This window comes from Odontesthes bonariensis, chromosome 9 (assembly GCF_027942865.1).
Source record: "Odontesthes bonariensis isolate fOdoBon6 chromosome 9, fOdoBon6.hap1, whole genome shotgun sequence".
In the NCBI taxonomy this organism is placed as follows: domain Eukaryota; kingdom Metazoa; phylum Chordata; class Actinopteri; order Atheriniformes; family Atherinopsidae; genus Odontesthes; species Odontesthes bonariensis.
In genome coordinates, this window is record NC_134514.1 from 1,324,034 (window position 1) to 1,395,164 (window position 71,131).

At 43.5% G+C, this 71,131-nt stretch overlaps 7 protein-coding genes across 7 annotated transcripts; all 7 read left to right on the forward strand.

The window, feature by feature from the left end:
- Positions 1-3,022: 3,022 nt before the first annotated feature.
- Positions 3,023-3,937, forward strand: LOC142388983 (olfactory receptor 52D1-like). The gene has a single exon (XM_075474533.1). It carries the CDS (start codon positions 3,023-3,025, stop codon positions 3,935-3,937), a length of 915 nt encoding a protein of 304 aa, XP_075330648.1.
- A 4,112-nt stretch (positions 3,938-8,049) lies between these two features.
- Positions 8,050-8,976, forward strand: LOC142388984 (olfactory receptor 6E1-like). The gene has a single exon (XM_075474534.1). The coding sequence runs from the start codon at positions 8,050-8,052 to the stop codon at positions 8,974-8,976; it is 927 nt and encodes a 308-aa protein (XP_075330649.1).
- A 5,433-nt stretch (positions 8,977-14,409) lies between these two features.
- LOC142388986 (olfactory receptor 10A6-like) lies at positions 14,410-24,636 on the forward strand. Its single transcript, XM_075474535.1, has 3 exons — positions 14,410-14,428; positions 15,590-16,247; positions 24,363-24,636. The coding sequence occupies exons 1-3, from the start codon at positions 14,410-14,412 to the stop codon at positions 24,634-24,636; spliced, it is 951 nt and encodes a 316-aa protein (XP_075330650.1).
- A 9,731-nt stretch (positions 24,637-34,367) lies between these two features.
- LOC142388987 (olfactory receptor 6E1-like) lies at positions 34,368-35,285 on the forward strand. Its single transcript, XM_075474536.1, has one exon. It carries the CDS (start codon positions 34,368-34,370, stop codon positions 35,283-35,285), a length of 918 nt encoding a protein of 305 aa, XP_075330651.1.
- A 4,293-nt stretch (positions 35,286-39,578) lies between these two features.
- On the forward strand, positions 39,579-45,256 carry LOC142388988 (olfactory receptor 10A6-like). The gene is made up of 3 exons (XM_075474537.1): positions 39,579-39,806; positions 39,891-40,076; positions 44,273-45,256. The coding sequence occupies exons 1-3, from the start codon at positions 39,579-39,581 to the stop codon at positions 45,254-45,256; spliced, it is 1,398 nt and encodes a 465-aa protein (XP_075330652.1).
- A 4,102-nt stretch (positions 45,257-49,358) lies between these two features.
- Positions 49,359-50,315, forward strand: LOC142388989 (olfactory receptor 10A3-like). The gene has a single exon (XM_075474539.1). The coding sequence runs from the start codon at positions 49,359-49,361 to the stop codon at positions 50,313-50,315; it is 957 nt and encodes a 318-aa protein (XP_075330654.1).
- Positions 50,316-60,019: 9,704 nt separating this feature from the next.
- On the forward strand, positions 60,020-60,949 carry LOC142388990 (olfactory receptor 4B13-like). Its single transcript, XM_075474540.1, has one exon. It carries the CDS (start codon positions 60,020-60,022, stop codon positions 60,947-60,949), a length of 930 nt encoding a protein of 309 aa, XP_075330655.1.
- Positions 60,950-71,131: the final 10,182 nt, after the last annotated feature.

The following is a 71,131-nucleotide window of genomic DNA, read 5'->3' on the forward strand; positions in this document are numbered from 1 at the left end:
AGACTCGTCTCATGTGTCGTTCCACGATGGTGGAATGACCTACCGAGCGCTAGCAGAACAGGGGCGTCCCTGAAAATCTTCAAAAATCTCTTGAAGACCCAGCTCTTTAGAGAACATCTGCTATCCTGTACTTGCCTCTATACCTGCACTCTATCTCCATACTGTCCCCTCTGTCACCTCTGACAGAGTCTGACTAGTGGTGTTACAGCCATTTTATGGTTTTTCTGTTTTGGCCTACTAAGGTAACATTTGGGTTAGGGATGACATATGTGGTATGAAATATTTAGTTGTTATGGAAAATGTGGAATGCTTATGCCTGGATTATGATTTAGTTTTGTTATTAGGTTCATTGCTTTAAGTATGACGATCACCATTGGGGTGACGTCATTGGGTCAAAAGTCATTATATCCGGGTTTTTTGAGTTGGTTTGGTGAATGGGAAATGCAGACCGGGCTGTCATACTATTTTCGACCGTACCTACTTAATGTTGTTACATTTTCATCATCTTTTCGTTTAGTTTGGACTGTTAGCTTATTTTGACTGCACTTTCATTCATCACTTGTTATCATCCTGGACGCAATAAATTATTTTCTACAACAAAAGGAGTGCGCGTTTGATCCCAGCCGAGTCCCAGTGTTTCTCCATTCCTTGGAACTTTGGAAAAAATTGGACCTAACAAGTGGTTTCTTTGATGTTAGCTATAATCTTATATATCCTCGTTTGTAAGTCGCTTTGGATAAAAGCATCTGCTAAATGCATAAACATAACAACTTCAGTTTGTCTGAATTTAGAAGCAGACAGTTCTGAGTCATCCAGGTCTTTATGTCTTTAAGACATGCTTGTAGACTGACCAACCTATTGGGTTCATCTGGTTTTATAGATAAGTACAGCTGAGTGTCATCAGCATAACAATGGAACTTTATGCCATGCTGTCTAATAATGTTACCTAATGGAAGCATGTATAAAGTGAAAAGAATCGGTCCAAGCACAGAACCCTGGGGAACTCCATGACTTACTCTGGTGTGAGAGGAAGATTCTTCATTTACAAGAACAAACTGAAATCTATCAGATAAATATGACTTAAACCAGCCTAATGCAGTTCCTTTAATCCCAATAATATGTTAAAGTCTCTGAAATAGTTTCTTTTGCTTTAATGAGCAACCAAGACCCCCAATATGAAGTACATTTTAAACCATGAACTTTATTTACCATTATATCTTTTGTAATGAACCAGCCTGCAGTCAACAAGTGATGCCCATAAACTATACTTAAGAATGTACTTGCTGATTAATTGTTTCACTTGTTTCCTACATGCTTTATATTATTATGGGTCATGGGGGCCTGTCCCATCTACCTTCGGGTGAGAGAAGGTAGATCGTAATCCTGACGGGTGACAGTCCTACCGACTGTGATAATCATCATAAAGAATTACCTTTTGTCATTTGGTGAAGATTCTGAAGGCCATAATACACTAAAACAGAGTGTGTTTGCAAAAGATCACGACAGTCCCAACGAGTCCAGTGATCAGTCGTCCGTTACTTAGTTATACGACTCCACAGAAACTGTCTCTGAAGGATTAATACGCCCACAGCATCAGACTGACCTCATACGTCACAACGTCTCTGTGTCGACTCTTTAAGAGAAGCAGCAGCAGCTCTCTGCTCAGTTAGGCTGATTCACAGTTTGAGTCACTGCTACTGTTTGACGTATTTGTCTCATTTAACAATTTGATTGTAATTTTCTTTGATGTTAATATATGCTGTTTGTGTTGTTGAAGGTTTATCTCTATAATTAGCTGAAAACAAGTTTAACTATTCAATCAAGGTAAACACAAGAAACTTGTGCTAAAGAAAAAAATGGACCAGACTCAGTTAATAATTCCCTATAATACAGATCAGTGAGCAGTGCTGACCAACATGTCATTGGGGTCATCAGGTGGGAACCTCCTTTCATCAGTGTTTCATCTAGTTGGGCCCACGACACCTCCAGGAGGCTAGACAATGACCACTGGCGTCCCAGAGTCACCCCCCTAATGCCAGCCATCACTGCTCCTCACACCACAACAACCATCTTTTTTTTTTACAGCCACAAGCTACCCCAGCCTCTCACCAACTGCACACCAGTCACAGCGATACAAATCCTGGTTTGGGTAGGGGGTAAAAATAGAAGAGCTAAAGATAAATCGGAATTGGATTAATACCCTAGTTCGGGAAGGGAGTAATGAAAATATAGAGGGTGCCAGAGGTGGAGGCAGGACAAGACACACTAGCACTAGATTCAACAGACAAACTCACCTAAACAGTCCTACAGTCCCTAAAAATGCCAGCAGAAACAAAGACACACAGGCCAACTCACCTAAGATGGCCGCCTGGTTTCAAAAGGATCACATGGGCCACACCCTCAACTTAAATATATCCTGAATTTCTTCTTTGCTTCTTCCAAGACTTTGTTTACCCTAAGTGCTCCCCCTGCTGGGTCCCCAGCTGCTATTGCTTCTTCTAATCCAAATCCACTGACAGGACTTTACTGCCTCATCTGACACTTCCTTCACTATTTTCCTCACACTCTGTTCACTTAAAAAAACAGAGTGTGTTTGTAAAACATCACGACAGTCCCAATGAGTCCAGTGATCAGTCGTCTGTTTCTTGGTTATGCGACTCCACAGAAACTGTCTCTGGTGGATTAATACAGTTGTTTCTGCTGTGTGGTGTATAATGTATATTGTGATACGCCCACAGCATCAAACTGACATCATACGTCGCAACGTCTCTGTGTCGACTCTTTAAGAGAAGCAGCAGCAGCAGCTCTCTGCTCAGTTAGGCTGATTCACACTTTGACTCACTGCTACTGTTTGACATATTCGTCTCATTTAACAATTTGATTATGATTTTCTTTGATGTTAATATATGCTGTTTGTGTAGTTGAATGTTTATCTCTATAATTAGCTGAAAATAAGTTTAACTTTTCAATCATATGTGGAAATGAACATTGATTAATGCATTTAACAGATTTATGGATGAAAATGAATTCTACACAAGTTTTATATTTCACATTAAGTTCTTACTTTAACAAAGATTTGTTCACATACTTATTCTTCATGATCCTCACGTCTTTGTATCTTACAATAGTTGGTTCTAATGTTCTGCTCATCGTGGTTATCGGTATGAACAGGAGCTTACATGAACCCATGTACATGTTTCTGTGCAGCCTGTTTGTAAATGAGCTGTATGGTAGTTCAGGGTTGTTTCCATTCCTGCTGATTCAGCTCCTCTCTGACGTTCACACTGTTTCTGCTCCTCTTTGTTTCCTGCAGATCTTCTGTATTTACAGCTATGTGTCCATAGAATTTTCCATCTTGGCCGTCATGTCTTATGACAGATATCTTGCTATCTGTTATCCTCTGCAGTATAACACAATAATGACATTTCAGAGGGTAAAAGTTCTTACTGCAGTAGCCTGGTTACCCGCCTTACTTCTGATTGTGATTTTGACTTCTTTGAGTTTCTCTTTGCAGCTTTGTGGAAATATCATTAACAAAGTATATTGTGACAACTACTCTGTTGTTAAACTGGCCTGCGCTGACACTACAGTCAATAACATCTATGGACTTATGATCACAGCTATCATTGTTTTTGGTCCAGTCCTTTTAATTCTGTACTCATACATGAGGATCCTCAAAGTGTGTTTTTCTGGATCCAAACAGACCCGTCAGAAAGCTGTCAGTACCTGCATTCCTCACCTGGCTTCTCTGCTCAACTTCTCTTTTGGGGTTTGTTTTGAAGTGTCACAGAGCAGGTTTGATATGAGCAGAGTTCCAAGAATACTGCAAATACTTCTTTCTTTGTACTTTTTAACATGTCAGCCACTCTTTAATCCTGCACTGTATGGCCTAAATATGTCCAAAATACGCAGCAGATGTAAAAGTCTGTTTCTCTGAAATGTTGATTTGTTCTTATTGAATCATGATAAAAAAAAAACCCTGATATTTGACTGAAATGTACTTTGTAATTAAATGATATAAGAAAATAATTGCCTTGATGTTTCAATTTAAATAGATTACATTTAGAAAGTTTTTAGTCTCTTAAAGCCCTTCAAATGATTGAAAAATTCCAAATAAAACTTAGAATATTAAATATAAACTTTAATGGGCTGTTATCCGCCATATGTTGAGTCCAATCCATCTGCAGTTAAGTTACCCAAGTGATGAATGTCACATCTTTGTATCACAATACTTTAAATCATATTTGTACCTTTTAGGGGTAATGTCTGAAATTTTATTAAATTTTAGGGGTGGCAGTCCACCTCCTTGCCAGGGCCGAGGTGCCTTTGAGCAAGGCACCATACCCCCATGCTCCCCAGGTGCTGTGATTGGCTGCCCACCGCTCCAGTGTATGGCATTGTAGAAAAAAAAATAGAAAGATTCGTTAGTTTTTACATTATGAAGTGGCTAGGTGTTCCTAGATACTTCAGTACTGTGGCACTGTATGGGAAGGGCATACTCCAGCTCCCAGCATCTAGTCTAGTAGAGGAGTTTAAATGTACTAAAGTTAGGACAGAGCTCCTGTTAGCTGGGAGTAAAGATGTGGTAGTTAGTAAGGTGGTTCCAAACCCAACCAAGGGGAGGAAGTGGAAACCAAGAATGGCAGCTCAGGAGGCAGAAGCAACTCTTAGACATGCAGAGATTGTGGGTAATGTGCAAATAGGCCGGGGAGGCTTGAAGCTTGGCCCAGGAAAACCAGTGTGGAGTAGAGCAGGTCCCAAGGAGAAGAGAAAGCTAGTTGTTGAGCAGATTCGTAGACAGGAGGAAATGTTAAGGGGTGCAAAGGCAGTGGCTCAGGCTAAGCAGGGACGGTGGTTGAATTGGGAAGGTGTAGAAAAGAAAAAGCTTAGTTGGAAAGAACTGTGGAGTATGGAGGAAAGGAGTGTTAGATTTTTGATAGGGGCAACATATGATGTATTGCCAACTCCCCAGAACCTGAAACTCTGGGTAAATGGAGACCCGTTATGTTCGTTATGTTCAGGTACTGCAACTCTAAGGCATATTTTGTAAGGTTGTAAGGTTAGTCTGTCACAAGGCCGGTATACATGGCGACATGACCAAGTATTAAGAAGTTTAGCTGCAGGTATTGAAGAAAAACGAAGGCAGGTAAACTTAGGAGGGTCTAAGGTGAAGAGAGTGGCAATTCAGTTTGTTCAAGAGGGGGAGAAAGTTAAAAAGACGATAAGGAGGAAAGGCAGCTTGGAGGATGCTTGTGATTGGGAGATGCAGGTTGATTTAGGAAATAAGCTTGTTGTTCCCCAGGAGATAGCCTCTACAAATCTAAAGCCTGATATAGTCTTGTGGTCTAGAAGTAAAATGAGAGTCTGTTTCATAGAGCTGACTGTTCCTTGGGAGGAATAAGTAGCAGAAGCACATGAAAGGAAAAAGCTTAGGTATGTGGAGTTGGGGGCAGAAGCAGAGCAGCGAGGATGGAAGGTTAGAATCTCTCCAGTGGAAGTAGGATGTAGAGGATTTGTTGCAAAGTCTGTTGTTTCATTGTTGAGGGAGCTGGGTGTAAGTGGACAGAGTGTGAGGAAAATAGTGAAGGAAGTGTCAGATGAGGCAGTAAAGTCCAGTCAGTGGATTTGGATTGGAAGAAACAATAGCAGCTGGGGGCCCAGCAGGGGGGGCACTTAGGGTAAACAGACTTTTGGAAGAAGCAAAGAAGAAGTTCAAGATATTTAAGTGGAGGGTGGGGTCCATTTGAGCCTTTTGAAACCAGGCGGCCATTTTAGTTGAGTTGGCCTGTATGGCTTTGTTTCTGCTGGTATTTTTAGTGACTGTAGGACTGCTTAGGTGAGTTTCTCTGCTGAATCTGCTAGTGTGTCTTGTCCTGCCTCCACCTCTGGCACCCTCTATACTTTCATTACCCCCTACTCGAAACAGGGTTTGTATCCAAAAAAAACAAAAAAGATGGTTGTTGGGGTGTGAGGAGCAGTGATGGCTGGCATTAGGGGAGTAATTCTGGACGCCAGTGGTCAATGTCTAGCCCCCTGGAGGTGTCGTGGGCCCAACGAGACAAAACACTGATGAAAGGAGGTTCCCACCTGATGACCCCATGACATGTTGGTCAGCATTGCTCACTGGTTTATAGGGAGTATAGGGGAACTACAAAATTTCTGAAGAAGTTTTGATGGGTGCCAATCTACTGCCCACCCTATCAACAAATTGTTTAGTTCAGTTAAAGCTGAGAGTCTCTTGTCACATATAAACTTTGAATGATGTCTCTGTGATGTCGTATGGCTGAGTTATGAGGCCTCCAAAATAGGGCAGTTTTTGGTATTCTTGGCTCGTTAAGTACTTTTCAATCGATTTTCCTTTTTTGATCCTCTGTGAGGGCCTCTGTGAGGCCCAAAATCCATAGACAGGTGTGCTGTAGACAGCAATGTAATTTTTTTTTATCAAGGTCCTGTTTAAAATACAGCTTTTATGGCAATTTCAAAATGGCCTCTGTAAGTGCTTTTCAATGTATTTTCCCATTGCATTTTGAGTATTTTCAAACTTCCCCTTACTATCAGTTTAAAGGAGAAATGCAGATCAGATTTATAACATGAAGCTGTTATAACAGGGCATCCATCTTGGCTCTGCCCTCATCAGCAGTCTTAGAACAGAGCAGGCTACCAAGGCGTTGCTACGGAGACGGAACCAGCTGCGGCTCGTCTATGTTAGACAGAGAGCAAACTGACATATGTACACACACTATGGCTTCTTAAAATTAGACTACAATTTTGACTGAAGCCTACTGTCTCAAACAAACGGTCGCCGTTCGAAAAGTAAGTCTTATCCGAACAATTCTTTAACCGTCAGTGCCCCAATAGACGGCAGGAGACAGCGGGATAATTTTCATTCAGCTTCTATGTGTTTCTAGTTTTATATGGCAGTTTTAAAATAATTTTTCACATGAATTTGATGACTTTAGGCCGTTATAATGGAAATGGAGAGGCGACCTCTGGGCTCAGAGGCAATTTGTAAGAAATATATGAGGCAGAGCTCAATGAGTGTGACTTTGTGTGAAAGAGGACAAAAATACCTACGTTTTGAAGTAAAATTTGTCCAGATCGGGCAGATATTTTGGACGAGAGACATTTGTTCGAGGAATTGGTGCAGTATCAATTTTTGAGTGAGAAGCAGAGTGGGAGAGACACCTCAGCTGAGATGTAGTCTTCCTAATACGTAAACTGCCGTTGTGTCAAAGCTGTATAATGTATCAACAAACCCTTTGGTTCAGTTAAAGCTGAGAGTCTCCTGTCACATATGGACTTTGAATGAGGTCTGTGTTATGCTTTATGGCTGAGTTATAAGGCCTCTAAAATAGGCCATTTTCGCGCACAACAAGCACCAAAATGGGCTCATTACGTGCTTTTCAATGCATTTTTCCATCCACAATTTTCCCACTTTCTCCAAAATTCCTTTTGACTAATGAGAGCCAAATGTCACAGCACACCAATTGAGGTCGTTGCGCACACAGCGGTGTGCTTTTTATTCCAGACGGACCATCGCTGCTAGATTAGTAGTGCGCCAAAATTCACAACGGAAACGGAAGAAAAACAGTCCATTACAGGAGTAATATGTGTGTCTAATGTCTTCGGCGTTGGCACTCATAATTATTCACTGAGTTTGGTCCATTTTTTTTAAAAGCACAAAATTAAGTCAAGAATTCAAGCTAATTAAGTGTAAATCTTCATTTCCATCGATAGAGTTTGTTCTGCAAAGTTTGTTTTTATTTCAGGATGAACAGTTAACAGTAACTGTCCCTTTGATGATGGCAGCAGTCTGGTCCTGTGGGAGGAAACTGGAAGATTTAAAAGAAGCAGAGGCAGACTACCTGCTCACTTCACAGGAACTCTTCACATTAACTTCACATCTTATCTCTTCACACACCATGAATTGCAGTTTCTCTCCTGGTTACTCTGATTTTAACAGCAAAAGTAGGACGTAAACGTAGCATGAATGTCTCAGACAGTTCTTCCTGAGCACAGAGTGATTTTATTAAGGAGCAGCATGAGATAATGGTAAACTCTACTCAGGTTTCATATTTCACTCTTGGTGCTTATTTTGATACCAATCTGTTCACATACTTTTTCTTCATGATCATCATGTCTTTGTATCTTTTAATAGTTGGTTCTAATGTTCTGCTCATCGTGGTTATCGGTGTGAACAGGAGCTTACATGAACCCATGTACATGTTCCTGTGCAGCCTGTTTGTAAATGAGCTGTATGGTAGTTCAGGGCTGTTTCCATTCCTGCTGATTCAGATCCTCTCTGACGTTCACACTATTTCTGCTCCTCTCTGTTTCCTGCAGGTTTTCTGTTTGCACTCGTACGCCACTGTAGAATTTTTCACCTTGGCCGTCATGTCTTATGACAGATATCTTGCTATCTGTTATCCTCTGCAGTATAACACAATAATGACATTTCAGAGGGTAAAAGTTCTTACTGCAGTAGCCTGGTTACCCGCCTTACTTCTGATTGTAATTTTGACTTCTTTGAGTTTCTCTTTGCAGCTTTGTGGAAACATCATTAACAAAGTATATTGTGACAACTACTCTGTTGTTAAACTGGCCTGCGCTGACACTACAGTCAATAACATCTATGGACTTATGATCACAGCTATCATTGTTTTTGGTCCAGTCCTTTTAATTCTGTACTCATACATGAGGATCCTCAAAGTGTGTTTTTCTGGATCCAAACAGACCCGTCAGAAAGCTGTCAGTACCTGCGCTCCTCACCTGGCTTCTCTGCTCAACTTCTCTTTTGGGGTTTGTTTTGAAGTGTCACAGAGCAGGTTTGATATGAGCAGAGTTCCAAGAATACTGCAAATACTTCTTTCTTTGTACTTTTTAACATGTCAGCCACTCTTTAATCCTGCACTGTATGGCCTAAATATGTCCAAAATACGCAGCAGGTGTAAAAGTCTGTTTTCTCTGAAATGTTGATTTGTTCTTATTGAATCATGATAAAAAAAAATACTCTGATATTTGACTGAAATGTACTTGGTCTTTAAATTATATAACAAAATAATTGCCTTGATGTTTCAATTTCAAAATATTACATTTAGAAAGTTTTTAGTCTCGTAAAGCCCTTCAAATGAGTGAAAAATTCCAAATAAAACTTAGAATATTAACCTTGTAGCACCCAAGCATATGAATAATCATTGAAAAAAATCATTTCGGCATCTTTTTGGGTGGGAATAAACCAACATGTTTGGAAACCAAGTCATTCTGCAGATCGTTTGGCAGAAAAGGTTGTAGTGAAAGTTCACCAGTAACTGCTGCTACCACAATAAAATGTTTATAATAAACCTTTATTGAACATTCTTAATACAAAGTGCGGAACGCAACCATCATAAACTTTCCATTCAACAACAAATCAAACAGATTTCACAAATCTTTGTTGTGAAAAAGTGAAGCACATATAAAATGCAAAAATGTAATGTAAATAAAAATGTGCACATGAAGCTAATAAAGAAAAATCATAATAATACAATTTGGAGAGCTGACCTCCCATTAACGCTGTGAAAGGTGGACAAAGCAGAGCACACCAAACGAGAGCAGAACAAACTAGAACAGACCACCGCAGAGCAGAGTGTAATTCACTGAGCCAAGAAAATGATGCTGTGACAACTGTCGGCACATAAATGTAATGTAAAAAAATGTATGTAAATTAAAAAAAAACAACCAAATAATGTAATGTAAATAAAAATACAATGTAAATAAATAATGTAAATAAATAAAAAGCTTGTTGCATATCTGCAACTGTGGGTGCTGCAAGGTTAAAAACTGATGTATTATCATTTTCAAAGAAATGAAGTTAATGAGACAACACATGACACGTCTTAAATTTATCGTGTCTGGAATAAAAAAAGGTGAGAAAAAAGTGAGCAAAGTTGCAGAGAATGAAGCATCATAGCAGAGCAGCATTGCTGGGTCCAGATTCTTTGGTCGATTCTTTGGAGGCCTGAAGATCACCGGAGCTTACTCTGAGTTTTGTGCCTTCTACTAGAGTAGAAGGCACAAAACTGCTGCAGCATTAACTCTGACAGAGTTTGTTGAGGATGTTAACAAACATGCAAATAACCAAGTTAGCAGAAGCTCACTGATGGTGAAAAGAAACAAACCACCATACTGGAGAGTGAGCATCAGTGTGCAGGCTTCTCCACCGTCTGAAAACCGGTTTGGGACTCGTGATAAAAGCCTTTGAACAGTCTGACCTCTCTAAGGTTCTTTAACTTCTCACTGAACATCAGAAGTTCTGAAGTTTCTGCACTAACTTTCCTCTCAGCTGAACTTTCTGTAAAACCCACAGAGGCTGCTGATGCAAAGCTGGATCTGTGCATGTCAAAGGTCAGTCAACATGTTTGTCCCTGAGGTGTCTTCACATCGGCCACAGTTTCCTCTAATTCCCTCTGCGGCACATTAAAGTCGGAGCTGTTAACCAGAGAGACCAATCAGCATGAGTGGAGCTCAGCTGGGGTTTGGCTGCTTCACAGAGGGCATCACACACACCTCAGGGCTCATGGACACACACGTTTTCCAGAAATGATGACACCAACAGCAAACCTTACACAAACATTTTCTGACTCTTTGTCATAACTTTAAAGTTACCAGTCCACAGTGATTCTAAGCTGTCCTCAAACTAATGAAACACTCGGAAAAGTCACAAATCTGCTGATAAGCTCTGAGCTTCTATCTGAGACTGTAAAACTCCAAAGATTGAATCAGTAGAAGGGACATAAACCAAAGTAACCTGTTGAGTCTGTGGGCTCTATGGGCGCTAGCTCTCTGGGCTCTATGGGCGCTAGCTCTGTGGGCTCTATGGGCGCTGGCTCTGTGGGCTCTATGGGCGCTGGCTCTGTGGGCGCTGGCTCTGTGGGCTCTGTGGGCTCTATGGGCGCTGGCTCTGTGGGCTCTATGGGCGCTGGCTCTGTGGGCTCTATGGGCGCTGGTATTGTGGGCTCTATGGGCGCTGGCTCTGTGGGCTCTATGGGCGCTGGCTCTGTGGGCTCTTTGGGTGCTGGCTCTCTGGGCTCTATGGGCGCTGGCTCTCTGGGCTCTATGGGCGCTGGCTCTCTGGGCTCTATGGGCGCTGGCTCTCTGGGCTCTATGGGCGCTGGCTCTCTGGGCTCTATGGGCGCTGGCTCTCTGGGCTCTATGGGCGCTAGCTCTGTGGGCTCTATGGTCGCTGGTATTGTGGGCTCTCTGGGCTCTATGGGCGCTAGCTCTGTGGGCTCTATGGTCGCTGGTATTGTGGGCTCTATGGGCGCTGGCTCTCTGGGCGCTAGCTCTGTGGGCTCTATGGGCGCTGGCTCTGTGGGCTCTATGCGAGCTAGCTCTGTGGGCTCTATGGGCGCTGGCTCTGTGGGCTCTATGGGCGCTGGCTCTGTGGGCTCTATGGGCGCTGGCTCTCTGGGCTCTGTGGGCGCTGGCTCTCTGGGCTCAATGGGCGCTGGCTCTCTGGGCTCTATGGGCGCTGGCTCTCTGGGCTCTATGGGCGCTGGCTCTCTGGGCTCTATGGGCGCTGGCTCTGTGGGCTCTATGGGCGCTGGCTCTGTGGGCTCTATGAGCGCTGGCTCTCTGGGCTCTATGGGCGCCGGCTCTGTGGGCTCTATGGGCGCTGGCTCTGTGGGCTCTTTGGGCGCTGACTCTCTGGGCTCTATGGGCGCTGGCTCTGTGGGCTCTATGGGCGCTGGCTCTGTGGGCTCTTTGGGCGCTGGCTCTCTGGGCTCTATGGGCGCTGGCTCTCCTAGCTGGGGCTCAAGCTCTTTAGAGGAGTAAAAGCAAACTTGGTTTATTTACAAAAAATAGCAAAAGTCAAAACCAGGCGTGGCTGAGCCAGATGACGAAACTAGACTGTGGAACAAAACATGAGTATGACCTTGACAAAAACAAAAGACTTGACATGACATGAAAAACACCTAACATGGATTGACGTTACGTGGCGTGGCGTGAAGTGAAAGGTGAAATGATCTCACCATGAATGTGAGAAACCAGAGAGACTAAATAATGAGGGAACTGATGAAAGGCAAAGCAAGGCAATTTCATTTATAGAGCACAATTCATACACAGGGCAATTCAAAGTGCTTCACAGCTACATAAAATCACAAGAAGGCAATAAAATCATTACAAAGAAATAAAAAAATAAAATAAAGAAATAATAATAAAAATAATAATACAAAATAATAATAATTATTATTATTAAAAATCCATTAAAATAATCATTAGTTAATTAAAAAGTGAAGAGTGCAGATAAAATACTTTCAGGTGTCATATGCACAGCTAAATAGAACTGTTTTCAGCCTGGATTTAAACATTGTCAGACTGGATGCAGCTGAAGTGAATGAACTAATGACCTGAACATGGGGACTGAGGAACCAGAAACTGAGGGGAAAAATGGGAAAACTAACTACAAGACCTGAACTAAGAAAACTAAGGCATGAAATAAAATAAAACATGATAAAACACAAAACTAAGAACTCAAAACGTGGGGAAAACCCCATGGACATGACAGGATGGAGGGAGGGATGAAGGGTTGAAGGGATGGACAGAGGCAGGGATTAAGGGATGGATGGAGGGATGGATGGATGGACCATTAATCCAAAACTGTCTTTCTCTTCAGACATGGGACATGTTCCGTGCCTCAATTGTTGAGGCGGCTGACCGGAGCTGTGGCAGTAAGGTGGTCGGTGCCTGTCCTGGCAGCAATCCTCGAACCCGCTGGTGGACACCAGCCATGAGGGAAGCCGTCAAGCTGAAGAAGGAGTCCTATCGGCCTTTTTGGCCAGTGGGACTCTGGAAGCAGCTGATGGGTACCAACAGGCCAAGCAGAACGCAGCCTCTGCGGTTGCTGAGGCAAAAACTCGGGCTTGGGAGGAGTTCGGGGAGGTCATGGAGAACGACTTCCGGACGGCCTCGAAGAGATTCTGGCTCACAAGCGGTGCACCGTCAACACCTTTAAAAAAGGGGACCAGAGGGTGTGTTCCAACTATAGGGGGATCACACTCCTCAGTCTCCCTGGTAAGGTCTATTCAGGGGTACTGGAGAGGAAGATCCGCGTCTGGTCTAACAGAGCACATCTGTTCATTGAGCTCCACTGGCTACCCTCAGCCGCCCGCATCAGATTCAAGTCCCTGATGTTAGCCTACAGAGTCCTGAATGGAACAGCTTCCATCTACCTGAATGCTCTCGCAAAGGCTTACATCAGGACTCGGTCACTCTGGTCGTCAGATAATTGTCATCTAGCAGTGCCTGCACCACGCTTAAGACAATCCAGACTCGTCTAATGTGTCGTTCCACGATGGTAGAATGACCTACCGAGCGCTACCAGAACAGGGGCGTCCCTGAAAATCTTCAAGAATCTCTTGAAGACCCAGCTCTTCAGAGAGCATCTGCTATCCTGTACTTGCCTCTATACCTGCACTCTATTTCCATACTGTCCCCTCTTTCACCTCTGACAGGGTCTAACGAGTGGTTTCTTTGATGTTAGCTATAATCTTATATATCCTTTTTGTAAGTCGCTTTGGATAAAAGCATCTGCTAAATGCATAAACATAACAACTTCAGTTTGTCTGAATTTAGAAGCAGACCGTTCTGAGTCATCCAGGTCTTTATGTCTTTAAGACATGCTTGTAGACTGACCAACCTATTGGGTTCATCTGGTTTCATAGATAAGTACAGCTGAGTATCATCAGCATAGCAATGGAAATTTATGCCATGCTGTCTAATAATGTTACCTAATGGAAGCATGTATAAAGTGAAAAGAATCGGTCCAAGCACAGAACCCTGGGGAACTCCATGACTTACTCTGGTGTGTGAGGAAGATTCTTCATTTACAAGAACAAACTGAAATCTATCAGATAAATATGACTTAAACCAGCCTAATGCAGTTCCTTTAATCCCAATAACATGTTCAAGTCTGTGTAATAGTTTCTTTTGCTTTAATGAGCAACCAAGACCCCCAATATGAAGTATATTTTAAACCATGAACTTTGTTTACCATTATATCTTTTGTAATGAACCAGCCTGCAGTAAACAAATGATGCCCATAAACTATACTTAAGAATGTACTTGCTGATTAATTGTTTCACTTGTTTCCTACATGCTTTATATTATTTATATTATTAAGGGTCATGGGGGCCTGTCCCATCTACCTTCGGGTGTGAGAAGGTAGATCGTAACCTTGACGGGTACCAGTCCTACCGACTGTGATAATCATCATAAAGAATGACCTTTTGTCATTTGGAGAAGATTCTGAAGGCCATAATACAGTAATTCATTCAAGGTAAACACAAGAAACTTGTTCTAAAGAAAAAAATGGACCAGACTCAGTGAATAATTCCCTATAATATAGATCAGTGAGCAGTGCTGACCAACATGTCATTGGGGTCATCAGGTTGGAACCTCCTATCAACAGTGTTTCCTCTAGTTTGGCCCACGACACCTCCAGGGGGCTAGAGAGTGATCACTGGCGTCCCAGAGTCACTCCCCTAATGCCAGCCATCACTGCTCCTCACACCACAACAACCATCTTTTTTTTTTTTACAGCCACAAGCTACCTCTGCCTCTCACCAACAGCACACCAGTCACAGCGGGGTGGGGATGCAAACCCTGGTTCAGGTAAGGCAGGGGTGGGCAATTAATTTCTTCAGGGGTTCGCATGAAAAATCTGAAATGTGTTGGAGGGCTGAACCCAATAGGTTGGTCAGACTACAAGCATGTCTTAAAGACATAAAGACCTGGATGACTCAGAACTGTCTGCTTCTAAATTCAGACAAACTGAAGTCGTTATCTTTGGACCTGAGCGTTTCAGGGAGAAATTGTCTAGCTATATAGTTACTCTAGATGGTATTTCCTTGGTTTCTAGTTCTACAGTGAGGAACCTTGGAGTTATTTTTGACCAGAACTTATCATTTGACTCGCATATAAAACAGGTTTCTAGGACTGCCTTCTTTCATCTTCGTAATATTGTTAAAATCAGGAACATCTTGTCTCAGAGTGATGCAGAAAAACTGCTCCATGCATTTGTTACTTCAGGATTGGACTACTGTAATTCTTTATTATTGGGCTGTCCCACATATTCTCTGAAAAGCCTCCAGCTGATCCAAAATGCTGCCAGTTTGGGAGGCAGAGCCTTCAGTTATCAGGCCCCTCTCTGTGGAACCAGCTGCCAGTTTGGGAGGCAGAGCCTTCAGTTATCAGGCCCCTCTCTGTGGAACCAGCTGCCGGTTTGGGAGGCAGAGCCTTCAGTTATCAGGCCCCTCTCTTGTGGAATAAGCTGCCAGTAAATGTCCGGGAAGCAGACACCCTTTCCACTTTTAAGACCAGGCTTAAAACTTTCCTTTTTTATAAAGCTTATAGTTAGGGATGGCTCAGGTGATCCTGAAACATCCCATAGTTAAGCTGCTATAGGCCCAGACTGCTGGGGGCCTCATCTGTCACACCTTTCCTCACTTTACTCTCTTTATGTATGTGTGACATTATTTATCCTTTGAATGGTGTTACAGTGCCACCGCCGCCCCCTCCCCCCCTCCCTTCTGTGAATTGAATTGAATAGAATATTTCACCCTCGCTGCTTACTCTGATGTCGGCCCTTATAAATATCTGGTTTTCCTGTTTATCATGTGTTTGTACGCCCTGATCATCGGCTCTAATGTTCTGCTCATCGTGGTTATCGGTGTGAACAGGAGCTTACATGAACCCATGTACATGTTTCTGTGCAGCCTGTTTGTAAATGAGCTGTATGGTAGTTCAGGGCTGTTTCCATCCCTGCTGATTCAGATCCTCTCTGACGTTCACACTGTTTCTGCTCCTCTCTGCTTCCTGCAGGTTTTCTGCTTGTACACGTATGTGAACGTAGAGTTTTACAGTTTGGCCGTGATGTCCTATGACAGATACGTGGCCATCTGCCACCCGCTGCTGTACAGCTCACGGATGACCCTGCACAGGGTGGTCCGGCTGATCGTGTTCAGCTGGCTGCTGCCCGTTGTCGTGGTGACCGTCATGATCTCGCTGAACGCCTCCTTGCAGCTGTGCGGGAACGCGATCGACAGGCTTTTCTGCAACAACTACTACATGGTGAGGCTGGCGTGCGGCGACACCTCGGTGAACAACGTGTACGGACTCGTCTACACTTTCACCGTGCTCATCGGCCTCTCACTTCTGATCCTTTACACGTACCTGAGGATCCTCAGAGTGTGTTTTTCAGGCTCCAGGTGTTGTGGAGAAATTAGAGTCGAATCCCGCGTTGGTCAGCCGTCCATTGGGGAGTTTATTGAACAAACCGTCACAGCAAAACGTGCATTCAGAATGTACAAAATGTCCACCGTCTTCATTTTGTGACACCCCTTTTATACCGTTTTATCATAACAAGTGTACGTGGCCCTCTCTGGAGGCACCTAGCTTTCGCAGTTTATCATAAACACGCTCATTCTAACTATCAACAATATTCATATGAACCAGTCAACAAGGCCCAGGATGTAACTAGGCCAGAAATCATGAACATGTCATGACATCCTTCTCCCACATAGTCCCCCCTGAAATCACTTATCAGTGATTTAATAAAGAAATAATCTAAAATGAAAGAAAATCATCCCACATAGTTAATTAAGAATTAATTAACATAATCAACACTAAATTATTCTAATAATTCTACAATATCAATCAACGGAACCATTTTGAATACATGAAAAGGGATATATATATGTGTGTACTCGAATCACATTAAATGATTAAATTAAATTAAACGATATTGAATTCAACAACACTACAAGTTTTACATTGCCATCACACTTGTCCACTGTTCGCAGTGCATAGGTGCGAAAAACCCACCGGCTGCTACTTTCGTAACTCATGTTCTTATCTTGGGAAAATTCACCTACGGTTCTCTCGTAGTGTACCATGCCCATCTATACCACATATCCTGTGCTGCCTTAACCCATTTTCCACAGTTACACTGTTTTCCCGACTCCACCTGTGCATGTACACTCCGTCTGTTCTTGGATTAACATGATTATTCTATCCTGTAGTGCTAATGGTATCCAATCCCCCTAGACTTCCCCAAAAAATCTTTCTATTCTTACAACCATTGTGAACAACTCCTTCTGACCCAATCTGACATGATCTTACCAGATTCCCCCTTTGTCGTGGCGTCCAGAGGCGGTGATTTGGTCGTCTCCTCCACCGGACCCATGATCCACACTTCCTCACACTTCCTCACACTTACCCATACCTACTCATCCTTCCTCACACTTCCACCAACCTTTATTCCCACGTACTTAAATTCAAGCTTAGCAGATGCCTCTTCACGACTAGCTCTAGTGTGTATTGCTGGCAAAGTTCGTGGCGTGGCATGGTCTGAGTGGGTGTGTATTGTTGCATCATACTCATCTGACCCAGGCTGGCTACTTCCCTGCGGGGTGGCTTCATCATGGGACCCTTCCAGCCTCTCCTGTCTGCGGGATCCCGTCCAACATCTCCAGGCTTCGTTCTCCTGAGCCCATGCTGTCGGCCAACACCCACACCTGGATGCTCACAGTGTCAGAAATCTTAACCTCTTCCTTTTGTTCATCCTTTCCCTCGGACTTAACTCCGTCTGTGTCTTTAGTCCGAACCTTAGTGCAGTGATTCAAATGGTACCATGTGTTGCTACCTTCCACTTGAACTGCTGTTGACGTTGCTCGCACCATTGTGTACGGTCCTTTCCGTCTTGGCACAAGCCACTTCCTTCGGAGCACTTCGATGTGCACCTGGTCGCCTGGCACCACTGGCCTCTCAACCCGCTGTTCGAGACTCAAGTCTCTGAACTCCTCCTGTAGATAGATTGTTCTGTGGATTGCAGTTAATTGCTTCATGTAAGCTCTCCTCTCTGTTCACAACTGCTCAAGTGGGAACTGAGGTGCCGGCATGGGTCGACCCGTTAGCATTTTATGCGGTGTTAGTGCGTGACTCTATGAGTCTGCATAGGACATCTCATTAGTGCAAGCGGCAAAGCATCTAGTTAGTTTAGTTGCAGCATAGATTCAATTCAATTTCACTTTCCAGGTTCCATTGATCCTCTCATGCATCCCTTGACTCTGTGGATGATAAACGGCCCCACAGCGCTGCTTGATTCGCAGCTGCTGCAGAATGCCTCTTGCACTTTTATAAACAAACACTTAACCATTATTTGAGCTAATCTCTGATGGAATGACAAACAGATGAATCAATTCTCTTACCAAAAAAATTTACGACTATTTATCCAATATGTATGACCAATATCCTTGTGATGGCGCGACATCTGGCTCCAGTAACACCATTGGTGCCAAAACAGCAAGCTGGCACTTTGATGCTACTTTCGCTGCTTCATCAGCCGCGTTATTACCTTTACCGACCATTTTGTTACCTTTACGATTATTTGACACTGTATCACTGCCAATTTTCAATTTTCACGACTGCAATCCGCTCCTTCATTTGGACCTCATGTCGCACTGGACTTCCGTCTGACCTCCTGAACCCTCTCTGCTTCAAAACTGCTTCAAACAAATAGCAAATATCATGAGCATATGCAGAATCTGTGTATACATTCGTAACCTTACCTTTCACCAGTCAACATGCTTCCGTTAGTGCCTTCAGTTCAGCCAACTGTGCCGAACATGGCTGTTCACACTTCTCAGCTTTCACCGTCACAAAGTTTCCACCTTCCTGTTTCACAACTGCAAAACCTCATGATCACCCAAATGATCTCACAACATGAACCATATACAACATAAGTGACATCAGCCTGCACAAGTGGAGTTGCTTCTAAGTCAGGTCTCAGTTTAATGTATCTCACAGCTTCTGACACACGCTCATGTGGTTCTCCTTCCAGCTCACGTGGAATGACATCTGCAGGATCCGATGTAGCACACTTCTGTATTCTCACATCTGGACGTGTCAAAAGATGCACAACCTGCAAACATCCTGTCCAAGTCACAACATACCTACTCTGATTTATTAGTTCTGAAATCTTATGGTTTTTATTGGAGACATATAAGAAAAATGGCTTCTCATATTCTAGTGTTGCCCGTTTTGGATGACTTTTGCTAATTTCGTTTCAAATTTTCAAAGGCTAACTTAGCCTCGGTTGTCCTCTCCAGTTGTGCTTTCAACCTTTGATCTTTGGATTTTTCATGATTCCTTCCAGAGGAAGCGCATTTTATTGCATAATCCTCCCAAAAGAGGATCATACTTGTTGTATTTTAATCTTACTTATTTATTTTGGACATGGCGCTTTTCTTACTCCCTCCAAGTGGGATGGAGAGATATCAGTAATTCCCTATGGGCTAAATAGATACTCTAATTCAGACTATCAATGCTAAAATTTAAATTAGAAACTTTGTTCCGTTCAAATTTTAGAACTTCGTAATAGTGGCACATTTAAATTTTAAATTCAGAAACTTTGTTTTGTTCTGTCCTAGTAACAGTGACCTATTTAAATTCAAGTTTTAGAAACTTAGTAGTCGTGACACATTTAACTTAAAAACTTTGTTTTGTTTTGTAGTGATGACACACCTGAGGGCGGTTTTTAAACCCTTTTGAGTACGTTCGGTGTAAGTGTACTTCTTACCTCTATATGTCAATGTAAACCAATACTGGGATTCCTCTGCCAGAGGAACGCCTTGGACCTGCCGGGCCACTTGCTCCGCCCCCCAGGGACTGGCCACGGTCCTGCCGAACACTCGGGTTTCTCGGTGCTCTGGGACAGCTGTAAACAAAGTGTCCCCTCTCGCCACAGGCCCAACATGCCCCCGAGGACCTTCGTCCTCCAGGTGCACCTCTTCTTGACCTTTGACAGGGTCGACGATGGACTTGCCCCTGTGATGGCTGTTCAGCGGCCCCCGCTGTCATGGCCTCATCTCGTACTTCTTGCTTCGCTTGCAGTTCTTCTAACTGCAACCGTGCAAGTTCCCTTTGCATATCCTTCTCCTGCTACTTCCGTTTCAGTTCTTTTCTGTATTTGTTTACTGCATGCACCACGTGGTCTCGGAATTGTCCATGTGACATTGAATTCAACCCCACCACATCCTCCAGCCTCCCCTGAACTGGGGCAGGCAGAGCCTCTTTGATGGAAACTCTGAACAATGTCACCCACGCTGGGCTCTTCTCGATTTCTCCCTCAGACTCTTGTCTCCATTTCTGCAATTGTTGTGCAATGTACACAACCGGACTCTCTGTTCCTGACAGTGGTTCCCCCTTTAATGCTTCGAGGTCCACTCCCACAGGAAACTCAGCTCGTAACGCTCTCCAGAGTGCAGCTCGATATGCATTAAAGTCAGTTCCATCAGCTCGGTGGCTCAACATCCAGTCATTCTCACTGTGTCTCAAAATGCCCTCCATGGTAGAAGTTCCAAAACACAGTGCCCACACTGCCTTAATGTGTCCCACAGACAACAGTTTATGCACAGTCTCTTGTTCAAAAGCTCTTATCCATCTACTTGCACCTGTGTGAATGTCCGGCAGTCTGGCAACCAGCCCCCCTAGGACGAGCGTCTGCCACGGCACATACTGTCCCTGCGTCATTTCTATCAAACTCGGTGCTGACGCTGTTGGACTCTTATGTTCTTCAGAAGATGCCTTTTGAACTGGAGATGCCAGTTCGGGTGATTTTTGGTATTGTGGGAGCTGTCCCCTTGCCTGATCTGAATTACAGACGGCGTCTGGCTCAGGAGCTCCATGACTGCTTGATGTAGCTATTTGTGGTTCTGGACGTTCATGAGATATTTTGTGATCTTTTATTTCAGAATCTCCTTGTATGTTTGCTGCTCCTGGCAGTGTTGGATATAGCTCTGCATTTTCAAAGAAATGTAAAACTTTTAATTCAAGCTCTCTCTTTTCCTGTCTCTTTTTGCTTTTGTCCTTTGGTTTGTAAGCTTTAATCCTTTGTTCCATAATCTTACAGGTAGTTACATTGAAAGTGCCACCTTTTGGCCAGGGTGAGACGTTAATTTTTGTTCGTTTTTCCCATTTTAGAGATATCTTTTTAATATCTTTGGAATGTTCAGGATGTTTGGCGCTGATGATTATTGTTGGTGTTACATCCATTGTTTCACCTAGTTAGTTCCCTTCTATTGACTTTTGACTTTTCCTTTTTATTTACTTATCTATTTTCTAAATTTTCCTTATTTATTATTCGTATTCCCCCCTTTTTTTTTTTTTTTTTGAAAGTCAATTTAAATAAAACTAATTATTTAACTCTAATCAATGCTAAACAATGCTAGTTATTGCTAATCAATACTGTTGATTGCTAATCAATGCTAGCTAATTAGGATTTAAACCAATATTTGCCTTATTGCTATTGCTAATCAATGCTAATTGTCTCTCTGATCAATGCTAATTATGGCTAACGAAATGCTAACAAATGCTAACCAATGCTAACTATTGCTAATCAATACTAGCTTCCTTGTTGACCAATGCTAATTGAATGCTAATTATGCTATTCAACGCTAGTGATTGCTAATCAATGCTAATCAATGCTAAACAATGCTAGTTATTGCTAATCGATACTAATTATTGCTAATCAATACTTGCTGTATTGCTAATGCTACCCAATGTTAATTTATTGCTAATCGAAAGCTCAGTTAATGCTTACTCTGTATGAAGTGACTCAGGCTAAAGGCGTTGCCCCAACTTTTGCTCACATCCGGATGTTGCCGATCCAATCCACACACAATGTCCTCCACCAATCCAGATGATCCAATGTACGTCACAGCTACGTCAATTCTGACCAATGAAATAAATTTATTTATTTATTTATTTATTTTTTTTTTTGACCAATGAAATCTGAACACACCTCTAAATCTATCTCCAATGAAACACGTCTGAGACACGTAACTTCTAACCAATAAAATATGAACACCCCTCTAAGCCCGCCTCCAATGAACCACGTGAATTTCTAACAAATCAAATATGAACACACCATTACATCTACTTCCTAGACTGTTATTAACTCCTCCCAAGCATAACAATTGAACCAGACATAACAATTGAACCACACCCCAACTCAAAATGGCGTTTGTCACACTTTTTGTTACAAGTTAAGAAAAAGGAGGAAATACAAACTTTCAGCTGGACAGAGAAGAAATACAATTTAACACAGAAATAACAGTTGCACTATTCTTCACCTCGAAATGGCATTTGTTAAGAAAGAGACAGAAATACAATTTAACACGCTGTGGACAGGGAAACTACAAATCAAAAGATACAGAAACAATGCATAAGCGAAAAACTTTCTTTATCAGGAATGTCACATTCAACTTGACTAGAGACAGAACCTCTCCTCTAGAATTGCGAAACCCTCATTACTCGACTGATAACAACTCTGCAATTAGCACATTACCTAAAGAAAACTAATAATTATTACAGTTCAACCATAAATTGCCCCTGGAAGACACAAGGAAAGAAAATGTGATCACACACGAACATTTGCAGCAGCAGAAAACTCTCAAGGACAGAGCACCGGCCTCGTGAACGCGCAGCACCCTCTGTCCCCCTGAAAGCCAAAACACATTCACTCGCCTGTTAAGAATATAACTTTAGAAACTTAACACCAATCACAGCAGTATTCAATAATTCAATAATAACAAGATGCACGCAACGAAAATCCAGAATCTTAAAGAAATAAACACTCAGCGTTTAAAACTCACAGCACATTACTGCAACAGCTCCTTATCTCCCCAAGTTATTAATGTGGCAACTATAACAATTAAGCAAATTATAACAATGAGGCAAATTATAACAATGAAGCAAATCTGAGTTTAACTTAAAATGCTACGAATACTCAAAAGTCAAGGGATGATATGAGTCAGAACCTTTTTTCTTTTCTTCTCTTTCTTGATTCACACAAACATCAGATTTCACACACACATTGACAGACAACAGAGACCGGTCACACACACTCACACCAAGTCGGTCGATAAAAGTTTTGTCAGTCACCGTTCAAATCTTCACATTTTTAAATTATCAATTTCTTTCATTTAGACTTTTAATTTTTCAGGAGATGTTGGTGTCGGCAATATATGGAATACAAAATGTGTTTTCCCTACAAGCCTTGTGATATGGTCTCTGACCAAAGCAACAGATGCTGACGTGTACTTTACCAGCTTCGCTGTGACCTCTTAATAATAATCTCCTGTGGTCAATTTCATAACCGAATTTGAATTTTCTTCTCAAAATGTCTTTATACTGAGGTCTCGGATAACTCCAAAGAGTTCTAGGCAGATATATAAAATGATATAAACATATATACTTAAAATGTGCCCGTATAGAACTGGAATTGACTTTTTCGGAGTTTTCTTGAACTGCTCTTTTGATTCCACCTTCAAACTTTTATGTTCGCAAGTCAATCAATTACCAGCATTCGTCTACTCCTTGACTAGTGAAAATAATTTTCACATATATTAATGACTAATGCGAACCATAGTCCCACGGTAGCCCGAACCCCCCATGCATAAAAGGTCGGCCGTTGGCTTTATGACATCACTATGGACGAGTGATTTCCACCCTGCCCGCTCTAAAAGCGTATCTATTATTCCAGTTTAAACTCATCGATTTATTCCCTGCCCGAGCATTAGCGACTAGCCCTTCTTAATTACCACAAAAAAACAATACAACAACACAATAGCCCGACCAGCTGCTCACAGCTGTCTGCTTCACAAAACACGTCTCACATAAGCTGCTGTTTACCCAATTTTTATCTCAATTAAAACACTTGGCTCCCCTTGGCCCACAATTTCAACAATTACAGCAGCCCCCCTGCGCAGAAGTAAACAATGGAAGAGCTTACCGTGTGCAGGATCCGTCTCTCTCCTGTGTTCTTTTAAATTTGGGGAAGCCGGAAGAAGCCGTCAGCTGTGCTCCACTAACAGAGATCAACTGCGTAATGGTAGGAACAAAATCCCACCTGCCGGCTTGTTACAGCTGATGTCGGTTGTCGGGGCACAGAGGACACGCTCCGCCGGGATCCAGATGCAAAATCTCACGAATTCGGGGTCACCATTATGTTGTGGAGAAATTAGAGTCGAATCCCGCGTTGGTCAGCCGTCCATTGGGGAGTTTATTGAACAAACCGTCACAGCAAAACGTGCATTCAGAATGTACAAAATGTCCACCGTCTTCATCTTGTGACACCCCTTTTATACCGTTTTATCATAACAAGTGTACGTGGCCCTCTCTGGAGGCGCCTAGCTTTCGCAGTTTATCATAAACACGCTCATTCTAACTATCAACAATATTCATATGAACCAGTCAACAAGGCCCAGGATGTAACTAGGCCAGAAGTCATGAACATGTCATGACATCCTTCTCCCACACAGGCAGACCCGACAGAAGGCCGTCAGCACCTGCACGCCTCACCTGGCCTCCCTGCTACACTTCTCCTTCGCCTGCTTCTTTGAGATCTTAGAGAGCAGGTTCGACCTGAGCCACTTCCCCAGCATCCTGCGCATCCTCTTATCCACGTACTTCATCATCTGCCAGCCGCTCTTTAACCCCGTCATGTACGGACTCAGCCTGAGCAAAGTCCGACTCATGTGCAGGAATCTGTTCTCTGGGGGAGCTAAGCTGTTGGACCTGAACACATCTGGTTAGTCTGCACAGCTGCTTCAGAATGAAGTGTCGGGTGCTTCCAGCGTTTGTAAAGAAACGTTGAAAAAAAGTTTATTTGTAGCACATTTCATGTACAGAACAGTTCGAAGTGCTTCACCTAAAATAAAAGCATTGCAGCAGGGAGTGGAAGAACCCTGGAAAAAATCTAAATCTTACCAAGTATATTTGTCTCACTGAGTATCTAATTACACTTAATATGAGACACAACTGCCTAACAAGCACCATTTCAGCCAGATATAGGGACTTGTTTTAATACAATACATCTGGAATATCTTGTTAAGTGAAAAAGTCTTGAAAATATCTTGTTTTGAGTCGGATTTCACATGAAACAAGTTTTTGATTTCATTTGAAGAGGTTTTTAAGCTAATTTCAAGATCACTTTTAAATCAAAAGTCCTAAATATCACATTTTATTTCAAGAAATCTTGACAAGCCGATTTTTACTAGTTCCATTGGCAGATTTTTTGGCTTATTTCAAGCAAAAACATCTCGTATTTGTTGTTTTTTTACTTATTTTTGGAGGGGTATTTTTTCCAGTAATGCATTAAAAATACATAAAAGAATATAAAGAGAAACAAATAAAATCATTTAAATGAATTTAAAAACAAGCAACAGTCCAGATAAGTTCAAAGATATCGTGCAGATTTCATGCATAGACACATGAGAACAGAAATGTTTTTAACCTGGATTTAAAAATGTCTCCATTTGGTGAAAGTTTAATCTCCACTGGCAGTTTGTTCCACTTGTTTGCAGCATAACATATAAATATTATGGTCTGCTTATTATCTGGCTCTGTGGCCTCTATGAGCGCCAGCTCCGGCTCTCTGGCCTCTGTGGGCGCCAGCTCCGGCTCTCTGGCCTCTATGGGCGCCAGCTCCGGCTCTCTGGCCTCTATGGGCGCCAGCTCCGGCTCTCTGGCCTCTATGGGCGCCAGCTCCGGCTCTCTGGCCTCTATGGGCGCCAGCTCCGGCTCTCTGGCCTCTATGGGCGCCAGCTCCGGCTCTCTGGCCTCTATGGGCGCCAGCTCCGGCTCTCTGGCCTCTATGGGCGCCAGCTCCGGCTCTCTGGCCTCTATGGGCGCCAGCTCCGGCTCTCTGGCCTCTATGGGCGCCAGCTCCGGCTCTCTGGCCTCTATGGGCGCCAGCTCCGGCTCTCTGGCCTCTATGGGCGCCAGCTCCGGCTCTCTGGCCTCTATGGGCGCCAGCTCCGGCTCTCTGGCCTCCATGGGCGCCAGCTCCGGCTCTCTGGCCTCCATGGGCGCCAGCTCCGGCTCTCTGGCCTCTATGGGCGCCAGCTCCGGCTCTCTGGCCTCCATGGGCGCCAGCTCCGGCTCTCTGGCCTCCATGGGCGCCAGCTCCGGCTCTGTGGCCTCCATGGGCGCCAGCTCCGGCTCTGTGGCCTCTATGGGCGCCAGCTCCGGCTCTCTGGCCTCTATGGGCGCCAGCTCCGGCTCTCTGGCCTCTATGGGCGCCAGCTCCGGCTCTCTGGCCTCTATGGGCGCCAGCTCCGGCTCTGTGGCCTCTATGGGCGCCAGCTCCGGCTCTGTGGCCTCTATGGGCGCCAGCTCCGGCTCTCTGGCCTCTATGGGCGCCAGCTCCGGCTCTGTGGCCTCTATGGGCGCCAGCTCCGGCTCTCTGGCCTCTCTGGGCGCCAGCTCCGGCTCTCTGGCCTCTATGGGCGCCAGCTCCGGCTCTCTGGCCTCTATGGGCGCCAGCTCCGGCTCTCTGGCCTCTCTGGGCGCCAGCTCCGGCTCTGTGGCCTCCATGGGCGCCAGCTCCGGCTCTCTGGCCTCTATGGGCGCCAGCTCCGGCTCTCTGGCCTCTATGGGCGCTAGCTCTCTCTCTCTCATAAACACATCATTTACGCAGGTCGTTTACAAACTTTTTCAGAACTTAAGAGCGTTTGTTGAATCTGACGTGGCATGTTCGTATGAGACCTTCGTACGAGAAAAGTAAGAGAAATTTAGAATAAATATAGATTATAAAATGAACTAGAACATTTCTGAAGAAAATTTGATGGGTGCCAATCTACTGCCCGCCCTACAAAAAATGTTTAGTTTAGTTGAAGTTGAGAGTCTTCCGTCACAAACTTTGAATGATTTCTCTGTGATGTCGAATGGCTGAGTTATGAGAACTCCAAAATAGGGCAGCTTTTGGCATTTGAGGCAAAAGTGCCTTCTTTTTCTCTCCTTATGACCATGAGTTTTAATCCTGATGCATATGCCTGGAAAGACCCCTATAAAGTTGAGAGTCTGCTGTCACATATAAACTTTGAATGAGGTCTCTGTGATGTTGTATGGCTTTGTTATGAGGCCTCCAAAACAGGGCATTTTTTGGCATTTTTGGTTCGTTAAGTGCTTTTCAATCGATTTTCCCATTGAATATTGGGCCTCTGCGAGACCCATAATTCATAAGACAGGTCTGCTGTAGCCAGCCATGTCATTTTTAATCAAGGTCCTGTTTAAAATACAGCTTTAATGGCATTTTCAAAATGGCCTCGTTAAGTGCTGTTCAATCAATTTTCCCATTGCATTTTGCGCTTCTCCCAGTCCCAAAATGGAGAAGACAGCTTTATCATTTTTATCAAGGTCCTGTTTAAAAAACAGGTTTTTTGGCATTTTAACAGTGTGGAGTCTAAATCCCGGGATTTTTGACACATCTCCAAAAACACATCTGTAACTCTGTGAGTTTTTGTTATTCAAACATATAAGTGACACCATTGAAAACCTTGAAACTTCTAATTTTCAAATATATATATATTTTATTATATATAAATATAAAATCTTTGGATTTTCTGTACTCTCAGACTGCAGCAGCTTCCTAGGCCACACCTATCGCTATTCACATGTAAAGTACCAGGTGATTGAGTGGCTATTCACAGGTGAGAACACGCCCCATTCAGCCTGCATGTGGGGGAAGGCAGCAATGTTCTGCCAGTGACAGACAATTATCACATGCAGAGTGACAGGGGGGTGGGGGGAATCAGGGGTGTTACACACCCATCTAATTAGTATTCAATTAACAGAGACACTGCCTGGAGTTACAATTACTTTTTTACAGTTTGTGTGAAAACAAAAAAACATTTCTGACTGCACTTTGTACTTTTATGCAGCCAACGCTTTTGTTTACAAGGTTCAACCTTCAAAAGTCTTGGCTAGATATATTTATAGTGTGTTTTCTTGCACTGTTTGAAGACCTCTAAAACTTGTTTTTTTGTACAGTTGTGTTTACCCTCAATTTAAATAAAACTTGTTTGTATTATATTCACTTCACTCTCATATTGTTTTTTGTTCGGCTTTTCAGAATACAACCATATGTGCCACTTTTGCATAGATGTTTACAGTTAGTTGAAATACTTGAAAATGTCAAGGTGGTGAAAACTGCCTCAAAGTCTCTGAAAAGGCCTTAGACTCCAGAGGGTTAAAATGCATTTTGGGGCTCGTTAAGTGATTTTCAATCTGCGAGACCCAAAATTCCAAAGACAGTTCTGCTGTAGACAGCCTTGTCATATTTATCAAGGTCCTCTTTAAAAAACAGGTTTTTTGGCATTTCAAAATGACCCAAAATTCCTAAAACAGGTCTGATGAAGACAGTTATGTCATTTTAATCAAGGTCCTGTTTAAAATACAGCTTTAATGGCATTTTCAATATGGCCTCATTTTGTGCTTTTCAAACAATTTTCCCATTCCATTTTGCGCCTCTGCCATTCCCTAAATGAAGGAGACATTTATGTCATTTTTATCAAGGTCCTGTGTAAAATACAGCTTTTATGCCATTTTAAATATGCTTAAGTGCTTAATATTAAGTGCTTTTCAATGCACTTTCCCATTGCATTGTGGGTATTTGGATAAGGCATCGGCAAGGCCCAAAATGGCTCCAAAACGGCTCCATCTAGGCTTTGCCCTCATAAGCAGTCTCAGGCTGTGTTCGAAACCGCATACTTCTCATACTACTCCTACTACTCCTACCTCTCCTACTAACTTTAACTTTTTTAAGTTCCCGGATGCATACTAGATTTGCCGAAATGTTGAGTATTCATCATGAGGTTACCTGTCATTCTCAAACTACCCAAGATGCAACGTAACTTGACGTCGCAGATCGTCATTTCCTGTCAAAACAGCAGTTTAAAGCTAGCTACAACGAGGGTAGGTTCACTTCCTGTTTTCAAAACAAAACCACTGATTGTATGGTAATGGCTTTCCCTATGATAAAAGGAAACGGGTATTTTATTTTGTGAAAATAACCGGAAGTATATTAGCTCCCTGCGGCTAGCTTTAGTAGCGCCGAATTCATGGGAGCAAAATTGTAAATAGCCGGTATTTTGTCAGGTTTTCAACACGTTGGGGATCTAAACGACTACTTTCTCGCCTGAAAATGTTTCAAATGTTGCTAAAGTTTACAGAGTTTAGAGCTTAAGGGAAATCAGCTTCAGGCCGGCTGATTTCGGCTCGGGTAGGAGCGCAATGCATTGTGTGTAAACACTCTGCATACTGTCTGATCGATAAGTATGCCGTTTGAAAGTATGTAGTATGCAGTATGTAGTATGTAGTATGTAGTATGCAGTATGCAGTATGTAGTATGTAGTATGTAGTAGGCGGTTTCGCAGTCTCAGCCCAGAGCAGGCTGTTATGCTTGTTGCTAGGAGACAGCTCGTCAACACGTGAGCAGCAGCTGCATCAAAAACCTGACAGAGACTATCGCCTGTTTAAATTTGACTATTTTGGACTTTCGCCTACTTTCTCGAACAAACGGTCACAGCTCGAAAAGTAAATGTCGTATCCGAATCATTTTTGTACCGTGAGCGCCCCAAGGGACAGCAGAAGCCAGCGGTGTAATTTTCATTTGGCTACCAAGTGGGGCTCGTTTTTTATGGCAGTTTTAAAATAATTATTACACATTGATTTTATCATTTTAGCCTTTTATAATAGAGGGAACGTCAGTTGGAGGGACAATTCTCTGCGCTCAGAGGCAATTTGTGATAAATCTGTGTGGCAGAGCTCAATGAGTGTGACATTGTGTGAAAGAGGACAAAAATGCCTACGTTTTGTGATAAAATTTGTCCAGATCGGCAAGATATTTCGGACATGAGAGAGATTTGTTTGACGAATAGGTGCAATTTCAAATTTAGAGTGAGCAGTAGAGTGGGAGAGACGCAGGACCTGACATGTTGTCACCCTAAAACGTAAACTGCCGTTGTGTCAAAGCTGCATTAGATATATACAAACCCTTCGATTCGGTTAAAGCCAGGAGTCTCGTGTCACATACAAACTTTGAATGAGGTCTGTGCTGTGCTGCATGGCTGAGTTATAAGGCCTCTGAAAAGGCCATTTTCAAGCTCGTTTAGGCCCAAAATGGCCTTTTTCCCATTTTGCCAGAATTCCTTTTGACTAATGAGAGCCAATCGAAAAAGCACACCATTCCCGATCAATACGCACGCAACGGTGTGCTTTTTATGTTGGTCGAAGTATCGCTGACAGACTAGCAGCGTGCCAAACTTTAGGGCGGAAACGGAAGAATAAGAGTCTGGCAACAGAGTAATATGTGTGTCTAATATCTTCGGCATTGGCACCCATAATAAATAATATATGGGAGAAGGAAACGTCACAGAGCGGGAGAAGGAAACGTCACAGAGCGGGAGAAGGAAACGTCACAAAGTGGGAGAAGGAAACGTCACAGAGCGGGAGAAGGAAACGTCACAGAGCGGGAGAAGGAAACGTCACAGAGCGGGAGAAGGAAAGGTTACAGAGTGGGAGAAGGAAACGTTACAGAGCGGGAGAAGGAAACGTCACAGAGCGGGAGAAGGAAACGTTACAGAGCGGGAGAAGGAAAGGTTACAGAGTGGGAGAAGGAAACGTTACAGAGCAGGAGAAGGAAAGGTTACAGAGTGGGAGAAGGAAACGTTACAGAGCGGGAGAAGGAAACGTTAAAGAGTGGGAGAAGGAAACGTCACAGAGTGGGAGAAGGAAACGTCACAGAGTGGGAGAAGGAAACGTCACAAAGTAGGAGAAGGAAACGTTACAGAGCGGGAGAAGGAAACGTTACAGAGTGGGAGAAGGAAACGTTACAGAGCGGGAGAAGGAAACGTTACAGAGCGGGAGAAGGAAACGTTACAGAGCGGGAGAAGGAAACGTTACAGAGCGGGAGAAGGAAACGTCACAGAGCGGGAGAAGGAAACGTTACAGAGCGGGAGAAGGAAAGGTTACAGAGTGGGAGAAGGAAACGTTACAGAGCAGGAGAAGGAAAGGTTACAGAGTGGGAGAAGGAAACGTTACAGAGCGGGAGAAGGAAACGTTACAGAGTGGGAGAAGGAAACGTTAAAGAGTGGGAGAAGGAAACGTCACAGAGTGGGAGAAGGAAACGTCACAAAGTGGGAGAAGGAAACGTTACAGAGTGGGAGAAGGAAACGTTACAGAGCGGGAGAAGGAAAGGTTACAGAGTGGGAGAAGGAAAGGTTACAGAGCGGGAGAAGGAAACGTTACAGAGCGGGAGAAGGAAACGTCACAGAGTGGGAGAAGGAAACATCACAAAGTGGGAGAAGGAAACGTCACAAAGTGGGAGAAGGAAACGTCACAAAGTGGGAGAAGGAAACGTCACAGAGCGGGAGAAGGAAACGTCACAAAGTGGGAGAAGGAAACGTCACAGAGCGGGAGAAGGAAACGTCACAGAGTGGGAGAAGGAATTGGGGTCATCAGGTGGGAACCTCCTATCATCATTGTTTCGTCTAGTTGGGCCCACGACACCTCCAGGAGGCTAGAGAGTGATCACTGGCGTCCCAGAGTCATCCCTCCTCACACCACAACAACCATCTTTTCTTTAAATAACCACAAGCTACCTCAGCCTCTCACCAACTGCACACCACTCAGAGCGGGGTGGGGATACAAACCATGGTTCAGGTAGGGGGTAAAAATAGAAGAGGTAAAGATAAGTAGGAATGGGATTCAAACCCTTGTTCGGGTAGGGGGTAATGAAAGTATAGAGGACAGTAAAATAAATGTCTAAAAATTGACAATGGTATGAAACTTTCATAACTTACGCATTTAGTCTGTCTGCAGTTGTTTGCCGTTTCTTCGCTTTATTGATCGCAGCTGTATTACCATTTCTGGTGATGACACTTTTAAAATCCTCATACAGCTCCATCAGCATTATTTGTTCAGCTGACGAAAAAATAACAGCTCTTGTCTCGCTCTCCTTTTCACACAGGTCTCCGTTTTTCCACCATCCACTCGTCAGGGCTTCTTACGTTCCTCGTGCACTCGCACTTAGCCAGGCTGTGTAAGCCTCGCTTGGATTAGCCTCACCGAGATGCAGCTAAAATGTCTTCGAGGAACGACTTGAGGCTTAAATGGGAGATGGCGCTAGTTCAAGCAACGCTTTCCGGCTATAGCCTGGCTTTCTTTAGCTACTTTCTAGGAATACCCCCCCTAGTCAAGTTTTCAGATGACACTGCACTGTTATCTTTATTCCAAGGTCCACATTCCAGTCATGGGCTAGCGTTGACATCATTTGTGAAGTGGTGCGACAATATTTTTTTAGATTTAAATGTAGCCAAAACAAAGGAGCTCGTAATTGATTTCAGGAGGGCAAAGGCAGAACCAATAGCAAGTGTCATACATGGGGGGGCTGTGGAAATCGTTGATTCTTACAAGTACTTGGGTACAATATTTGACAGTGAGCTCAAGTTTCATGTAAACACTGAGACAATTGTCAAAAAGGGACAACAGAGAATTCATCTGCTGAGGAAGCTTAACTCCTTCAGTGTCTCTAAAACCATTTTACGTAACTTTTATCAGTCTTTTATTGAGAGTCTTTTAACGTTTTCTTTTTTATGTTGGTACAATAGCCTATCAGTCAAAGACAAGAATAGTCCCAGCAGCATTGTTAACACTTCATCAAAGATTATTGGATCACAGCTAAACAGTCTGAGTGCTCTGTTTAACAAACAGGCAGTCCAAAAGGCTAAAAGTATCATCAGTCAGCCTGATCATCATCGTTTTAGGTGGTGAATTTCCATTAATGCCCTCTGGGAGGCGCTATTATTCTGTCAGGATAAAAACAAAAAGATATTTTGGATCCTTCATTCCTACAACCATCAGAATATTAAATAAGGTGTAGGGATAGAGTATTACTGACAATTTGATTTACTGAGCGCTGTTCATCACTGACAGGACAGGGTGTTTGACTGTATGTGTGTGTTAAGATGTATATGTTTTATCTATCTATTTCTCTTATTTATACTATTTAATGTTGATTGATGGAGACTGGGACTGCAAACCTAATTGCCCACTGATGGGATAAATAAAGTTTTCTGAATCTGAATCAGTCCGTACAGAACAGGGTTAAAGAGTGGCTGACAAGTAAGGAAATACAAGGATAAAAATATTCTGAACATGTTTGGAACACTGTTCATGTTGAATCTGCTCTGTAATACTTCAAAGCAAACTCCAAAAGAGAAGTTGAGCAGAGAAGCCAGGTGAGGTGTGCAGGTACTGACAGCTTTCTGTCTCGTCTGTTTGGATCCAGAAAAACAGACTTTGAGGATCTGAACATAAGTGTAGAGAATTATAAACACTGGAACACAGACTGTGAAAGAAGCAGCAACATACTCATAGATATCATTGACTGTGGTGTCATAACATGCCAGTTTTATGAAACATGCACTTGTATCAGAAAAAAACAAAAAAGATGGTTGTTGGGGTGTGAGGAGCAGTGATGGCTGGCATTAGGGGAGTAATTCTGGACGCCAGTGATCACCTTCTAGCCCCCTGGAGGTGTCGTGGGCCCAACGAAACAAAACACTGATGAAAGGAGGTTCCCACCTGATGACCCCAATGACATGTTGGTCAGCACTATTCACTGGTTTATAGGGAGTATAGGGAACTAGAAAATTTCTGAAGATTTTTTATGGGTGCCAATCTACTGCCCGCCCTGTCAACAAACCGTTTAGTTCAGTTAAAGCTGAGAGTCTCCTGTCACATAAACTTTGACTGAGGTCTGTGTTATGCTTTATGGCAGAGTTATAAGGCCTCTAAAATAGGCCATTTTGGTGCTTGTTGAGCACCAAAATGGGCTCATTATGTGCTTTTCAATGCATTTTTCCATCCACAATTTTCCCACTTTTTCCAAAATTCCTTTTGACTAATGAGAGCTAAATGTCACTGCACAACAATTGAGGTCGTTGCGCACACAGCGGTGTGCTTTTTATTCGCTGCTAGACTAGTAGCGCACCGAAATTCACGACGGAAACGGAAGAAAAACAGTCCATTACAGGAGTAATATGTGTGTCTAATGTCTTCGGCGTTGGCACTCATAATTATTCACTGAATCTGGTCCATTTTTTTTAAAAGCACAAAATTAAGTCAAGAATTCAAGCTAATTAAGTGTAAATCTTCATTTCCATCGATAGAGTTTGTTCTGCAAAGTTTGTTTTTATTTCAGGATGAACAGTTAACAGTAACTGTCCCTTTGATGATGGCAGCAGTCTGGTCCTGTGGGAGGAAACTGGAAGATTTAAAAGAAGCAGAGGCAGACTACCTGCTCACTTCACAGGAACTCTTCACATTAACTTCACATCTTATCTCTTCACACACCATGAATTGCAGTTTCTCTCCTGGTTACTCTGATTTTAACAGCAAAAGTAGGACGTAAACGTAGCATGAATGTCTCAGACAGTTCTTCCTGAGCACAGAGTGATTTTATTAAGGAGCAGCATGAGATAATGGTAAACTCTACTCAGGTTTCATATTTCACTCTTGGTGCTTATTTTGATACCAATCTGTTCACATACTTTTTCTTCATGATCATCATGTCTTTGTATCTTATAATAGTTGGTTCTAATGTTCTGCTCATCGTGGTTATCGGTGTGAACAGGAGCTTACATGAACCCATGTACATGTTCCTGTGCAGCCTGTTTGTAAATGAGCTGTATGGTAGTTCAGGGCTGTTTCCATTCCTGCTGATTCAGATCCTCTCTGACGTTCACACTGTTTCTGCTCCTCTCTGTTTCCTGCAGGTTTTCTGTTTGTACTCGTACGGAGCTGTAGAGTTTTTCACCCTGGCCATCATGTCTTATGACAGATATCTTGCTATCTGTTATCCTCTGCAGTATAACACAATAATGACATTTCAGAGGGTAAAAGTTCTTACTGCAGTAGCCTGGTTACCCGCCTTACTTCTGATTGTGATTTTGACTTCTTTGAGTTTCTCTTTGCAGCTTTGTGGAAATATCATTAACAAAGTATATTGTGACAACTACTCTGTTGTTAAACTGGCCTGCGCTGACACTACAGTCAATAACATCTATGGACTTATGATCACAGCTATCATTGTTTTTGGTCCAGTCCTTTTAATTCTGTACTCATACATGAGGATCCTCAAAGTGTGTTTTTCTGGATCCAAACAGACCCGTCAGAAAGCTGTCGGTACCTGCGCTCCTCACCTGGCTTCTCTGCTCAACTTCTCTTTTGGGGTTTGTTTTGAAGTGTCACAGAGCAGGTTTGATATGAGCAGAGTTCCAAGAATACTGCAAATACTTCTTTCTTTGTACTTTTTAACATGTCAGCCACTCTTTAATCCTGCACTGTATGGCCTAAATATGTCCAAAATACGCAGCAGGTGTAAAAGTCTGTTTCTCTGAAATGTTGATTTGTTCTTATTGAATCATGATAAAAAAAAACACTGATATTTGACTGAAATGTACTTGGTCTTTAAATTATATTAGAAAATAATTGCCTTGATGTTTCAATTTAAATAGATTAAATTTAGAAAGTTTTTAGTCTCGTAAAGCTAATAGATAATGTATAAATTCTTACGGGGAAATTCAAATATTGAGTCACTTATAAAGACAATCATTCCTCCAGTCATGAAAAAGTAAATAAATACAATGATCAACAACAATATGATTTGTCATTTCAGAGTTGGTTAACTCCCCTTAAATGTTTGTTTTTAGATGAAAAGCAAAACAATGAAATGATTTATTTTTTTGATTGTAACTGAATGAGAATTGTAGCAGAAGTTTTTGTTTGTAATAAAGTTCATGTGTTTGTATTGAATTGACTGTAGATAATGAACTGTTTTTAGAGATTTTGTGCGTAAACAGCCTTAAATGCCAAACCTCTAAACCTACATCAAACTGTTCCTGCAGTAGTGACATTTGGACTTCATAATGCAGAGATATCAAATAAAATAAAATAAAATCAGATTTATTTGTAGCACATTTCATGTACAAAACAATTCAAAGTGCTTCACATAAAATAAAAGCAGTGCAGCAGGGAGTGGAAGAGGCATTCAAAATACATAAAAGAATATAAAGAGAAACAAAATAAAATAATTTAAATGAATTTAAAAACAAGCAACAACAAGATAGTGGAATTTATGTTTATAGTTTTTTTTTCAACTATATATTCTAAGCCCATATGTTCTCATACACAGGAACAAATCATATATTAATATTTTACTACTAATGTGTGCAAGAAATGCTACTGAATGCACACAAGATACTATTAATTTTCATTTTTGAGGGAATTGTTTTGTAAACTGTTGTGCTAAACTGACGTAATAATTTTAGAGTCAGTTCAGCAACAAAATAAAACATAAAAACAGAGGGAGGAGAGGTGCATCATGGGAGCTCCCCCTGCAGTCTGGGCTTATAGCAGCAGAACTATGGGATGTTTCAGGGTCACCTGAGCCATCCCTAACCATAAAGCCTGAACTCATCACAGCTCGAATGAGCCACAACGTAAAAAGGACTTTTATGCAGGACACAGATGTTTATGGTCAAAGAGGTTTATTGTAAGGCTTTCCAGGGGTGTGATCGGAGAATAGCCCAGTTCTATGGCACAGTCATAGGGTGGGTGTGCAGGGAGTGAAAGTGAAAGGGCCTTTTCCTAACTGAAGACTGAACCTAGGTGAAGATATTCGGGGGGGAACAGAGGATGGTCCAGGTCTATTGAGGTTGCTGAGAGGAGAGGTTTAGAAAAAGTTAATATAGTTATCTGAGGGGTTATTGTCCAAATTGTTTTGCAAGTCTAATTCCTCTTCTGTTTCTGGGAAGACAGGAGGTTGATATCCAAGTGAAGCTTCGAAAGGGGACGGTGCAGTGGCAGATGATGTGAGGGAGTTGTATTTATACTAGACCCAGGGAAACTGCTGGCTCAATGTGGAAGGATTGTTAGTGGTGACACAACAGACATCGGACTCAAAAGAAGGCCACAAGAATTGTTTTAATAGTGTTACTGTGCGATGAATACCTGGGTGGCAGGTGAATCAGGACGTATGGGCCCAATGGATGAGGGTGGAGCAGGCAGATGCCGGGACAATATGGCGATCAGGGTGACCAGTACCAGGATCAGGGTCTGAAGGCAGGCCGCACTGAATCCGACCATCAATCTCCCACGTAACGCCTCTGAGAGTGCAGGATTGGGGAAGGATACGGTCCGGTTCTGTGGAATCCTCCTGAGAGTTAAACTGTTGGGAGAGAGCGTTGGGTTGGACTTAGACTACAGGGAAAGTATGCATATGGGAGCAGCTTACCCTCCTGTTCTGAACGTTGGGAGATGACAGTCACTAACTATGAGTCAGAGGCGTCCACTTCTACTATAAATAGTCTCTCAGGATCTGGTTTAAACAGAACAGGAGCAGAGATTACCACGGAGGATAGAGAGATAGTCTGGTGAAGGCTGGCTGGTCCTGCTGCTCCTTAAGAGGCAGTCCTGATGGTGCGAAAGCAGGAGCAAAACAGACTCTGCCCAAGCCTTCCGGGGAACCTGCTTAGCCCATCCTAAGACTCAGAAACAAATATAACACCACATCCAAGCTTGATTATGACAAATCTTAAAGGTAGAGAGGGTGTCTAATTCTTGAAGCCAAACTGGCTGCTGGTCCCACAGAGAGGGGCCTGATAACTGAAGGCTCTGCCTACCAAACTGGCAGCTGGTCCCACAGAGAGGGGCCTGATAACTGAAGGCTCTGCCTCCCAAACTGGCAGCTGGTTCCACAGAGAGGGGCCTGATAACTGAAGGCTCTGCTTCCCAAACTGGCAGCTGGTTCCACAGAGAGGGGCCTGATAACTGAAGGCTCTGCCTTCCATTCTACACCCTGCAACAGGGGTCCCCCAAGGCTCAGTACTGGGGCCTCTTCTCTTTGCCATATACACCTCCTCACTGGGCCAGATCATCCCATCACATGGCTTCTCATACCAAAGTTATGCTGACGATACCCAGCTCCATCTATCATTCCCACCTGACGACCACACGGTCTCAGCACAAATCTCAGACCGTCTCTCTGACATATCAAAATTGATGAAAGCCCATCACCTCCAACTGAACCTCTCTAAAACTGAACTCCTTGTCTTCCCAGCCAAATCAACCATACACCACAGCCTCTGCATCCAAACTGAATATCTATCTCTTGCTCCATCAAAGGCAGCTAGAAACTTGGGTGTCATGATTGATGACAAACTGACCTTTAAAGATCATGTTACCTCCGTTGCTCGATAGTGCTGCTTCGCATTGTTAAACATAAGAAAGATTAGACCGTACCTAACCCAACATGCCACCCAGCTCCTGGTGCAGGCTGTGGTGATCTCCGGCCTTGACTACTGCCACACCCTACTAACTGGTCTCCTAACTGGTCTCCCAGCCTGTGCTGTGAAACCGCTGCAGATGGTCCAGAACGCGGTGCCGCGTTTGTTCTTTGATCAGCCTAAAAGAGCACACGTCACCCCTCTGTTCATTGAGCTCCACTGGCTACCTTTAACCGCCCGCATCAAGTTCAAGTCCCTGATGTTAGCCTACAGAGTCGGTCACTCTGGTCGTCAAAGAATTGTCATCTAGCAGTGCCTACACCACGCTGAAGACAATCCAGACTCGTCTCATGTGTCGTTCCACGATGGTGGAATGACCTACCGAGCGCCACCAGAACAGGGGCGTCCCTGAATATCTTCAAGAATCTCTTGAAGACCCAGCTCGTCAGAGAGCATCTGCTATCCTGTACTTGCCTCTATCTCCATACTGTCCCCTCTGTCACCTCTCACAGAGTCCGACTAGTGGTTTCTTTGATGTTAGCTATAATGTTATTATGGAGGGGGCGTGGTGCATCAGCTGCAGGAGAGAGGTGTGGAGAGAGCTCAGGGGAGCAGCACCAGGTGAGTGATTAGTACACCAGCATGCACTAATCACAGTAGCGTGCTGGAACCAGGAGAGAGGAGGAGAACAAGCCGGCACAAAGCGCAGGAAGCGCAGGAGGGAGGCCGTGCTAAGAAGAGATCACTGAAAGAAAACAATAAAGCATTATACCGTCACCAGATCTCAGTCATACTTGCCTGCTGAAAGAACCCGCAGTGGCTGTGAGAACGTCACATTGGCGCCTGAACTAGGATTCAGCAGACAGGTAAAAAAAAAGAAACTGAGATGACACAACCGCAGCAGCCGATCACCATGCTGGCCCAGATGCTGTCGGAGGTCGCGACGATGAGCCGCGACCCGGCGGGCCTCAGCAAGCTGCAGCTGGCAGTACTGCAGGACCAAGCAGAGCGACAGACCCAGCTGCTGGAGGCAATGGTGGAGCAGGCCGGAGCAGGAATAGCAGCTCCCCCACTCGCATCAGTCGCACTATACAAAATGTCACCAACTGACGACCCACAATCCTTCCTCGAGATGTTCGAGGCAATGGCGGAGGCATGCAGGTGGCCGGAGGAAGAGTGGGCGGTGCGGGTGCGTCCCCTCCTGTCGGGGGACGCCCAAACAGCGGCGCTGGGCCTCCCTGCGCGCGCTCGGGATTACACGGCGATCAGGAGGGCAGTACTGGATCGCCTCGGCTACTCGGCGGAGGACCATCGCCGCCGTTTTCGGGGGATGAAACTGGGCCCCACGAACCGGCCTTTCACCTATGCTTAGCAGCTGAAGGACGCGGCGACTAGGTGGCTGCAGCCATGGGGATCGAACGGCGAGGAGAGGATGCTGGAACAAATCATCCTGGAGCAGTTTGTGGAGGGGCTGCCGACTGGTACGGCAGAGTGGGTGCGCTGTCACCGACCGACGGAGCTGGCAACCGCAATCACCCTCACAGAGGATCATCTGGCATTCTTCTCCCGGGGCTGGACACCGGAGGCTCGGCCAGCAACTCCCTGCCGTCCCACACCAGCGCCCCGAAGGGGGCAGTCCTCAGCTGAGCCCCTGCACCACACAACTGCCCGACCATCGCCACTGCCCCGCACTAACCTCTCCCGTCTCTTCCACCCCAGGTTCCAGCCGCTACAGGTGCTGCTCCCGACCCGCAGAGGGTCTCTCAGGTGGCAGTGCAGGAGTGTTGGAGGTGCGGGCAGCCTGGTCACTTTCGCCGCGAGTGCCCGCTGGAGGTCGGCCAGGTGATCCGGGTTGTCGGCCCTCCAGCACCCTCCCCCGGTCCAGGAGGGACGTACAGCGTTCCGGTAAGGATTCAGGGGGGTACACATCAGGCAATGGTGGACTCAGGCTGCACGCAGTCCATAGTTCACCAGAATCTGATTCGACCCGGGGCTTTGATAGAGGCGGGGTGGGTGGATATTAGGTGTGTACATGGGGATATTCACAGATACCCTGTAGTTCCAGTGGAAATTCGTTATAAGGGAAAAAAGCATAGTGTGAAGGCTGCGGTTAGCTCCCGCCATGTGCACCCCCTGATTTTGGGTACTGATTGGCCTGGGTTTGATAAACTGGTGGGGCAATGTGTGGGGTATGGGACATGGGATATGTGCGCTGTGCTCAGTGGTGATGCGAGGTTGTCCGACACTGCAGACGGGGAGGGGGAACCGGCGGCGCCTCCTCAGGAGGCGCCGCAGGTTCCTGTGTTTGACTCCATGGAACATTTTCCACTTGAACAGTCTCGTGATGATACTCTACGCTGTGCCTTTGACCAAGTGATAAAAATTGATGGTCACGTGGTGCGCCCTGACACAGCGTTAACATATCCACACTTTTCATTGTGCAGGGATAGGTTGTACAGAGTGAGTCGTGACAGCCAGAGGAAACAGTAACACAGTTGTTGGTCCCGAAAAGCCGTCGGGAAATGGTTTTCCAGGCGGCTCATTATAACCCGATGGCTGGGCACATGGGGTATGAAAAGACACTGAACTGTGTAATGGCCCGATTCTATTGGCCAGGCATTCGGGCGGATGTACGCCGCTGGTGTGCGTCCTGCCCCCGAATGCCAGTTGGTTAACCAACAGGCCATCTCGAGAGCGCCTTTGCGCCCATTACCGCTGATCGAGGTCCCATTTGAGCGGATTGGGATGGATCTCATTGGGCCATTTCACCAAACCGCACGCGGATATCGCTTTGTGTTAGTCCTGGTGGATTACGCAACACGATATCCAGAGGCACTGCCACTGCGCAGCATATCTGCAAAGAGTGTTGCACAGGCAATGTTTCAAGTGATCTCCCGAGTCGGGATCCCAAAATAGATCCTGACTGATCAAGGCACACAATTTATGTCACGAACACTGAGAGAACTGTACGGATTATTGGGAATCAAGTCCATTCGAACGAGTGTTTACCACCCTCAAATGGACAGCCTCGTTGAGCGCCTGAATAGGACTTTGAAGTCCATGATCCGTAAGTTTGTGCACGGGGATAGTGGTAAATGGGACAGGTGGCTAGAGGGACAGGTCGCTAGATCCTCTGCTGTTTGCAGTGCGCGAGGTTCCCCAGGCCTCCACAGGATTTTCTCCCTTTGAACTGCTGTTTGGCAGCATCCACTTGTCTAATCACTCTCCCCTAATCACAGTAGCGTGCTGGAACCAGGAGAGAGGAGGAGAACAAGCCGGCACAAAGCGCAGGAAGCACAGGAGGGAGGCCGTGCTAAGAAGAGAACACTGAAAGAAAACAATAAAGCATTATACCGTCACCAGATCTCAGTCATACTTGCCTGCTGAAAGAACCCACAGTGGCTGTGAGAACGTCACAGTTATATATCCTCATTTGTAAGTCGCTTTGGATAAAAGCATCTGCTAAATGCATAAACATAACAACTTCAGTTTGTCTGAATTTAGAAGCAGACAGTTCTGAGTCATCCAGGTCTTTATGTCTTCAAGACATGCTTGTAGACTGACCAACCTATTGGGTTCATCTGGTTTCATAGATAAGTACAACTGAGTATTTTCAGCATAGCAGTGGAGCTTTATGCCATGCTGTCTAATAATGTTACCTAATGGAAGCATGTATAAAGTGAAAAGAATCGGTCCAAGCACAGAACCCTGAGGAACGCCATGACTTACTCTGGTGTGAGAGGAAGAATCTTCATTTACAAGAACAAACTGGGATCTATCAGATAAATATGACTTAAACCAGCCTAATGCAGTTCCTTTAATCCCAATAACATTTTCAAGTCTCTGAAATAGTTTCTTTTGCTTTAATGAGCAACCGAGACCCCCAATTTGAAGTATATTTTAAACCATGAACTTTATTTACTATTACATCTTTTGTAATGAACCACCCTGCAGTAAACACATGATGCCCATAAACTATACTTAAGAATGTACTTGCAGATTAATTGTTTCACTTTTCCTACATGCTTTATATTTTTAAGGGTCATGGGGGCCTGTCCCATCTACCTTCGGGTGAGAGAAGGTAGATCGTAACCTTGACGGGTACCAGTCTTATCGACTGTGATAATCATCATAAAGAATTACCTTTTGTCATTTGGAGAAGATTCTGAAAGCCATGATACAGTAATTCATTAAAGCTAAACACAAGTAACTTGTGCTAAAGAAAAAATGGACCAGACTCAGTGAATAATTCCCTATAATATGGATCAGTGAGCAGTGCTGACCAACATGTCATTGGGGTCATCAGGTGGGAACCTCCTTTCATCAGTGTTTCCTCTAGTTGGGCCCATGACACCTCCAGGGGGCTAGAGAGTGATCACTGGCGTCCCAGAGTCACTCCCCTAATGCCAGCCATCACTGCTCCTCACACCACAACAACCATCTTTTTTTTTTCAAGCCACAAGCTACCTCAGCCTCTCATCAACTGCACACCAGTCAGAGCGGGGTGGAGATACAAACCCTGGTTCGGGTAGGGGGTAGAAATAGAAGAGGTAAAGATAAGTAGGAATGGGATTCAAACCTTGGTTCGGGTAGGGGGTAGAAATAGAAGAGGTAAAGATAAGTAGGAATGGGATTCAAACCCTGGTTTGGGTAGGGGGTAGAAATAGAAGAGGTAAAGATAAGTAGGAATGGGATTCAAACCCTGGTTTGGGTAGGGGTTTAGAAATACAAGAGGTAAAGATAAGTAGGAATGGGATTCAAACCCTGTTCGGGTAGGGGGTAGAAATAGAAGAGGTAAAGATAAGTAGGAATGGGATTCAAACCTTGGTTCGGGTAGGGGGTAGAAATAGAAGAGGTAAAGATAAGTAGGAATGGGATTCAAACCCTGTTCGGGTAGGGGTTAGAAATAGAAGAGGTAAAGATAAGTAGGAATGGGATTCAAACCCTGGTTTGGGTAGGGGGTAGAAATAGAAGAGGTAAAGATAAGTAGGAATGGGATTCAAACCCTGGTTTGGGTAGGGGTTTAGAAATAGAAGAGGCGAAGATAAGTAGGAATGGGATTCAAACCTTGGTTCGGGTAGGGGGCAGAAATAGAAGAGGTAAAGATAAGTACGGATGGGATTCAAACCCTGGTTTGGGTAGGGGGTAGAAATAGAAGAGGTAAAGATAAGTACGGATGGGATTCAAACCCTGGTTTGGGTAAGGGGTAGAAATAGAAGAGGTAAAGATAAGTACGGATGGGATTCATACCCTGGTTCAGGTAGGGGGTAATGAAAGTATAGAGGGTGCCAGAGGTGGAGGCAGGACAAGACACACTAGCAGATTCAGCAGACAAACTCACCTAAGCAGTCCTATAATCACTAAAAATACCAGCAAAAACAAAGCCATACAGGCCAACTCACTTAAAATGGCCGCCTGGTTTCAAAAGGCTCACATGGGCCACACCCTCAACTTAAATATCTTGAACTTCTTCTTTGCTTCTTCGTTTACCCTAAGTGCTCCTCCTGCTGGGCCCCCAGCTGCTATTGCTTCTTCTAATCCAAATCCACTGACTGGACTTTACTGCCTCATCTGACACTTCCTTCACTATTTTCCTCACACTCTGTTCACTTACACCCAGCTCCCTCAACAATGAGACAACAGACTTTGCAACAATTAAAAAAAACAGAGTGTGTATGTAAAACATCATGACAGTCACAATGAGTCCAGTGATCAGTCGTCTGTTTCTTGGTTATGCGACTCCACAGAAACTGTCTCTGGTGGATTAATACAGTTGTTTCTGCTGTGTGGTGTATAATGTATATTGTGATGCCCACAGCATCAGACTGACCTCATACGTCACAACGTCTCTGTGTCGACTCTTTAAGAGAAGCAGCAGCTCTCTGCTCAGTTAGGCTGATTCACACTTTGACTCACTGCTACTGTTTGACATATTCGTCTCATTTAATAATTTGATTATTATTTTCTTTGATGTTAATATATGCTGTTTGTGTTGTTGAAGGTTCATCTCTATAATTAGCTGAAAACAAGTTTAACTTTTCAATCATATGTGGAAATGAACATTGATTAATGCATTTAACAGATTTATGATTTCTTTACAGCTTAAGATAAGGATGAAAATTAATTCTACACAAGTTTTATATTTCACATTAAGTTCTTACTTTAACAAAGATTTGTTCACATACTTATTCTTCATGATCCTCACGTCTTTGTATCTTATAATAGTTGGTTCTAATGTTCTGCTCATCGTGGTTATCGGTGTGAACAGGAGCTTACATGAACCCATGTACATGTTCCTGTGCAGCCTGTTTGTAAATGAGCTGTATGGTAGTTCAGGGCTGTTTCCATTCCTGCTGATTCAGATCCTCTCTGACGTTCACACTGTTTCTGCTCCTCTTTGTTTCCTGCAGGTTTTCTGTATTTATACTTTTGGAAGTATTGAATTTTTTAACTTAGCCGTCATGTCTTACGACAGATATTTTGCCATCTGTTATCCTCTGCAGTACCACACATTAATGACATCTAACAAGGTAGTTTTTCTCATTGGTATCATATGGTCAAGCCCTCCTTTTTTCATTAGTGTCACAACATCTTTAAGTGCTTCTCTGCAGCTGTGTGGGAACATCATTAACAAAGTGTACTGTGACAACCACTCCATCATAAAACTGGCCTGTTATGACACCACAGTCAATGATATCTATGAGTATGTTGCTGCTTCTTTCACAGTCTGTGTTCCAGTGTTTATAATTCTCTACACTTATGTTCAGATCCTTAAAGTCTGTTTTTCTGGATCCAAACAGACGAGACAGAAAGCTGTCAGTACCTGCACACCTCACCTGGCTTCTCTGCTCAACTTCTCCTTTGGAGTTTGCTTTGAAGTATTACAGAGCAGATTCAACATGAACAATGTTCCAAACATGTTCAGAATATTTTTATCATCTTACTTCCTTACTTGTCAGCCACTGTTTAACCCTGTTCTGTATGGACTGAACATGTCCAAAATACGTCAGTTATGTAAAAGTCTACTTCTGAGCTTTGCTGGCAAATGTGGAGTTCAGGATGAGGAAAGACAGATAATGAATTAAATGTTTGTCTTTGACTTCACTCGTGTCAGAAATGATTTCTACAGATAATCAGGAAATATATTTTTCAACTGAAAAGAAACTTTTACTAAACTCCAGAGAGGGTGGAGTATGAATGGGAAACAAGAACTTTGTCAGGTAGGGTGGGTGCGAGGCGTGGAAGGACACGGCTGCAGATTCTTCAAAAACAAAACTTGGTTTATTTTCAAAAACAGGTTTTAACAAAAAGAGCGGCTGAGCCGAATACCAAAAACTAAACTGTGACGAAAAAAAACAAAAAATGACTATGGCTTGGAATAACTAGAAAGGTACTTAAAGGGGAACTCCGGGGCATTTGAAGCGCAATCCCATTGCTAGAGGTTGTCAAATACTGATAGTAGGATAATATTACAATATTACTGGGCATGTATTGTTGTAATGTTTTAAATACTTGAACGCAATTTTTCTAGAGAAGATAATTGCTTTGTATTTGGGAGTATCGTCCATTGACTCTTTTGGGCTTTCACATGTGCGAGCATACAACCAGCCGGTGAGTTACATGCTGTTTATAAAGTTGTTTTGTAACGTCCCCATGCCAGTAATGTGAGAACCATGCATATGGTTTTGATGGTAAGGCTTATGACTTTATTGTCGGATGGTTTATAAAGTGGTGTGACGTTTCTGCAGTGTGCAAGTTGTTGTTTTACGTGGAAGGGTTAGCGCTTGCCCCTTAGCCACCACGTATTAGCCTCGCATGACAGGCTGAGCGAACAGCGCAATCTCCGCACAGGGAGCGCCGATTTGCACCAGTCTGTGTCCTACTATCAGTATTTGACAACCTCTAGCAATGGGATTGCGCTTCAAATGCCCCGGAGTTCCCCTTTAACTTGGTTGAGACAGTACTGTGGAGGGTGATTGGTGAGTGAGTACAGCTGATGGGGAAAACACAGGTGAAGGAAGTGAAGCTGATGACCTGAACATAGGGACAGAGGAAAGAACAGTGGCAAAACATGGCAAGACTTAACTAAACATGAACTTAAAAACTAAGACATGACATGACAAAACACAGAACTAAAGACATGGGAAAAACCCCATGAACGTGACAGAGCCCACCCCTCGAGGGTGGGAGGGAAGGGCTCGAAATTGTGGGTCCCCGGCCCCATGGGCTCTCTGGCCTCTGTGGCTGCGAGTGTGGGAGAGCAGAGTCATGACATTTGTCCTAATTACACAATGTGCCTGTTGTCCGGGTTATGAAGATTAGAATAAGCTTTGTTTACGATAATGGCGAATTCCAGGCGCCTTAGAGAGATTGGGTTTGGGCCACATACGCATTGGAGGAGTCAGGAGGAGTATAAAGGATTGTCACAAACTGAGGTCAAAGGGAATTTCCGGGCATTCTGAAATGTACTTGTCTCTGTGACGGTCTGTTCAATAAATTCCCCATAAGAGGATGACCACGGCTCGTCCGACTCATTTTTCTCCACAACATAATGGTGACCCCGACGTGAGTCGGACGCGACATCCCAAAACCTGGGTGGGAGGGAGGGGCTCGGAGATGTGAGTCTATGGGCGCTGGCTCTCTGGGCTCTATGGGCACTGACTCTCCTAGCTGGGGCTCAAGCTCTTTAGAGGAGTAAAAGCAAACTTGTTTTATTTACAAAAAATAACAAGTCAAAACAAGGCGTTGCTGAGCCGGATGACGAAACTAGACTGTGGAACAAAACATGAGTATGACTGTGACAAAAACAAAAGACTTGACATGAAAAACACTTAACTTGGATTGACGTGGCCTGGCGTGACGTGAAAGGTGAAAGGATCTCACAATGAATGTGAGAAACCAGAGAGACTAAATACTGAGGGAACTGATGAAAGACTGGATGCAGCTGAGAAAAATCGGCAGGTGAATTTAATGAACTAATGACCTGAACATGGGGGGAAAATGGCAAAACTAACTACAATACCTGAACTAAGAAAACTAAGGCATGATATAAACTAAAACATGATAAAATAAAAAAATAAGAACTCAAAACATGGGGAAAACCCCATGGACATGACAGGATGAAGGGAGGGATGAAGGGAGGGATGAAGGGAGGGATGGATGGACCATTAATCCAAAACTGTCTGTCTCTTCAGACATGGGCCATGTTCCGTGCCTCCATTGTTGAGACGGCTGACCGGAGCTGTGGCCGTAAGGTGGTCGGTGCCTGTCCTGGCAGCAATCCTCGAACCCGCTGGTGGACACCAGCCGTGAGGGAAGCCGTCAAGCTGAAGAAGGAGTCCTATCGGGCCTTTTTGGCCAGTGGGACTCTGGAAGCAGCTGATGGGTACCGACAGGCCAAGCGGAACACAGTCTCGTGGTAGCTGAGGTAAAAACTCGGCTTGGGAGGAGTTCGGGGAGGCCATGGAGAACGACTTCCGGACGGCCTCGAAGAGTTTCTTCCTGGTAAGGTCTATTCGGGGGTACTGGAGAGGAGGATCCGCGTCTGGTCTAACAGAGCACATCTGTTCATTGAGCTCCACTGGCTACCCTCAGCCGCCCGCATCAGATTCAAGTCCCTGATGTTAGCCTACAGAGTCCTGAATGGTACGGCTCCCATCTACCCGAATGCTCTCGCAAAGCCTTTCGTCACGACTCGATCACTCCGGTTGTCAAAGAATTGTAATCTAGCAGTGCCTACACCACGCTGAAGACAATCCAGACTCGTCTCATGTGTCATTCAACGATGGTGGAATGACCTACCGAGCGCTACCAGAACAGATAGAACCTGAATATCTTCAAGAACCTCTTTCAGACCCAGCTCTTCAGAGAGAATCTCCTATCCTGCACTGACCCTGAACTTTCCTCAATGCCTGAACTCTATCTCTGCACTGTCCCCTCTGACAGAGCCCGACTGTTGGTTTCCTTCTACGTTGCTTATTGTTAGCTTTGATGTTATCTTTGATGTTAGCTTTGATGTTAGCTGTAATATTAGCTGTAATATTAGCTTTGATGTTAGCTGTGATGTTAGCTGTGATGTTAGCTTTGATGTTAGCTTTGATGTTATATCCTCATCTGGGAGTCGCTTTGGATAAAAGCGTCTGCTAAATGCAGAAACATAAACATAATTGAAGGCTCGTTAAAGTCTTCCTATGTTTTGGATCTGGCTGCTTGAAGCATTCTTGCATCTGTGTGCTCTTTCACCACCTTCCATTATCCATAGAGAAGATGTAGTTCTTCTTCGGTCATGTCGCCTAAAATAAACAAACCAGACTCAGGCTGTGTTCGAAACCGCCTACTACATACTACATACTCATTCGATCAGACAGTATGCAGAGCTTTTACCCACAGTGCATTTCACTCCTGCCCGAGCCGAAATCAGCCGGCCTGAAGCTGATTTCTCTTAAGCTCTAAACTCTGTAAACTTTAGCAACATTTAAAACATTTTCAGGCGAGAAAGTAGTCGTTTAGATCCCCAACGTGTTGAAAACCTGACAAAATACCGGCTGTTTACAATTTTGTTCCCACGAATTCGGCGCTACTAAAGCTAGCCGCAGTGACCAACGCACTTCCGGTTATTTTCACAAAATAAAATACCCGTTGCCTTTTATCATAGGGAAAGCCATTACCATACAATTGGTGCTTTTGTTTTGAAAACAGGAAGTGAACCTACCCTCGTTGTAGCTAGCTTGAAACTGCCGTTTTGACAGGAAATGACGATCGGCAACGTCACGTTACGTTGCATCTTGGGTAGTTTGAGTATGAGTAGTAACCTCATGATGCATACCCAACATTTAGGAGAATCTAGTACGCATCTGGGAACTTAAAAAAAGTTAAAGTTAGTAGGAGTAGTGGGAGAAGTAGGCGGTTTCGAACACAGCCTCAGTCCAGACCTGCTGCTCTGGGAGTAAACCATGGTTTCCAACAACAAACTGGCGTCAGAGAAGGTATAAAACTGTCCTCATGCTGCAGCAGTAAGAAGAAACTCCAACACTCTGCACTGTGAAGGTGAGCTCTGAGTAATCTGTCAATGCCAGTAAACAGGAGAATTGTCTCGTTCTTTAAAAAGTTTTTCAAATGAAAAATCAGATGATTAAGAAGCAAAGTGTGATTATTTTCCCATTTTTTTGTCTTTTAAGTCAGAGAGACATGTTGAATTCAACATTCTCACCTTTTTCATACTTCATTCTTGGAGCTTATATGGATGTTGGAAGATTGAAATACTTGTACTTTGTAATAACTGCAGTACTGTACATTACAATTATTGTTGCCAACGGGTGGCTCATCGTGGTTATCGGTGTGAACAGGAGCTTACATGAACCCATGTACATGTTTCTGTGCAGCCTGTTTGTGAATGAGCTGTATGGTAGTTCAGGGCTGTTTCCATTCCTGCTCATTCAGATCCTCTCTGACGTTCACACTGTTTCTGCTCCTCTCTGCTTCCTGCAGATCTTCTGTTTGTATTCTTATGTGAAAGTAGAATTTTGTAATTTAGCCGTCATGTCGTATGACAGATATGTTGCCATCTGTCACCCTCTGCAGTACCACACGATAATGACACATCACAAGGTGCTTCTGCTCATCGTTCTGCTCTGGTTGTACTCTTCTGTGTCCTTTCTAATTGCTTTAATGTTGAACATCCGTCTGAGACTGTGTGGAAACGTGTTGAACAGCACCTTCTGTCGTAACTACCCTGTGGTTAAGTTGGCGTGTTCAGACACCAAAGTGAACAACATTTATGGGCTTTTTGGCACCATGCTCACTGTGGTGGTCCCTCTGCTTCCCATCCTTTTTTCTTACACAAAGATCCTGAGAGTTTGCTCTTCTGGTTCCAGACAGACGAGACAGAAAGCCGCCAGCACCTGCACGCCACATCTGGTTTCGCTGCTTAACTTTTCCTTCGGCTGCTTGTTTGAAATACTCCAGAGTAGATTTGATATGAGCAACGTGCCCAGCCTGCTGCAGATCCTGATGTCTTTATATTTTGTGATCCTTCAGCCTCTTCTGAATCCTCTCATGTACGGAATGCAAACATCTAAAATCAGAAATTTATGTAAAGATGTATTTTATAGGAAGAAGCTGACGGATCACACCGCGCCCACGTAAAGCAAAATGTCACTAAATTTCTTAGTAGTATTACCATAGATATGTATAGAATGGCTAGATGTGTTACGTCTGAGTTTAGAACGTCCGCACAAGTCGGCCATCTTACCACAGGGTGAGATGTCCGGGAGACAGTCAAACCTGAGGTAACCATAGTTACGGTAAGTGATCTGCTCTGATGCTATTACTCTTATCTCGCAGAAATCTCCACCATTTTACACTATTTTACAAACTAAAAGACCCTGTGCGATATTTTATTTATCCGGTCATCTGTGCAATAATTCACGTCACTACTGTGCAATATCTTATCTATTTATGGTCAGACTGTGTGCATACAATGTGTAATTAACACAAGTGTAGTGCAATATGGGCAATAACTCAACCATACTGCTACAACTTATTTTATTTAACTCTCTTTACTTTGTATGTCTTGTATAGCCTATATTCTTTTTTACACTTTGTTTTACATTATTCTATATTAATTATATTTTAATGATATATTATATTAATTATTCTATATTATACTGTATTTTAGATTTATAGAGATCCTATGTGTGTGTTTGGAGCTACTGGGGACTTGAATTTCCCTGAGGGAGTCATCCCAAGGGATAAATAAAGTTGAGTCATAGGGCAAATAAACGTGAAATATTTACGTTTTTATTTTAAAAAATAAATATGGAAATTCGTCTGTAGTGTGATAGTTAGCTTACTTCTTTGATGTTTATAATAACCAGGGCTCTAAATTAACTTAACAGTTTCTAAAGTTACCAGCAAATCAGAATTTCCACTAGCCACATATTTTTCCGTGCAAAAAAGACAGATGAGAGCCACTGAATTCATTTGATCAATTTATTAACTAAAGCTTTAAATTAATTTTACAGTGAAATCGGGAATGTATATCCAATTAAAATAATTACAATAATTAAACTTACATACAAACAAAACTTATTCTAACATTTCATTACTCCTCAACCCTCACATACTATTCAGGGTCACATTTTTTGTACATAAAAAAAAAAAAAAAAACTTTAAAACTGATTTATATTCATGTAAACCCTGAATCTACAAAAATGGAAATATTTAACAACTTTCTAATCATGTTTTAGTGCAGATAATACACAAAATTAAACACAAAACTATGTGCAGAGACTAATTATGAGGGGGATAATGTGAAATGCTTAAACATCGTCCGAGCTCTCTGAACTGTCTTCGGACCCATCTAAATCAGTTCCATTTTTCCCTTTTCTCACTAAGTGTGGCCGGCGTGTGCGCAAACTGTCACCATGCAAGATTTCTATGGCTTTGCGTGGGTCGAAGTCTTTGATGTCTGGTGAGCACAATTGTGTTTTCAAGAGGTCAGCGAGTGTCTCCCCTTCAGGCTTGGGCGGACATTCGGCAATGCTGACAGAACATTACGTTGTTTTCGTGATTATACACGAGCCACTCACGACCAGTTAGCCATTTACAGTTAAATTTCCTTTTTGTTTTGCGAGGTTCAATATCATCCTCCTCCCCTCCTTTGGCAGGCATATGTTTTCTCTTCACGGCCGGCTGTCCCAACCATCGCCACATTTTGTTGGTGTTTGCGTCTGTATTTGTATTTGTACCGGCGTCTATCGTATTTCCAAACCAAGAGTGACCCACGCCCGCTCCCCTTTTACGGCAGCCTTGGCGGATACGTCCCGCACATAGACTGTATATAATAATTTCGCGTCCCGCGAAATAGATGGTAAAGTTCCTCATTTATCATCGGCCAAGCCGGCTAGTGAGTTTTTTTTAATACACGCCCGAATTTGGCGGGTGTTAATTTAGAGCCCTGATAATAACCTAAATGTTTGAGAATTAAGCAAGTTATGTCTTGAATGTTTGAATGTTTCACCATCAACACAATGTTGTCGGCGAGAGAGTTGCCTGTGGTAAGATGGCGGCCATCTGGGGACGTTCGACTCCGTTGAGCAGCAACGCGGACGAGACATCTAGCCATTCTATACATATCTATGAGTATTACTTTAACCCTTGTGCGGTCTTAACATTGTGTTTACTCCCCTTTATCCTATGGGTAAAAAATGACCCGCCCTACCAAAGCCCCAAAATAAAGCAACTTAATTGAATTTTAAATCCAAAATCTATTTTGTATGATGAAACCACCTGTTATTTATCTATTCAACTCAATTCAATACATGTTTTATCATGTATTTTTGTTACACAATACAAAAGACAATCACCAGTTTTCAGGATCACTTTTTTTTTTTTTTAAACCACAAACCAACTGTCAGTTGGACCAACAGTTTCCTTGTTTTCTCAGTTTTCTTTTACATAATAAAGGTTTATTATTGCTATTATATAAATGTGAAATAATTACTTCTGAATTAATTATATTGAAAGGGAAAAAAACACTTATTTCTGGTGTTTAAATGTTTTTATAATTCACAGGTAAAAAATGACCCAAAAGACAATCTTTGTATCCTAGTTGTCACGCTTCTGCAAGGAACCCAAAGTGACACCAACTGGTAAAGAACAAGTTTATTGGTGATGCAGGTGGTTTGAGAGAAATGGCTGGGCTGGCAGGCGGGCAGGCAGGAACACATGTTGGTCCAGAACTGGATAAAGAAGGTTAGAATTAGTAACTGATGTGAATTTAACAGCGCTTAGGCTAGATGTCGCTTCGACAAACCGTGAGGTAGAATGACGATCCGGCAGAGACTGAAGGCAAGACAGGAACTAAATACAGGCTGGGTGATGAGCTGACGGAAACCAGGTGGCTTGATTGAAGCAGCAGGGCAGGTGTGGAGTGGCAGGTAAGCAGATCCAAAGTGACAGTGTAGGGGAAAGGAAAAAGTAACAAACATACAAGAGACAAAGACAAACACAAAACATAAAAACTGTCACGAAGCTGGCCTTGTGACACTAGTGGTGTACAGCCCACATGGAAACATACACAAAAATAAAGCATGACTTTTTCTAATGATGGGGTCCCTTTAGGAAAAGTCATGAAATTTCAAGTTGGAAAAAGATAGTTTAAGGTATTTTTTCTACAGCTAAACATGGTCGTGGGTCACTTTTGACCTGCAACCACAAGAGGGTTAAATGATGTGAAAGTCTTTTTAACTAGAACTCTTGTCGTATGGCTGAGTTATGAGTTCTCCAAAATAGGGCAGATTTTGGCATTTTTGGCTCGTTAAGTGCTTTTCAATCGAATTTCCCATTGAATTTTGGGCTTCTCAGTGAACCGTACCAAGCTGTCAGTGATGGTTTCACCATCTTTGCTGGTGATTTCAATCATGTCGACCTCAAAACTGTGTTTCCAAAATTACATCAGCATATTGACTTTCCAACTAGAGAAAACAATACCTTGGACCTGGTCTACACTCCACACAAGGGAGCTTACAAGGCCACCCCCCTCCCCCACTTCGGACTGTCTGACCATTAAACTGTTATGCTAATGCCTGCATACAGACAAAGAGTGAAAGCCACCAAACCGACTCAAAAGCAGGTAAGAGTGTGGCCAGATGGGGCCTCCTCTGCTCTTCAAGATTGCTTTGACACAACAGACTGGGAGATGTTTAAGTAGTCAGCCACCTACAACAACCAGATTGACATAGAGGAATACACAGACACTGTTACCTCTTACATCACCAAGTGCATAGACGATGTGACTCAAACAAAGAACATCATCACCCGGGCTAACTGGAAGCCATGGCTAACAAGCGACGTCCTCAGGCTGCTAAAGGCCAGAGACAAGGCCTTCAGAGCTGGGGATAAATCCGGCTTGAGAACAGCGAGAGCCAACCTGTCCCGTGGCATCAAGAAAGAAAAACAGGACTACACCCACAAGATAACAGCCCACTTCAAACACAGCAATAACGCACAGAGTGTATGGCTAGGCATTCAGGCCATTACCGACTACAAGCCCACGCAACAGAGCTGTGAAAGCAGCATCCCTTTGCTTGAAGAGCTGAATCGCTTCTATGCACGATTTGATGCACAGAACAAAATGTGCCCACAGAAGACCCCACCCCCCCACACGATCAGACACTGTGCCTCTCTGCCGCAAGCGTGAAGAGAACACTCGCCGCCATCAACACCCGTAAGGCAACAGGGCCGGACAACATCCCGGTCGTGTGCTTAAGGACTGCGCAGAGGAGCTTAAAGATGTCCTCACAGACATTTTTAACACCTCCATAGCACAAGCCATCGTACCATCCTGTTTCAAAGCTGCCACAATCATACCTGTGCCGAAGAAATCTGCTCCATCCTGCCTCAATGACTACCGCCCTGTGGCACTGACACCCATAGTCATGAAGTGCTTTGAACGGCTTGTCATGTCAAACATCACATCCATCCTCCCCACCCTGGACCCCTACCAGTTTTCACACAGAGCCAAAAGGTGTACAGAGGATGCCATCTGCTCTGCTCTCCACCCAGCCCTCACCCATCTGGACAAAAGAGACTCATACGCAAGAATGCTGTTCATTGACTTCAGTTCTGCATTCAACACTATTATTCCACAACAACTCATCTGCAAACTGGACAAACTAGGTCTCAGCACCTCCCTCTGGCTACTAGACTTCCTCAGTCAGAGGCCCCAAGCAGTACGTGTCGGCAACAACATCTCGAACAGCATCACACTGAGCACAGGGGCCCCCCAAGGCTGCATGCTCAGTCCACTGCTCTTCACCCTGCTGACACATGATTGCAAAACAACCTATAGCAATAAGCACATAGTGAAGTTTGCTGACGACACAACCCTGGTGGGTCTCATCACCAAAGGAGACGAGACCCAATACAGGAATGAGGTCAACTCTTTGACCAAGTGGAGCAGAGACAACAACCTTCTGCTGAACGTCAGCAAAACCAAGGAGATCATTGTCGACTTCCGGAGAGGCCACACCCAACACCTGCCACTGACCATTGACGGTGCTGCTGTGGAGAGAGTAAGCAGCACCAAATTCCTGGGGGTGCACATTGGTGAAGACCTCTCCTGGACCACCAACACTACAGCAATGACAAAGAAAGCCCAGAAGCGCCTCTACTTCCTGCGTTAACTCAGGCATGCAGGTGCTCCACCACCCATCATGACCACATTTTACAGAGGCACCATTGAGAGCATCCTCACCAGCTGTATCACAGTGTGGGGCGGGAGCTGCACGGACTGTGACAGGAAGGCCCTGCAGCGCATTGTGAATGCAGCTGGAAGGATCAGTGGTGCTACCCTCCCCTCCTGAAAGACACTTACACCACCCGCAAGGCTATCACAATTGTGAGCGACGCAAGCCATCCCGCCCACAATCTGTTCAACCTCCTGCCCTCTGGGAGGAAGTACAGAAGCCTGTCTGCTTACACCACCAGACTCACCAACAGCTTCATACACCAGGCTGTCAGGATGCTTAATTCACTCCCTTCCCTTATCCCAATTAGGCCTAAATAACACCCAGGTTCCTTTTTTTTCAACCCTGAACCCACACAAGGACTGCCCTGCACTATCATGCTGCTACCACTGATCACACTTGCACTATCAGGCCATTTGCACAACTAGGTACAACAGAAACTACCATTTTTCTCCTGTGCCTATCCTTGCACTCAATTTGCCATCTTTGCACTATTCAGTTTTCAGGATTTGACTGTCTGCACCTTTTACAATCCTCTCAAGTCCTGCTGCCACCCATACACTGGGTACACTGTGTCTTACTCTGTCACTTTTACTTTTAAATACTTATTTGCCTTTTACTGTTTACCTGAGGTTACTTGAAGGTTACTTGAATGTTTTTAATTGAATGGTTTGAATGTTTTACTTGCGTGTTGGATGTTGGCTGAACTGTTGGATATTTGGCTCTTGTTTTGTCTACCTAAATGTCAGAAATGTCTTGTGTACACCGTGGTGATGGAGAGAAACAAAATTTTGATTCCTTTGTATGTTTGGAACATATGAAAGAATTGACAAATAAAACTAACTTGAACTTGAACTTCTGCGAGAACCAAAATTCCTAAGACAGGTCTGATGAAGACAGTTATGTCATTTTTATCAAGGTCCTGTTTAAAGTACAGCTTTTATGGCATTTTCAAAATGGCCTCGGTAAGTGCTTTTCAATCGATTTTCCCATTGCATTGTGGGTATTTTCAAACTTCCCCTCACTATCAGTTTAAAGGAGAAAAGCAGATCAGATTTATAACATGAAGCTGTTTTAACAGGGCATCCATCTTGGCTCTGCCCTCATAAGCAGTCTTAGAACAGAACAGGCTAACAAGGCGTTGCCCCGGTAACAGGAGCAGCTGCGGCTCGTCTGTTTTAGACAGAGAGCAAACTGACATATGTGCACACACTATGGCTTCTTAAAATTGCACTATAATTTTGATTCTCGAACAAACGGTCGCTGTTCGAAAAGTAAAGCCGTATCCGAATAATTCTTGAACCGTCAGCGCCCCAAGAGACGGCAGAAGCCAGCGGTGTAATTTTCATTCGCCTACTATCTGTTTCTCATTTTTTATGGAAGTTTTAAAATAATTTTTCACCTGAATCTTATGATTGTAGGCCTTTATAATGGAAATGGAGAGGTGACTCTCTGCGCTCAGAGGCAATTTGTGAGAAATCTGTGAGGCAGAGCTCAATGAGTGTAACTTTGTGTGAAAGAGGACAAAAATACCTGCATTTTGAAGTAAAATTTGTCCTGATCGGGCAGAAATTTCGAACATGAGAGACATTTGTTTGAGGAATTGGTGCAGTATCAATTTTTGAGTGAGAAGCAGAGTTGGAGAGACACCTCAGCTGAGATGTAGTCCTCCTAAAATGTAAACTGCTGTTGTGTAAAAGCTGTATAATGTATCAACAAACCCTGTAGTTCAGTTAAAGCTGAGAGTCTCCTCTCACATATAAACTTTGAATGAGGTCTGTGCGATGCTGTATGGCTGAGTTATAAGGCCTCCAAATTAGGGTAGTTTTTTAATTGTCAATGCATTTTCCCATCCACAATTTTCCCACTTTTTCCCATTTTGCCGGAATTCCTTTCGACTAATGAGAACCAAACGTTATAGCACACCGATCGACGTAAAAAGCACGCAGCGGTGTGCTTTTTATGTTGTTCAGAGATGGTTTATCCAGTTTAACAAACTAGAAAATTTCTGAAGAAATTTTGATGGGTGCCAATCTACTGCCCACCCTATCAACAAATCCTTTAGTTCAGTTGAAGCTGAGAGTCTCCTGTCACATGTAAACTTTGAATGAGGTCTGTGTGATGTCGTATGGCTGAGTTATGAGGCCTCCAAAATAGGGCAGATTTTGGCATTTTTGGCTTGTTAAGTGCTTTTCGATCGAATTTCCCATTGAATTTTGGGCTTCTGCGAAAACCAAAATTCCTAAGACAGGTCTGATGAAGACAGTTATATGTCATGGGACTATGTTTTTAGGTCATGTTTAGTTTTAGATCACGTTTTAGTCACGTCTTAGTTTTCCCATGTTTTAGTTTCATTCAAGTCACCTGCACTCGTTTCCATCAGCTGCACTCATCAGTTCCCCACAGTATTTAAGTTCCCTGTTTGCCATCAGTTTTTGTGAGATCCTTGCACCATACTTATGCACCATCACGCCACGTCAAGTTTTTCAAAGTTAAGTATTTATCCATGCCATGCTAAGTTGTTTTTTTGTTCCAAGTCTTGTTAATGTTTCATTTGATTCCACAGTTTAAGTTTCTTTGTTATCCGGCTCAACCGCGCCTTTTGTTTGTTTCCTTGTTTTTGTAAAATAAATCTAGTTTGCGTTTTGAAGTCCGCATCCGTGTCCTTCTCATCCACCAACCCTGACATTATGTCATTAATATCAAGGTCCTGTTTGAAATACAGCTTTTATGGCATTTTCAAAATGGCCTCGGTAAGTGCTTTTCAATCGATTTTCCAATTGCATTGTGGGTATTTTCAAACTTCCCCTCACTATCAGTTTAAAGGAGAAAAGCAGATCAGATTTATAACATAAAGCTGTTATAACAGGGCATCCATCTTGGCTCTGCCCTCATAAGCAGTCTTAGAACAGAGCAGGCTAACAAGGCGTTGCCATGGTAACAGGAGCAGGTCAGTGACGTCTGTGTCTCTGACATGTACGCTCACTATGGCTTCTTAAAATTGCACTATAATTTTGACTGCACTCGACTGTCTCAAACAAACGGTCTTTGTTCGAAAAATAAAAGTGGTATCCGAATAATTCTTGAACCGTCAGCGCCCCAAGAGACGGCAGAAGCCAGCGGTATAATTTTCATTCGGATATTATCTGTTTCTCATTTTTTATGGCAGTTTTAAAATAATTTTTCACTTGAATTTTATGATTGTAGGCGTTTATAATGGAAATGGAGAGTCGACCTCTGCGCTCAGAGGCAATTTGTGAGGAATCTGTGAGGCAGAGCTCAATGAGTGTGACTTTGTGTGAAAGAGGACAAAAATACCTGCATTTTGAAGTAAAATTTGTCCAGATCGGGCAGATATTTTGGACATGAGAGACATTTGTTTGAGGAATTGGTGCAGTATCAATTTTTGAGTGAGAAGCAGAGTGGGAGAGACACCTCAGCTGAGATGTAATCTTTCTAAATAATAAACTGCTGTTGTGTCAAAGCTGTATAATGTATCAACAAACCCTATAGTTCAGTTAAAGCTGAAAGTCTCCTGTCACATATAAACTTTGAATGAGGTCTGTGCGATGCTGTATGGCTGAGTTATAAGGCCTCTAATATAGGGTAGTTTTTGGCAGTTGGCGCCACAATTTTCCCACTTTTTCCCATTTTGAGAGAGAGCCCAAAGAGCTAGCACATAGAGCGTGTTTTGAGAATCTACACCAACATATGACATAAATACTGATGTATAAGTCAAATATTTTGAAAGACTTAACTATTCATATTGAGCTACATCCTGCTTCTTCTGCTTATTTATTCACAGGCTTGAATGACGCAGACATATATCTGAATTTAAATGTTGTGGGTACAGTGAGGAACAACTTTAAGTTAACAGATTTGAACAGCTGTGGTGGAGATTGAATGTGAGATGATTTTGATCAGAAGGTAGAAAGAATATGCTTGGAGTACTTGACCAAACACAAATGTTCCTCTTTGTTAGCCCACACAAATGTATCAAGTTCTCTTTACGTACTACATCGTGAACAGGGCTGTTTTGGAAGATAAAATATCTTCCTGATAAATCATTTAGCCTCTGATTCAAACAGATATTTGCTGTATAAATGATTGTGATTCACACAAAAAAGAAATCTCCATCAGTGCTGCATTTAATACGGTCGATCACAGCATTCTGTGACAGAGACTTCAACATGTTATTGGGATTAAAGGCCTTTCCTGATCAGCAGGGAAACAAAGCCGACACAAAAGTGGGTGGAAAAAAGGGACAGAAGTGGATGTGTTCAGTTGGGGGGGGGCAGAGATGGTGGGAAACTAAAACACCAGTGGGAACTTTCATAATGAGGCAACTCAGCAGCTGCTGTCACCCTCTGCTGAAAAGTTAAAAGATGTTGAGGAAGTTGAAATGTTTCAGTCGGCAGAGAGACTGAAGCAGGACAGCAGGTTTGAAGCATGGATGGTCCTCTCAGTGGTGGCTTTGTGTGTGTTTTATCTTTCAGCGGGAGCTTGTTGAAAAAGGCAGATTTGAACCAGGAAAAATGCAACAACTTTGTTTCACAGAACATGAACTCATTCTTTGTTTGATGTGTAGAATGATTCATCATGATGAACACCTCACAGGTTTCATATTTCACACTTGGTGGTTACTTTGACCCTGGACTTTTAAAGTACTTTTATTTTATATTCACCCTGTCATTGTATATTTTAATAGTTGGTTCTAATGTTCTGCTCATCGTGGTTATCGGTGTGAACAGGAGCTTACATGAACCCATGTACATGTTTCTGTGCAGCCTGTTTGTGAATGAGCTGTATGGTAGTTCAGGGCTGGTTCCATTCCTGCTGATTCAGATCCTCTCTGACGTTCACACTGTTTCTGCTCCTCTTTGCTTCCTGCAGGCTTTTATTGTTCATTCTTACGGAGGCATAGAGTTTTTAAACCTCGCTGTCATGTCCTATGACAGATATCTTGCTATCTGTTATCCTCTGCAGTACATCTCACGTATGACACCTAAAAAGATTGCCATTCTCATCTCTGTGACGTGGTTGTGTCCGTGTTTTGGTTTGGTTGTCTCTTTATCTCTGCTTACACCGTTGCAGCTGTGTGGGAACAGGATTAACAAAGTTTACTGTGATGTGCACTCTGTGGTCAAACTGGCATGCTATGAAACAACTTTAAACAACGTCTATGGTCTCATTGCTACTTTTGGCACAATCATTGTTGCTTTATTTTTAATCCTTTACACTTACATTCAGATTTTTATTGTATGTTTCTCTGGATCCAAACAGACCCGACAGAAAGCTGTCAGCACCTGCACGCCTCACCTGGCTTCCATCTTGAACTTTACCTTTGGTGGTAGCTTTGAAATATCACAGAGCAGATTTAACATGAGTCATGTACCGAAGGTGTTGCGTATTTTTCTGTCATTATATTTCTTCGCTGTTCAGCCTCTTTTTAATCCTGCGATATATGGTCTGAACATGTCCAAGATCCGGAATATTTGTAAAGATCTTATTTCAAATGTAAAGGATTGAAATAAGTTTATTTTATTTAATCGGATAAGATTTTAAAGTAGCTCTGCTTATCTTCATCACGCAGCCATAAAACACACTGATGCACGTTTTTAGCCTCTTTTAAATCTCTGAATACAGGAAAAGAACCTCTTCTGTGTTCATGTTTTATTAAAGATATCCAAACTATGGTCACTTTGTTTCTCCCTTAAAATGTATTCATGCAGGAGCTTAGATTGTGACATGTTGTGTCAGCAAAAAGTTGAAAGAACAGATGTGCACCAAATGGTAGAAGCCTGTGGTATCTTTCCAGGAAGAGATTGCTGAGTTATTTTATGTCCACAAGTCTATGGTGCTTCACATCTTTTATTGATTCTCACTTTTTTTTACCTGTTTGCTAAACACTGAAGTTGAATTTTAGTCGTAGTAGAAGAGGAGATGTTCTTCTTCACTGTTGCTGTCTTCCTAAAAGCTGCCTTTCAGAATGATGTCCTTTGTGTAGACAATTTAACGATAAATTGTTTGGTTACTGTCACAGTGCAAGTATATGGTGCTGAACAAAGACACCTTTTCAGCTGAAGTCCCTCGAGTAGCTTTTAAGCAGAACTGAAAGGGCTATGGTTTGGGATTACTTCGCTACGTTTGGGAATGTACAGCTGGCAGTTGCTGGTTATGTCAGTGTGTTTATGTAATATGATCTAAATGAACCAAAGCTGAACCAAATCAGAGCGTGGTTTGATTGAAAATGTGGAAAAAGAAAATTCTTAGGAAAATGCATCAAAGCTGGGCAGCTGTTTCTCCTTTTGCACAGCTGGATGCATGTTATAATGAACATGACAACATTATTTGCTCAAGGCACAAGGTTTATGTCAGATATCTGAACTTGTCCTGGCACAGTAAGAGACTTTTGATAAAACAAGTAAATTACCATCTTTTAAATATATTATTGATACTGACTCAAAGCTGGATTGCAGTGCTTTTGTTCTTTTAATTGAAAATGTATACATTGCATTACATTGCGGTCATTTTGCAGACGCTTTTAACCAAAGCGACTTACAATAAGTTTGTTCCACATCGGTAGGCAAAAGAACTTCACGTCACAAGAAATCATAAGTGCATTTCCTTCCAAAACCAAAAAGCTAAGAGCAAAACTAGTGCTGGAGTAAATGCGGTACGTTTGGTACCGAGACAAATGGGAAGACAATTTAGAAAACAAAGACAAATTAGGAGACAAATAAGTGCATAGGGAGCTGGGACGAAACAGGTGCTGTCCTCAGAGGGCGGATCTGGGTAGTGTTTCCTGCAAAGATGGGTTTGCAGCCTGCGGCCAAAGATGGGCAGCAACTCAGCTGTCCTGACATCAGTCAGAGATCGTTCAACCATTGGGGTACCAGAACAGAGAAAAGCCGTGACCGTATGGATCGTGCGCAGGGACCGCTGAGTGAGGGGGCAGCCGGCCGCCTGGAGGCCGCAGAGTTTAGTGGTCGGGCGGGGTTGTAGGGCTGGACCATAGGCTGGAGGTATGAAGGAGCTGTTCCTTCTACTGCCCTGTAGGCCAGCACCAGAGTCTGAAACTGGATGCAGGATGCACACAGTGAAACTAAACCAGCAGCAAGCCTACATAGCAGCCAAAGTATAGCAAAAAGTTGCCTGGTACACAAGAAAACTTTTACTTACTTATTCTGGATGAATCAAGGAGTTCACAGTCTCTCCAAAAGTTAAAACACACAGTGAGCAAACACACTACCTAGGCTGACTAAAAAACTTTGCTCTGAGGGGCTCTGAGAGCAAACGGTCAGCCCTAGATGAAATATGAAAACATTTTATGAATCCCAACATGCGTGCCTATATAATGACAGTACATAATGGCAGTGGAGCGATATTTGTAGGCGTGAGGGCGATTCGAAAATGAATATGAGGTCAGAACTCTTGTTCTTCCCACACTCTAATGAAATGGCAGTTTTGCTCTAAAAATTCAAATTTTGCAGATTTTGGCCAAAACTTTGGGTCGCTTGAGGCATGCTGTGGGAAATCCGTAGCAGGTATCGACATGGCGTCTTCACTTCTGAACACAGCACGGACGTATCTACAGACTGACATTTGAATGGTGTTTCTAGGTTAATGCATGATGACACAGTAACTGCTCAAAATTTTGGGTTTTTATGATTTTTCCAGGTCATCCCCCTGTTTATTCCTAGGGGGGCTTTGGGGGGCTGTTTTTTTCTTATTACATCGCCATGGTAACTCCAATCTTCAATAAAAGTAATAGCCCGCGAAAACTCATCGAGCCGGTCGTTTTGATATATATATTGTTGGGATTAATGTGGACGGAAGATTAAATATATTTATAAATATATAAATAAATAAAGAGACACGTTTTCAATGTTAAATCCCATAGACTTTTGCCAACGGAATAGTAATAGGTGCCTTGCCATGCATTTTTATGGAGGCACTCCTATGCAATGCTATTGCAGGCCCCAATGAATTGAATTCCAATTGGCTTGAATTGGACTTTATTATCAAGTGCCTTGAGATGACATTTGTTGTATTTGGCGCTATATAAATAAAAATGAATTGAATTGCATTGAATTGAATTCCACATGAAGTTTCTTGATTTTATTTTAATCGACACAAAACAGTCTGATAAATGCTGATGTTGAACAGTTTAACAGTGAAATGTAAGTTCTTTTTTGCAGTGTTTGTCACATTTTAACTCATGAATTTCACTCGGGCCTTTAGGAAATTGATGTGTTAAACATCTTTAATTTTCCTCATGAAAAGACCAAAGTCAAAACATCTGTATTGATGAGAAGGGCAGGAAATATGCTGCTGAAAACATCTGGCTTTGCCTTTGTGTCCTCACTCCATCGCGACATTCCAATCCAATCCAATCCAATCCAATTTTATTTATAAAGCACTTTACAACAACATCAGTTGACCAAAGTGCTGTACAAAAAATAAAAACAAAGAAATTTAAAAGAATAAAATACAAGAATAAACTAGAAAGCTGCAAGCAGCTGTATGCGGGACCGAGATGGCGTACGTTGGGATGTGCGTACGTTGGGATGTGCGTACGTTGGACCATAAGCTGGACGCTGGAGCTGCAGCTCTTCCCACACGCACAATACCCTCTGCGTACGTACGAGCACATAATAACCCCAATGCAGAGGGGTTTTTGAAAATTTCTAGGGGGCGCCACTGAGCCATTTAGCACCGCCCACACATGATACCCTTTACATACGTACGAGGTCATCAGGTTGGACGTGTGTGCCAAGTTTCACAAAATTGAGATGATGATAAGGCTTTCAAATCACAAACGCCATCACACGATTGTCACCACCTGGCCACGCCCACACCGTTCAGAGTTTTGAAAAGTTTCTCAATTAATTTTTCCTCCCGTGTCTTAAGAGTAACCTGGCCAAGTTTGAAGATTTTAGCATGAAATATGTAGGAGGAGTTCGAAAAATGCGAGTTTTGGGAAAAAAAAACGTTTCCGACGACCAGCAGGTGGCGCTGTAGGTGGATGTTACTATGTTATATGTGCGCGTTCAGGCTGGGTCCAGCAATCACAGTTTGAACTTTGGGAAAGATTGGATTATGTATGTGGGAGTTATAAGCGACTTAATTTTTTATGGCGAGTCATAAATTTGAGGCGTCGCCACGGCCACGCCCTTTAAGTTTTGAAAAAGTTGGCCAATGAGTTTTTTGGCCCATGTCCTAAGAGTAGCCTGGCCAAGTTTGAATCATTTAGCATTAAATCTGTAGGAGTTCAATCAAATGCGAGGTGTGGCAAAAAAAAGACATTTCCAACCACCAGCAGGTGGCGCTATAGGTGGATGTCACTATTTTATAGGTGCGCGTTCAGGCTGGGTCCAGCAATCACAGTTTGAACTTTGGGAAAGATTGGATTATGTATGTGGGAGTTATAAGCGACTTAAGTTTTTTGTGGCGAGTGATGGCGAGTCATCAAACTTTGAGGCGTTGCCACGGCCACGCCCTTTAAGTTTTGAAAAAGTTGGCCAATGAATTCCCCCCCCCCCATGTCTTAAGAGTAACCTGGCCAAGTTTCAAGTCTGTAGCATTAAATCTGTAGGACAAGTTCGATCTTAAGCAAGGCGTGGAATCGGTCAAAAATGGCACGAAAACGCACTTTCCATCCAAAATGGCCGCCTTCCTTTGGACGTGGCACATTGGCGGCAAGAGACTTTTTTGTGCGTCTGGGCATGATGAATGAGTGTACCGAATTTCGTCGTCCCACGCGAAACTAATCCTATTAAGGGGAGAATTTTTAACCGTCGTAGGGGGCGCTACAGAGCCAATGAGCGACTCCCAAAAATATAAAGTTTAGATTCTTTCATGTCCTCGACTGGCACGTGGCGCTCGCAAAAATTCAAGAGTTTTCGCATACCTTTTGCAAAGAATAAGAATAACGGAGAAAAATAATAATAATAACTAGAAAGCTGCAAGCAGCTGTGAGCGGGACCGAGGTGTGCGTACGTTGGATGTGCGCACGTTGTGGCATGCGCTGGACTTCGTAGTCGCGCAGCTCTGCCCATATGCACGATACCCTCTGCGTACGTACGAGCACATAATAACCCCAATGCGGAGGGGTTTTTGGAAATTTTTAGGGGGCGCCACTGAGCCATTTTGCTCCGCCCACACACGATACCCTTTACATACATACGAGGTCGTCAGGTTGGAAGTGTGTGCCAAGTTTCATGATCTTGCAATGATGATAAGGCTTTCAAATCAGAAACGCCATCACACGATTTTCACCGCCTGGCCACGCCCACACCGTTCAGAGTTTTAAAAAGTATCTCCATGATTCATTTCATCCATGTCTTAAGAGTAACCTGGCCAAGTTTGAAGCTTGTAGCATTCAATATGTAGGAGGAGTTTGATAAAATACGAGTTTTGGAAAAAAAGAGATGTTTCCAACGACCAGCAGGTGGCGCTATAGGTGGTTGTCACTATTTTATACGTGCGCGTTCAGGCTGGGTCCAGCAATCAACATATGAAGTTTGGGACAGATTGGATAATGTGTGTGGAAGTTATAAGTGACTTAATTCTTCATGGCGTGTCATAACTTTGAGGCGTCGCCACGGCCACGCCCTTTGAGGTTTGAAAAAGTTTCTCCATGATTCTTTCCCCCCATGTCTCAAGAGTAACCTGGCCAAGTTTGAATTTTTTAGCATGAAATCTGTAGGACAAGTTCGATCAAATGCGAGATGTGGAAAAAAAGAGACGTTTCCAACGACCAGCAGGTGGCACTATAGGTGGTTGTCACTATTTTATATGTGCGCGTTCAAGCTGGGTCCAGCTATCACCGTATGAAGTTTGGGACAGATTGGATAATGTATGTGGGAGTTATAAGCGACTTAATTTTTTGTGGTGAGTGATGGCGAGTCATCAAACTTTGAAGCGTCGTCACGGCCACGCCCTTTAAGTTTTGAATAAGTTTCTCCATGAATCTTTCCCTCCATGTCTTAAGAGTAACCTGGCCAAGTTTGAAGTCTGTAGCATTAAATCTGTAGAACAAGTTCGATCTTATGCAAGGCGTGGAATCGGCCAAAAATGGCACGAAAACGCACTTTCCATTCAAAATGGCCGCCTTCCTGTGGACGTGGCACATTGGTGGCAAGAGACTTTTTGGTGCGTCTGGGCATGATGAATGAGTGTACCGAATTTCGTTGTCCCACGCAAAACTAGCCCCATTGCGGGGATCATTTTTATGCATCGTAGGGGGCGCTACAGAGCCAATGAGCGACTCCCAAAAATATAAAGTTTAGATTCTTTCATGTCGTTGACTGGCAGGTGGCGCTCGCAAAATTTCCTGAGTTTTCGCATACCTTTTGCAAAGAATAAGAAAGAATAACTAGAAAGCTGCAAGCAGCTGTGAGCGGGACCGAGTGTGCGTACGTTGGGATGTGCGCACGTTGGGATGTGCGCACGTTGGGAATGCGCTGGACGCCGTAGTCGCGCAGCTCTACCCACACGCACGATTCCCATTGCGTACGTACGAGCTCACAATAACCCCAATGCATAGGGGTTTTTGAAAATTTCTAGGGGGCGCCACTGAGCCATTTTGCTCCGCCCACACACAATACCCTTTACATACGTACGAAGTCGTCAGGGTGGACGTGTGTACCAAGTTTCATGACTTTGCGATGATGATAAGGCTTTCATATTACAAACGCCATCACACGATTTTCACCTCTGGCCACGCCCACACCGTTCAGAGTTTGGAAAAGTTTCTCCATGAAGTTTTACCCTCATATCTTAAGAGTAACCTGGCCAAGTTTTAGATTTTAGCATGAAATATGTAGGAGGAGTTTGATCAAATAGGAGGTGTGGAAAAGAATTAAGTTTCCGACCACCATCAGGTGGCGCTGTAGGTGGATATCCCTTTTTTATATGTGCACGTTCAGGCTGGGTCCAGCATTCACCGTATGAAGTTTGGGACAGATTGGATAATGTATGTGGGAGTTATAAGCGACTTAATTTTTTATGGCGCGTCATAAATTTGAGGTGTCGCCACGGCCACGCCCTTTAAGTTTTGAAAAAGTTGGCCAATGATTTTTTCGGCCCATGTCTTAAGAGCAACCTGGCCAAGTTTGAAGGTTTTTGCATTAAATATGTAGGAGGAGTTCGATCAAATGCGAGGTGTGGAAAAAAAAAGACATTTCCGACCACCAGCAGGTGGCGCTATAGGTGGATGTCACTATTTTATATGTGAGCTTTCAGTCTGGGTCCAGCATTCACCGTATGAAGTTTGGGACAGATTGGATAATGTATGTGGGAGTTATAGGCGACTTCATTTTTCGTGGCGAGTGATGGCGAGTCATCAAACTTTGAGGCGTCGCCACGGCCACGCCCTTTAAGTTTTGAAAAAGTTGGCCAATAAATTTTTCCCTCCATGTCTTAAGAGTAACCTGGCCAAGTTTGAAGTCTGTAGCATTAAATCTGTAGGACAAGTTCGATCTTATACAAGGTGTGGAATCGGTCAAAAATGGCACGAAAACGCACTTTCCATCCAAAATGGCCGACTTCCTGTGGACGTGGGACCATGGCGGCCTGAGACTTTTTTGTGCGTCTTGGCATGATGAATGAGTGTACCGAATTTCGTCGTCCCACGCGAAACTAATCCTATAGCGGGGACAATTTTTAAGCCTCGTAGGGGGCGCTACAGAGCCAATGAGCGACTCCCAAAAATATAAAGTTTAGATTCCTTCATGTCGTCGACTGGCAGGTGGTGCTCGCAAAATTTCCTGAGTTTTCGCATACCTTTTGCAAAGAATAAGAAAGAAAGAAAGAAAGAAAGAAAGAAAGAAAGAACTAGAAAGCTGCAAGCAGCTGTGAGCGGGACCGAGTGTGCGTACGTTGGGATGTGCGTACGTTGGGGCATGCGCTGGACGCTGAGGCTGTAGCTCTGCCCACACGCACGATATCCTCTGCGTACGTACGAGCACATAAAAACCCCAATGCGGAGTGGTTTTATGAAAATTTCTAGGGGGCGTCACTGAGCCATTTAGCACCGCCCACACACAATACTCTTTACATACGTACGAGGTCGACAAGGCGGACGTGTGTACCAAGTTTCATGACTTTGCGATGATGATAAGGCTTTCAAATCACAAACGCCATCACACGATTTTCACCGCCTGAACACGCCCACACCGTTCAGAGTTTGGAAAAGTTTCTCCATGAAGTTTTGCCCCCATGTCTTAAGAGTAACCTGGCCAAGTTTGAAGATTTTAGCATGAAATATGTAGGAGGAGTTTGATCAAATAAGAGGTGTGGAAAAAAATGAAGTTTCCAACCACCATTAGGTGGCGCTGTAGGTGGATATCACTTTTTTATATGTGCATGTTCAGGCTGGGTCCAGCATTCACCATATGAAGTTTGGGACAGATTGGATAATGTATGTGGGAGTTATAAGCGACTTAATTTTTTATGGTGCGTCATAAATTTGAGGCGTCGCCACGGCCACGCCCTTTAAGTTTTGAAAAAGTTGGCCAATGATTTTTTCGGCCCATGTCCTAAGAGTAGCCTGGCCAAGTTTGAAGTGTTTAGCATTAAATATGTAGGAGGAGTTCGATCAAATGCGAGGTGTGGAAAAAAAAAGACATTTCCAACCACCAGCAGGTGGCGCTATAGGTGGATGTCACTATTTTATAGGTGCGCGTTCAGGCTGGGTCCAGCAATCACCGGTTGAACTTTGGGAAAGATTGGATTATGTATGTGGAAGTTATAAGCGACTTAATTTTTCGTGGCGAGTGATGGCGAGTCATCAAACTTTGAGGCGTCGCCACGGCCACGCCCTTTAAGTTTTGAAAAAGTTGGCCAATGAATTTTTCCCCCCATGTCTTAAGAGTAACCTGGCCAAGTTTGAAGTCAGTAGCATTAAATCTGTAGGACAAGTTCGATCTTAAGCAAGGCGTGGAATCGGACAAAAATGGCACGAAAACGCACTTTCCATCCAAAATGGCCGACTTCCTGTGGACGTGGGACCATGGCGGCATGAGACTTTTTTGTGCGTCTTGGCATGATGAATGAGTGTACCGAATTTCGTCGTCCCACGCGAAACTAATCCTATTGCGGGGACAATTTTTAACCATCGTAGGGGGCGCTACAGAGCCAATGAGCGACTACCAAAAATATAAAGTTTAGATTCTTTCATGTCGTCGACCGGCACGTGGCGCTCGCAAAATTTCCTGAGTTTTTGCATACCTTTTGCAAAGAATAAGAAAGAAAGAAAGAAAGAATAATAATAATAACTAGAAAGCTGCAAGCAGCTGTGAGCGGGACCGAGTGTGCGTACGTTGGGATGTGCGTACGTTGGGCATGCGCTGGACGCTGGGGCTTCAGCTCTGCCCACACGCACGATATCCTCTGCGTACGTACGAGCACATAAAAACCCCAATGCGGAGTGGTTTTATGAAAATTTCTAGGGGGCGCCACTGAGCCATTTAGCACCGCCCACACACAATACTCTTTACATACGTACGAGGTCGACAAGGCGGACGTGTGTACCAAGTTTCATGACTTTGCGATGATGATAAGGCTTTCAAATCACAAACGCCATCACACGATTTTCACCGCCTGAACACGCCCACACCGTTCAGAGTTTGGAAAAGTTTCTCAAGATTTTTCTTCCCCCTTGCTAAAGAGTAATCTGGCCAAGTTTGGAGCTGTTACCATAAAATCTGTAGGAGGAGTTCGATCAAATGCGAGTTGTTGAAAAAAAAGAAGTTTCCGATCACCAGTAGGTGGCGCTGTAGGTGTATACCACTATCTTATATGTGCGCATTCAGGCTGGGTCTAGCAATCACCGTATGAAGTTTGGGACAGATTGGATAATGTGTGTGGAAGTTATTAGCGACTTAATTCTTCATGACGAGTCATAACTTTGAGGCGTCGCCACGGCCACGCCCTTTGAGGTTTGAAAAAGTTTCTCCATGATTCTTTCCCCCCATGTCTTAAGAGTAAGCTGGCCAAGTTTGAAGTCTATAGCAATAAATCTGTAGGACGAGTTCGATCAAATGCGAGGTGTGGATAAAAAAAGACATTTCCAACCACCAGCAGGTGGCGCTATAGGTGGATGTCACTATGATAATATGTGTGCTTTCAGGCTGGGTCCAGCAATCACCGGTTGAACTTTGGGAAAGATTGGATTATGTATGTGGAAGTTATAAGCGACTTAATTTTTCGTGGCGAGTGATGGCGAGTTATCAAACTTTGAGGCGTCGCCACGGCCACGCCCTTTAAGTTTTGAAAAAGTTGGCCAATGAATTTTTCCCTCCATGTCTTAAGAGTAACCTGGCCAAGTTTCAAGTCTGTAGCATGAAATCTGTGGGACAAGTTCGATCTTGTGCAAGGCGTGGAATCGGTCAAAAATGGCACGAAAACGCACTTTCCATCCAAAATGGCCGCCTTCCTGTGGACGTGGCACATTGGCGGCATGAGACTTTTTTGTGCGTCTGGGCATGATGAATGAGTGTACCAAATTTCGTCGTCCTCCGCGAAACTAACCCCAATGCGGGCACCATTTTTAACCATCGTAGGGGGCGCTAAAGAGCCAATGAGCGACTCCCAAAAATATAAAGTTTAGATTCTTTCATGTCGTCGACTGGCAGGTGGCGCTTGCAAAATTTCCTAAGTTTTCGCATACCTTTTGCAAAGAATAAGAAAGAAAGAAAGAATAAC

What these genes read in the sequence shown, in the direction of transcription:
- LOC142388988 (XM_075474537.1), top strand. Translation starts at nt 39,579, where the DNA reads ATGGGGATCGAACGGCGAGGAGAGGATGCTGGAACAAATCATCCTGGA. An exon ending in CCAGCGCCCCGAAGGGGGCA is followed by an intron (nt 39,807 to 39,890) that starts GTCCTCAGCTGA and finishes CTTCCACCCCAG; the next exon opens with GTTCCAGCCGCTACAGGTGC. An exon ending in GAGGGACGTACAGCGTTCCG is followed by an intron (nt 40,077 to 44,272) that starts GTAAGGATTCAG and finishes ATTTCTTTACAG; the next exon opens with CTTAAGATAAGGATGAAAAT.
- LOC142388984 (XM_075474534.1), top strand. Translation starts at nt 8,050, where the DNA reads ATGGTAAACTCTACTCAGGTTTCATATTTCACTCTTGGTGCTTATTTT.
- LOC142388987 (XM_075474536.1), top strand. Translation starts at nt 34,368, where the DNA reads ATGGTAAACTCTACTCAGGTTTCATATTTCACTCTTGGTGCTTATTTT.
- LOC142388989 (XM_075474539.1), top strand. Translation starts at nt 49,359, where the DNA reads ATGTTGAATTCAACATTCTCACCTTTTTCATACTTCATTCTTGGAGCT.
- LOC142388990 (XM_075474540.1), top strand. Translation starts at nt 60,020, where the DNA reads ATGATGAACACCTCACAGGTTTCATATTTCACACTTGGTGGTTACTTT.
- LOC142388983 (XM_075474533.1), top strand. Translation starts at nt 3,023, where the DNA reads ATGAATTCTACACAAGTTTTATATTTCACATTAAGTTCTTACTTTAAC.
- LOC142388986 (XM_075474535.1), top strand. An exon ending in GTGTGTTTTTCAGGCTCCAG is followed by an intron (nt 16,248 to 24,362) that starts GTGTTGTGGAGA and finishes TCTCCCACACAG; the next exon opens with GCAGACCCGACAGAAGGCCG.